This window comes from Charadrius vociferus, unplaced genomic scaffold (genome assembly GCF_000708025.1).
Source record: "Charadrius vociferus isolate BGI_N301 unplaced genomic scaffold, ASM70802v2 scaffold38, whole genome shotgun sequence".
Classification (NCBI taxonomy): Eukaryota; Metazoa; Chordata; class Aves; order Charadriiformes; family Charadriidae; genus Charadrius; species Charadrius vociferus.
Window position 1 is genome coordinate 4,976,099 of NW_009650176.1, and position 72,089 is coordinate 5,048,187.

The 72,089-nt window shown below is 42.4% G+C and overlaps 1 protein-coding gene across 1 annotated transcript; it reads right to left on the bottom strand.

The window, feature by feature from the left end:
• Window positions 1-12,675: 12,675 nt before the first annotated feature.
• On the bottom strand, window positions 12,676-27,237 carry GPR26 (G protein-coupled receptor 26). Its single transcript, XM_009892730.1, has 3 exons — window positions 26,570-27,237; window positions 20,515-20,628; window positions 12,676-12,907 (listed from the first exon to the last, which is right to left on the bottom strand). Exons 1-3 carry the CDS (start codon window positions 27,235-27,237, stop codon window positions 12,676-12,678), a joined length of 1,014 nt encoding a protein of 337 aa, XP_009891032.1.
• Between the last annotated feature and the right edge of the window lie 44,852 nt (window positions 27,238-72,089).

Here is a 72,089-nt window from a genome sequence, read left to right on the forward strand (position 1 = left end):
AGTCTAACCATCTACCCTACTCTACAAAGTTCTCCTCTACACCATATCCCCCAACACCACATCTAAACAAATTTTGAAAATGTGGGGTTTTGGTTTTAGTTGGGTTTGTTGGTTTTTTTTTCAATTTCTTAATGTCTTGAAGTCTTTTCAAAAATATCATGTGACACTGTTACTGTTGACTCATTAACAGCTTGGAAATAATTCAACTGAACTGTGCCAGCATCCCATCCATCTGCATGGAGAGTCTTATTGTGCAAGTGTTTGTCCACTTCAAAGAAAAAAGGGAGAAAAAGGCTGGGGAACTTTATGGGTTTTTTCTTTCTGAAAGTTTCCTTGATATTTTTAGTTTCTTGTAAATAGAGCTTTAACTCTTCAAATTCGCACTTATTGTAATGTTTCTTCCTCCAGCTGCACCTGAATAAAACAGATTAAGAGCTATACAGTTTGCATCAAGGTTTGCAGCAATAAGTTAGATATTATAGAGAGTAACCTAACTATAGGAATGGTAAAACTTTGAAATAATCTGGAGAGGCTAGAGGATTTGTGGAGCAAGCAACACTGGGAGTCCAAAAATAACAGGTGAGGCTATCATGTGCTGGAGCTGGATTAATTATAACTGATCCTACCTGGGGGCAGGGAGCCCCAGATGTCTGGTTCTCTATAATATTTTCTTTAATAATTATTTTATTATGCTCCAGTCCAAAGCATTGCAGCTGGAAGTGATTCTGTTATTGTCCACATGACAGATTAGCTGTGATTGTAAACTTGGTGTTTATGTTTTCTTGATTGCAAATAGGGAATTAGATAGTCAAACTTGTTCAGACTTGGGACTTTATTCCAAGGCCTTCTGAACTCAGTGGAAAGTCTCTGCAATATCCTGTCCATCAGGTCCCTTCAGGCTATGTCTTAAGAACTTTCTGCTATTATTTGCTGTAACATTTTATTTTAAATACTTCCTTACGGACGTATAAGAATTTTAGCTGTTTGGTATTAGTAATAGTTATAACAGAAGTTTTTAAAAAAAGTGTGCAGGGCTTGTATAGTAGGATTTTAGTGACTTCAGAGTGGTGGCTCAAGGACTTGGTGACATAGATGATAATGTGGAGGAACATCCCCTTAAAACAGAGGTGCTGAAAGAGAGCCTGACCTGGAGCCCAGATGTGTGTGAGCATCCCGAAGGCCGGGTCCTTGCTTGGGTGCTGCACCCTGCACAGACCGTGGGACACAGCGTGAGCGGCCCTGGGGTGAGTATGGGAACACTGAGAATGTCTGACAGCCCTAGAGGGAGAACGTGCAGGTTGACTCTCTGAAATGCAAGGCTTTAAGAATCGTTGGTCTAAAAGGTGATAACTAATCAGATGGGAGCGAGTTCAGATGTTATCACTTTGCTGGGTTGGCTGTTCACATTTATTTTTACGAGCACTATGAACTTGTATGGATTCCAGAGAAACCTGCTTTCAAATGAAACAATTTGGTTTTGACAGTTTGCCTGTGGGGAGTGGGGGGTTTACAATAGAAAGAAGTATGAAAGATAATAATACCCACATTTTCGGCTGGATCCTGCCCCCGTGGGTCTTTTCCTCAAACACTAGCAGAATGAGGGGTTTATCCCGAGATGTTAGTGAAATAGTGTGATGGTCAATTGGGACAAATGGTAAATTTAAGATTTTGGGAGTTAGGTTCAAGCATACAACTTCAGAAACAGAGTTAGACCAGAATAAATCAAGCCAACATTATTTCTTCCCATATGTCATGAAAGTCAAGATATTTAATACAAATCAACAGGAATTACTGCTCTGGAGAAAAGGTATATAATCATTTATTTTACGGTGTAAGAAGCTTACAGGACTAATGGAAGCAAAAGTGACATCACATATAGGCAAATATATGAAAATGCTATGTAGCTGCAGTTAGTAAAATGGGAATTAAATGTGATACTTGGACAGCTAAGGTGCAGTATTAATTTTTAAATCATTAAGTCAGAGGTAATGATGAAGCCATTAGGAAAGATGTCAGAACATCACTTTTTATCTTGGAAATAGATTCTCTAAAGTACTTTCAGGAAGTGCCAAAAAGAAAAAGAAATCTGAAAAGACATATTTGCAGTTTAAAGTGATAAAATTCCTTACCTAAACCTGAAGGCAAGTGGCATTAGCTATGTCCAACCCCAACTGGAAAGCTGAATTACTGAGACTGCTGAAACTTAGAAGGATATGCAGTGTTTCCTTCTGCTGAAGCCTCTGTGCATGTTCAAAATTACCATGAAAGTTAATTGACCCTAATGATCAAATATAATTATTTGATCTACGCATATTCAAATATGCATAGATTAAAGATTAATAAAGATTAAAGATTAACAAAGTAATTACCTGGAAAATGCTGTGCTGCAATGATCTGAATTTGTGGAGTTTATAAAAAAAAAAAACAAAAAACAAAAACCAACCCAACAACAAAAACAAACCCACAAAAAAACCCTCAACATCTTCCTTATTTCAGTGTCAAGGTGAGCTCACAGCGAGGAGCTCCAGTGCTGTACAGGTGGTAGCCAGAGTACAGGCAGGGCAGGAATGGCTGGAGCTGCTGCTTGCTCCTTTCTCTTGCTTAACTGGAAAAGCATCTCCTGAGCTATGTCTCCTTCCAAAAGCACTTTTCCTATGTTGAAGAGTAGTTGTTTGATCTTGTCTTCCTCTGGAATGCGTTTTCTTTCCGTGGACACAGCAGCACAAAGCACAAATCCAGGCTGGGCAGAGAATGGACTGAGAGCAGTCCTGAGGAGAAGGACTTGGGGGTGTTGGTTGATGAGAAACTCAACATGAGCCGGCAATGTGCGCTCACAGCCCAGAAAGCCAACTGCATCCCGGGCTGCATCCCCAGCAGCGTGGCCAGCAGGGCAAGGGGGGATTGTGCCCCTCTGCTGCGCTCTGAGGAGACCCCACCTGGAAGTACAGTGGGATAATCACTGCCCCAGTCCTGCTGGCCACACTATTCCTGATACAGGCCAGGATGCTCTTGGCCTTCTTGGCCACCTGGGCACATTGCTGGCTCGTATTCAGCCGGTTGTCGACCAACACCCCCAGGTCCTTTTCTGCCAGACAGCTTTCCAGCCGCTCTTCTATAAATAAGTAGTTCCATTGTTTGAGGTGTCTTGCCACACTGGATGCGTGTCCGCTGTGTTGCTGACATTACAGCTTGTTTCCTTCAAAAGTCTGGGTAGAAGTTGACATGAGGCTTCTAACTGGGTTCTAGCATGATGCTGGCAAAAGAAAAATGTTTTATAACCATGTGGATGGTGTGTCCTCTGAGATTACATTTCCTTGCATTTTCCAGGATAATTATTCTGTCTCTGCTAAATCTCCAGGCAAAACTTTCCAGAAATTAATATTCCTTTGCATCAGCCATTGTAATGTGAAAGGCAATATTTAGGTCCTTCCTAAGGGATGAAAAGAAGCAGCTGTAATAGAGACCAGAGCAAAATAAAACCTCCCACGGATTCAGAGATCCCAGAATCTCTCACATTGCGTTAGCAGGTTTCCTTTGAATGTTTGGTTGAGCTGGAGCTCAGGATGGATCCATGATGCTGGGAAATGTCCTCCCCCTGTGAGAGGATATTACTGTGGCATTGAGGGTTTGCAGGGCCAGCGTGTCTCCAGCTTCTTCTCCCAAAGACAACAGTGAAAACTTTGCATTTGGAGCCTCATTTGTGCATTGCCCTCAGTGTAAATTGAAAGTGGTTATGAGCTGAACATGAATACATGATTAACCTCAGCCAACCCAGCCAGCCTTTCCGAGAGCACGGTGGGAATTTGTAGAGACCATCTGTGTGTGTGTTTGGGAGGGGGGATGACAAGAAGGGAGGGCACGCACAGAGAAAGATGGAAACCAGAAACTTATTTGCTGAACTGTTTAAAATATAGAGGGGTGGAGGGGGAGTGGGAACCAAAGACATAGCACAAAGTAATCACGTTGGTTAAATCAGAAATTATTCGATGCCTGAAAACTTTGGGCTCTTCTGGGGTCTCTTCTGCTTTTTTACAGTGGAGATTTAACACCTGTAAGGGAAGCAAAAGAGCCCTTAAGAGGCCTAATCTGTGCACTGGAGAGGAATTCAATCTTCAACTCAAATCTCTGTCTAGAGATCGCAGGGAGAAGACTGGGGATATTATTGTTGATTTCAATGAGTGCTTACCCGCATCTGAGTATTGAAGTTACGTTGTTATTAAAGCGCAGTTAATGATTAAACCCTGTGAGTCAGCAGAAGCACACATTTGGGGACCAAGAGTTTGGACTTTACATAGACAATAAAAAACTTCTGCTCTGTGAGGACTGCCAGCTATTCCCTCTGCAGGGTATGCCTCCTGGGTGGTGTTCAGGATGAGTCTGAAACCTCCAGAGACCTTTCTGTGGCAGCTCCGGGTGGGCAAGGATGCTCAGGGAGCAGAAAGAGGGAGCCCCACACTCCCAGCTTCCCCTCAACCTTGGTTTTACACCAAATGTGAAACCTGCTCAAGATGTCAAGGAACAGCTAAATTTAAGTAGGACGGTGTGTATTAATACTAGACCTCTGTGTTAAGATGAGACATATGCATTACGTATTAAGGTGCTGCAATTATTTCACTTGTGTTGCTCATATTGCAGTGGAGTAATATTCTATTGCAGTTGATTTTGTAGGTGTTTTCCAAAAAATGAGCAGGACTGATCAGGCCATGTCATTGCAATGACATTACAGGCGTGACTTTTGCAACGAAGAAGTGAAACAGACTTTTTCAAATGTTAACTTTTATATGAAAAAATAGCTCACACCAAGTCATTTATCATAATCACATTTCATTAACAGTAAATTTAACAAAATCACAATATACATATATAGTATGTATTTATTTATATATGTCACTCTGTATTAACCATTACCTCTATGTAATAAAAATATATTACAACATTTGATATGTATTCACAAAGCACAAGCCATTGTAAACAAAATAGACAGCACAGGCCCCATTATTCAAAAATTTGAAGTCAGGATAAAAATTTGTTTTATTGTATTCCTTTAAACTGTAGGTACTCATATAGCAGAAATCTATTTATCTGCCTGTACATGAATGAATCTGCATCTCTGAAACGTCTTTTGGGAGACTATCGCAGTTGAGCTTACCTGGGACTCTAAAGTCTGTGTTAACCCATGGCACTCTTGAGCACGTCGTCATTACAAATTGGTCTGTGCATCTCTCTATCCATGCAATTTAGAAAGGGTTTATTTATATTGCCATTTTTTCCTAAATAAATAGCCCCTGCAGTTGCATCCCACTGTTATACAAAAAAAGTAAAATGCAATAAATTATAATGGTATATTTATAATGATATAATCAAAGCATGCCCTATCTACAGTAGCTATTATTTATGTTATTTCAGAACTATTTTTCTTCAGACTGGCTAGGTGCTTTTAGAAATAGGAAACCATCTGTTTTCATTATTTGCAAAACAAAACAAAACGGTTTAAATACACAGGGCAGACCTTTTATACCTCTCGTTATAAGAATGCTTCTTACTCATCCAAGTAACCCCACTGTCCTTACAGCAAGGATTTGTAAAACCAGCCCCTAACATTTTTTAAAGCAAATAATCATCTAATAGCTTAATCGAGGGGAACTTGTTTATATCTATCTGTATCTGGAAAGACTGGTAATACGTTACATTCCTGCAGGAATTCAGAAGGGAGTTATTAGTGCTTGCCAAATATATGGGATTTTTTTTTTTCCTAAAATGATCTTAAGAAAATAAAGACACTGTGAAAAAAATCTAAGGTTTAGAAAAATGTCCTGTGTAGAAATAAAGGTAAATCAAGGCACCTTTTAGTTATCTATTTCTATTTTCCAAGGCAATCTGTGATAATGATTTTTCAAACATCTTATCCGGGAAGCCCTATGGTTTCTGTTATAAAAAGACCCATTCTTTACCCTGGCTGATGAAGGTAGCTTTATTTTACTTGAGCGAGACTGGGGTGGATGGCGGAGCATGGAGAACTTGTCCCCAGCCTTGTCATGTGTTTGCTGTGTCACCCTGAGGGCACCGAGTATTTTGCTGACACTTTTTTCTCTGTAGCTCATTGATCACACTAGCAAAGCAGGAGGAGTAGAAATTACCTGTCTTTGCACAAACATGTGAATGGTGGTAATGTAGACCATTTTGATATGTAAGAGGGGGTTTTGTTGTTGTTTTGTTCCAGAACCCAAGCTGGCATAATATGACTAAAGAGGACTACCTGTGATGGTCAACAACAGGAAGGCTACAGCCAAATTTGCACCCAGGGCCACGTTGCGTTCCCACTAGTATCTCACCAGGATGAACTGGCATTTCATTCGAAAGCCCGGCTTTACTTTTCCCTTGGGAAATCGTGCTGGATCAAATCTCAGGAGGATGGAGGCTTTCGGTATTTTGCTCTTTGTATGATTTTTTACAAAGTTTTGCTTAAAGCTCTGATTGTATAACTACAGTCAATAGTAAACAGTTTTCCAGTATTCAGTAATAACTCCAAATGGAGGTCTTTTTCGTTATATATCTTTGTAGATTATTAATTAACCATGTGGACTCTTGCCTTTGGGTACATTGAAACTGTGTGCAATAGCATTTCTTCAACCAAAAAAATCATATTTTACTACACAATTACCGCACATGCATGCTGTCGTACACCTGATGCATTTGCCTCTCGATACACACATTTCTGAAGTGCACTTACAGTCTGTAGGGCTAACCGTCCTTCTTATAAATATAGACATCTATGATAAACTATAGCAACCTCTCTAGTTTGTTAGATCAGCATTATTTGCTTAAAAAACAACAATCCTAAATACATATTTACATGATATACACCAGGACTACAGGTAAGAAGCAGACATTTTACAAAGACTGCAGCAGCTCTTATCTCCGTGTAAACTTTTATACCTCCTGTACAGGGACAGCTGCCTTTTTTGAGCAGGATGGTTTTCGTAAAGAATCTTCACCCATCAAAGATTTTTGATATACTTACTGAATGCTGAAAGTGTAAAAAGCAAATTAAAAGAAAAAGGTTTAAGGCTAAAATGTTATTCTTCTCACTTATTCAGGCTTGGGTCACAAAGATATAATCCCTGATTCTGCAGACATAGAAACAAAAACATAAGCTTGACCCCAAGTATCCAGGGCTACCCGCTGAAGCAAACACATAGTGACCATAGTTCGGGATCTAACTCAGCTTTCTGTGCTGAATGTGATGTGCTGAAATATTTAGTGATTTCTGGGGTCAAATGACAATAAGCTGACACAGGTGTGAAGTCTCTGGCTTTGCTTTTAGGCGTCATTTAATCACAAGAACATTTAATGTGGGGAGAAGAGAGCTCTAACGGTAGCGAAAAGCAAGCAGTTTTCCAAAGGGTTGTTTCAAAGGTATTGACTGCACGTGTAAAAATGTACAGGACAAGATATTGAGAACCTTCTTCATTTAGGATTAAGACAAGTAAGGGAACTACTTCCCTACTACAAGTAAGGGAACCCTAGGCATGTAGGTCCAGAAAAAATATTACTTACTGCAAGCTACCTAAACCTCCCGGGCTTCAAGAACTAGACTGTCTCCTAAGGTAAGGCTCATCCAGGTGTAGGTGGTTCTGGTCATTCAAACAATGTGAGTAGTTTCCCTGTAGCCCATCTGAAAACCATTAGAGTCTTTCCAACCCAACAAGGATCCCTCCGTGGAGGCTGCGCTGCTCTCGTAGCCTCAGCCCCCTCTGGGGCAGCTCCTGGGCTTTGATAGAAATCTTACCTTTCTCTTTGGGGTAAGCAGATGTCTGAGAGACCTGGAGAGGTCTCAGTGTGGAAAGAGGTCACAAGGAAAAGCCCCATGCAGTCAGGGTAACACACATCATTGCAATGGCAGCAAAGGCAGTTTATAGTTCCCGGCCTTCCTGACTCTCAGCCTCCCATTCGCGTCCATTTCTGCCCCAGGTTTGTAATCTCTAAAGTCATTCTGATGTAGCTGGTCTTGAAGCCAAATCTAAGATTTCTTCCCAAAACAATTTTTTAAAAAGCATTCTTTCCAGGAAGATTGTATTGTTGACCTAAAGCAGAGCAAACAGATGCACGGGCGAAATCGAGACGGTAAACTATGGCAAGAGGCAGTGACGTGCCTCTGGGGGCTGGATGAGATGACCTCCAGAGGTCCCTTCCACCCTCAGCCGGTCTGTGATGCTGTCATACGCGTGGCTTCTGCTGCAGCAGTCGTCAGGCTTCACAAGGATTTGTCTGAAGCTTTCTTAATATCTAGCTTTGATTTTTTTCAGAAATAAGAGCTGTTATAAAAAGTCTGATTAAGGGCCACTTAAAACAGGTCGTTGGGGTCTTTTACTCAAAGAGTAAAAACAGGGATGGAAACTTATTTAGAGAAGAGACGTGTGATTGCCTAACATTGCAACGGGGCAGGTAGGCACATGAGGAACTCACTAAATCCTGCTTACATCTTTCTATTTGTAGATACCACGAAAACAGGACCCTGCACATTTATACAACAGATCTATAAAACCTGGACAGAGTTATCTCATGGGACCTGAACCTCAGGTGAAACAACCAACTATTATGTTGATTTATGTGAGGAGAGGACCTGGTACTTTTTATTTACTCAATAAACTCTTACCAGTCTCTCCCAGTTTTTGCTAAATACAATTCCTCAAACCTTCACATTCAAACTGGCTCAAAAACATAACATAAAACAGGATCCTAGTTCACAGTTAGGGCTCTGAGATTATCTAAAGAACTGTAAAATGAACAGAGGAAAAAGCTCCGAATCCACAAAATGACATAGTGGACTAAATTCTCTTAATCATCTGCCAGTGTTCTGCCTGCCAAAATTTACAAGATATGAAGAAAATGTTAATTGAACATGCGTGTGAGAAATAGATATTGCATATGGATCGCAGATACCAACAAACAGAAAACTGCATATTGCCTAAGCAGCTGCACAATTTTTGCACATGCAGTTCCATATTTTGGGCACACGTTGTAGCCATACTTTACAAACTTTTTCAAAAATATTTAAATAACAAATGGAAAATTGCCCCCCTGACGCACACACGCCCGTTTGTGTTAGACAAGAGAACAGTTCCGCTTCACGATCAGAGATAATAAAGTATTGTGCATCACGTTTACCATCATTATTCTAACTCACTCGAGTGAAAGTGTTGTATAGTACAGACAATACTCAGCAGACAAATAGCTACTCGTATCTACATTCATCACTTAGACATACATTTTAGAAAATTTTGCCAGTTGCCTATAAGAATTCAGCTGAATATCTAGCACTTAATGAGCCACAGTATCATATTTCTAATATCCTATGAAATGTCATCAGGAAATGTTAGGGTATTACTTTTATTTTGTATACTGAGTTGGTTTGTCAAGCACCAGCATTTACAACTCTCGCTTGCTTCAGATGGTAGAAATATGACAATGTGTCAGAGAGCTGATGTAAGTAAGGGGAAATTATATTTATTCTCTGTTATAAGATTAATTCTAGAAGAAAGGCACCATGAAGGAAAGACAAATTTTTAAACACATACAAGGGGAGAGATTTATTGCTCATGGTGACATATAAATCAACCAGTAACTGACTGTGATGCACAAGTATAATGAGACAAGTCCAACGCTGTATTCTTCTCCATCCTTTACTAGCCATCCTAAATGTACAATGGTGGGTTGTTTTTTCTGGGAAATTATCTTACTCTGCTTGAATAATTGATTTAAAATTTGAAATCCTTTTGGAGCTAGGTTTATCGACATACAAACCTCCCATTGACTTTGGCAGCAGCCCCACATGTAAGTTGATAACGGCTGTGGATTTTAATAATCACCCTGTTGTGATTTACTTAAGTAAAGGTGGTCTTAGTAAAACATATAACAATCTGATACAGAGCTTTTTATCTTTGTTAACTCACAAATAATAAATTTTCTGATATCCTGTATTATGATACAATCAAGTCATCAAAATTACTTGACTTTCTTAAGAAACAAGTATTGAATTGGGTTTTATCTCCAGCACCTGAGAAAATTATGTTAAGCCTAAGAAGTAAAATGATTAAGATGAGGTAGACTATTTGATGTGGCTAAGGGCTAATTTTGAACGCAGCGTGGTAAAAACTTGCTTGAACTGAGTGACTATATTTGTGTGTATATTTTACTCTAGTTATGTTACTGTTCCATAACCAAAATGAATGGTTCAGCTGACGATTTTTATTTACATGGGAGTTGGTGAACTTCATTACGTTAATTGTTCTGGTTATAAAGCAGGTGAGAATGTGAGTTTATAGATTAATGTGGCTCCTGGCAGCTGTAGTGCTATGCCAGAGCATGGGCTAAGGCAAGGCTCTCCACGCTGGCAGCTGAGGTGTTACCCCACGTATGGTGAGTTTGGGGTGAAGCCCCTCACTGAGTCACCTCGCTGGGCTTTGAGCCACTGCCCAGAAACTTCAGCAGCAGATGCTGTTTGCAAGGTATGAAGGAAATTGTATTTGCCGTAAATTCTGTCCTGTCAAAGACTGATACTCATGGCAGAGCTTGCAAAACTGCGCGTGCTAAAGTTTGCGAAATGACTGATACTGATCATTTCGCCTAAGTGGTAGGGAATATACTAATTTTGCTCGTTGACCTTTGCTGTCAGGGATGCTGCAGAGCTGTAGGCACCAAATGGTGCCCTTCGCTTGGCAGACGCAGGAGATGGTAACGAAAAAGTAATCCCCACATTTTTAGTACTTGGGGCCTTATTTTCTCACTATGGCGTTAACAGTCAGAATATGAGCAAGGATAGGTGGTAATACAGCTGGCTACATCAGCTGTTATTATGCATGAAGCCTAATGAACTAAGACTATTCAAAATCTGGGCATGTATTTGCCATTAAACATCCCAAGAGAAACTTTATACTTTATGGCCACTGGATAGAAGCTTTCCTCATCTACCCAGCAAAAATTAATTTAATTTCTGATGTTAACTTGCTGTTGCCTTATGGACTTTAAGTCACTCACTGGAGAATAATGTGCTCAGAATTAAGGTCAGAATTGGTAGTACTTCCTTTGCCAATCAAAGTATGAATGTGATGTATTTGAAATCAATAGTTTGAAAACAATTGTAAGGCTTTATGAGGATGACACCGTTTGTTAATGCAAGTTTGTTTAGAAATAAATTATTCCTAAAAATCATAACAACAGAAATGACAACTGATTAGTTATTGCTTTTGATATTCTACATCTTAATACATAAGAAAACACTTGAAAAACTCTGTCATTTCATACTCTTTTCACTGAAAATTACCAAGGAAAGTAATTCTTCACGAGTCACTGGAGGGTGGCTTCAGCATCGTGTGTCTACATGACCATTGTGAAGCTATCTACCAGATGCAGTTGTGCATACAATGAACTAAATATTTTTTACAAAAATTAAGATACTGTGACAGTGTCTGAGGAAATGTGGCATGTAGGATTGTCCTGGTTCTGAAAATTTGATTGGTATTTAGGCCTGCGTTAGCTGCAGGCTGAACTGAATGCATGGTAAATGTTAACAACTACTATGCAGAGCTACAATCTACTGCTATAAAGATCTATATTGAAACCTCCTGAGATTTGCATGTTTGGATGTGGATTTAGATTATTGGTTGTACTTTCACGGTGGAGCAGAGGTCTATTATCTTTTGCTCCACTTGCTTTGGAAATGGTGCTTTTAAACTCAGCTTTGGACTCATTTTTCCTTTAAATAATATATCTGCATGAAAAAAATATGATTAATAACATTTCAGAAAAGGATTAATTCTTTTTTTTTTCCTTTTTTTTTTTCTCTCCTTTGCCTTGGCACAGGGCCCAGTTCTGCAACTTTGGGCAGAATCCATGCCTTTATAGCTCAGGTATCCTGGAAGGTAAGCAGGAGGCATCCTGACCTTTCCATCCTGTCTATCATTTTTACTTTTCTGAAATTTAATGGAGAGAAAACTAATGGGATTCTGTGGAAGTTACTTAGAAAACTTAGAGAAAATCTGTCTGGATCCAGCCTGCAGTATACTTCAGAAGTGATATTTCTCTTCATTCACTTCTACGGGATTGTTCAAAAAATATGTGTCAGAAGAAGTTGAAAGCTATTTTGGGCACTGTATGAGTATCTAGGTAAGGATTTTTTTATTAAGCTTTTCCTATTAAGACTTTTTCTATACGGGACCTACTCAAGCAATTAGGTTGAGGTGGCAGCTCCATCAGAGGGAGCCTCACCTGCAGCCAGTGAAAAGTATTGCACAAATATCCCTGTGCAGCTCTTTAGAATAATCTTATAATGTCACCCACTTGCTCCCATTACTTTCATGTGTCCTTCCGCTGAGGACTAGCTTTTTACCCTATATGTATATGTGATTGCTGATGGAAATCAATGGGAGATTTGTATTTTTGAAGCCTGCAGGACCACATATCAATAGTATTCTTTTACTGGGAGGCAGGAGGTACAAAGCAGCCTGCCTCCCTTAGGTGGTACATGGGCTACTGGAGGGACATGGGCTGGGCTACAACCTGCCCGCGACTGCCTCCCAAAACCTTGACAGCTGAGGATAGCTACTAGGGATAGGCCAGTTACTTTTGCTTCCCATATATTTTTTTATGTGTCTTGTAGGTCCCATACCAGGCTCCTCATTCGTTCAGCTGCAATATATTCTGATTGTGCGATTCGCTCGTGAGGGCAGAGGAATTGATGGAGCTTCTTTTGAGGATCTTGTTTATGATGTCCTTCCATGTCTTCCTGTACTGATGCCGTAGCAAAGAATACACGAAAGGGTCTGAAACAACTTTGCTGTAAGCTAAGCACTTGGAAATTATTCCCCAGTGGGAATTGATGTGGACTACAGAGGACAATTCAACAAGTCTGTGGAAAGAAGAAGGTTGAGAGTGAATATTCATATTAAAACCACAGAGTAACAGCACAACTGTAAGCCAGTGACCCCCTCAAAACTCCAATTTATTCCCTGGCAATTGCAAGAAAACAAAAGAAAAGAAAACCATACTCATAAATGTGAATGTAGTGCTCCCCTTATACATTTCTAAGAATGCAAAAGTAAACTTGAGGTCTGTTTCCCAAGGATAGGACTACACAGATCCTATCAGAATGTCCCGACCTCCAAACTTCAAGGCATCCTTAACTCTGTACATTTACTGAAGCTGGAAGTGGACATTGGATGTTTTGTCTCAACAAATGTGGAAGAGTTTAGTGCAAAATGGAATAGCTCCAGCAGGATATGAGGCAGTCTTCAGAAGAGCCTATTTATTTGTTATTGGAATACACCTTTTGGAGATGAAAAACCGACTCCAAACCTCTAATGTAGACCTAAGTTTTGAACCCACCTGGCTTACTCAGGCCATCAAGATACTCAAAAGGGCATCCCCCTCTCTAGCCTTATTTTTTCTATCTAGTGAACGCCCTGTTTGGGATCCTAAATACTCTGAGGTAAGAAGGTCAACACTTCCCAGAAAGTTTACGGCTGATGAAATATATCATGCAGCATCTACTCATAAAATCATTTCCTATGTAACCTATCCTCAACCATGAAACTTCTAGTCTCTGTGCCAAAACTTGTCCATACAGACAATGTATGTTACTTTCTCTGATTGCGCTAGGGTTTTCAGTCCCAGTAAGATCTCTTGTTAGAAAGTAAAGTTTCTCATTTGATATTTCACTTCATTTTTTCTCTTCACTTAGTGCTTTTGTTGTGTCCATTTTTCTAGTAGTGTGTGTCATACGATCATGTTTCTGGCAGCTGAAGTTCATCACAGACTTAATATAACTCTAAAGAGGAAGGAAGTATAATCTTCCCAGGTATGTTACCTATTGACTTTCATACTTATTGTCACCATTGAATCCATCATGATGGTAAACTTAACCACAAGTATGATAAAAAATTATTTCTGCATAGCCTAATTTAATTTTCTAAGTATTGATGCAAAACCATACTTTGAGCACTAAAGCTTGAAATTGAGACACATTGTCATTGCTTGGTCCCATGGGACTCATAGTCCCCCACCATTAGCTACCTAAAAATCCAACATCTGGCCTGAACTCATGGTTCCAGGTTCCCTCTGGAGTATCTGAGAAAGCACCTCACTGGTGCTATCAGGCGTTCGTAGCCAGTCCAGCTCCTAGAGAGTTCGACAACTTTAGACAGTTTGTCTGGGTCATAGTAGAAGTACATAAAGAAGGAAAAATCATCACTGAGAGATGGTATAATATATCTTGACTTTAAAAACTGGCCAGTTTAAAGGCCAAACATATCCATTTGCAACAAATTTAGCAAGGCAAAACTTTTAACTTATATGGGGAGGGAAGAGTTTTATGTACTCCTCATACCTACACTAGCACAGATAGTTCACTTGTACTGAGATTTAGAGTATTTTTGACAGTGACATATTGATAACTCCATGAAGTTCTCTTTCCCGATGTCTTTGAGCAACACTGAAGGGCGGTTCTGTCCAATCTGTCTGTGCAGCTGTTGAGAAACTACTGATTTTTCTAGAGGAGGAACAGCTGTGTGTGCTGTGAGAGAGCCCCACAGTGCAATGGCAAGTATGATCTTTGCTGAAACTGTCTTCAGCAGCAGGTGCTCTTAAACCTGCCTGGAAAACACTTCAATTGCGAATGTTTCTTCAGACAAAGCACCATTTCCAAGGAGCATTCTGAAGCGTGGTTCCTGCAGCAGCAATGACAATAGCGTTGGTACTTCAAACTGTTTAGAGATGAGGATTTTTTTTCCTCAGTCATTTTATTCTCATTCTGTGAACTTTCTATACATTGTGGTGTTTAAAATAGCGCTGGCAGATGGCATGGTCCAGTCATTTGAGTACAAAAGTGGGACTGAGGAACCTTAATTTGCTACACCACTGACTACGAGCTTCTGTCTTCTCTGTTCTGGTTTGCCCAGACTGCAAACTCCATGGGAAAAGCTCTGTCTCTTCCTAGGTAAGAGTGTTGGCCTTAGCGGCACAGGTCTGCAGCCAGTGCTGGGGCTTTAGCCACTGTCACGATATTGGTAATTCCAATTCTGAGCATAGCTGTGTGTGCCTTGTGCTGGCAATTTGATCACTTTGTGTATCACTTCCATTGGAAGCGATGCACACCTTTACAATGATGCTTTTAGGGGATGCCAAAACGCTCTTTGGGCTCACAGATGTGTGAAACGTTTGATGTGACTGGGCTACGTTACATGAAAATACTTGGGAATTGCTCTTGTCCCTCCACTGGTGCCGCTTGGCTCAGCTGATCGCTGTAAGCAACTTTGAGATACCAAAGAACCGCCATCTGTCCCATTTCTCTCGCCTTTCATATCGACTAAACAAATGTTGTTCTTTCAGCGTCTTCTTGTAACTCCTGGTTGATATCTTCCTTACAAAGTAGGATCAAAACTCAGACATAATTATCATCTACTCAAGCTGCCGGGGGGTCTCATCTGGTGCAGTCTCTCTTGTTTAATAAAATGTAGCTTATGACACCCACGTTAATATGCTCTAAAATGAGAATTGACTATTTGGAAATTAATCATCTACTGAGTCATATTTACTTTGTAATCTACCGTGAGCCATCCTTATTGTTATTCTCCACTTCACGTATTTGATGGCTTCCTTGCATTTTGAATTTTGTCATGTTAAATCTCATCTGGTTGATTTACTTTTACTGAATGCTTTACAGATGTGAACTTGATTATGTTTAAGTCCAGCAGATGCCTTGAATCACCAAAATATAACAAATTTGTGTCCAAGTCTCTGTCAATCAGTTTTGCACAATGCTAACAATCTCCATTTAAAACGTATAAAATAGACACATCAGGGTTGCAAGCCTAGACTTGCTAATTTTACCTTCAATAACAGATCAGCTAAAACCCCTACACTTTTATCACCAGAACTTTAAATATTTTCTTTGATTATGTTCCTTAAGTGTCCTTGATATTTACACACTTTGCATTCTTGTGTATTATTCTTTTATAGTGAGTTATATTTGCAGATATCAAGCAGCAAACACGGAAATGCAGACAAACCCCAAGCTATGCAATTCCTTTTTGTGTACAAACAATTAAATGTCAGTCTTTCAAGGCATATCACATACTTTATTGCCTTTGAAAGAGGGTTTTTTTTCTCATTTATGAGGGAAATTATATGCATAGCTTCAATTTTCCTGAAACGTTTCAGCCAAAAAGAAGACATTTTCAGTGAAGGAGCATTAATATTTCAGTGCTACCTGTAAATTAAATTCTCAGCTACCTAATTCCCTGTCTTGCTTTCATAAGCCACTATTCTACTGTCTGGTCTTCAGCACCTTTTTATTTCAAAGTTATAAGCTGTTTTGCTGTGATACTTTGTTAATATTTTTAGAAATTTACAATTCTGTAGTGTGCCATGCCATGTGGCTGTCCAATTATTTTCTTTCACTTTCAGTAAACAGATGAGAATGCTGTGTTGAAGATTAAGACCTTGATCTCTTATGCAGATAACGCACACCGAAAACCCTTTATATACATGTACAGTTATTCACTACAGTAAAACATTTTACTGAACATGTGTGCAACCCGCCGGGAGGTTACTACAACGGCAATGTATCTGCTGTACATTGCTTAAATCTGAAAACAGCTGAGTTATGGAGAAAACTCTGAATAGACCAGAGCCTCAAGCAAGCTAAAATGTCTTCTTGTTCAGGAGGGAAACAGAGCTGGCACTGCACTTTGGAGTTGGTAGATGATGAAGTTCTCACAAGAAGAAATTCGGTCCTTTCCCAAGATTTTGGACCAGCTCTTCAAGCCTGCATTCCTAACATTTCTGTTTGTGTCTAACTGATTTATTTTTTTCCCTGCACAAGTCCCATAGCATCAGAATTATATCTTAGTTGGTTTTTTTGTGTTAATGATATGAATAAGCTGACCGTGAATTTTTATCTTGGTGTTGATTTTCCTTTATTTTCACCTTATTGCTCTGTAGGCTGAATCTTTTGTATTCTGTCTTGCCAGAGAAAAAGCCCTATTTTAATAATTGCTTCTCAACACCACAATGGCATCACAGTCATCATTGGCTGATTTCCCCTTAGCCAGTTTTGCCTCTGGAGTGGTGCATGTATTACAGCTGGCCAGCTTCTCTAAGGGAGCAGACTTTTGGACTCTCGTAGCTAATCTTGCGCATCTCTTGTAGGAAATCTTGCAAACCATTGCTTTTAGCCGTTTCTGTTCCCCAGAGCTGCAGAAACCACCTGTCAGCATAGAGATACAAGGACAGCAAGCAGCACTGTCCAGCTTCTACCGAAAGGTTTTTCTATGTAGGAGGACAATATCTCTACCTCACAACAGCTGAGGCTTTTGAGGAAGACTAGAAGGCCACTGTCTTCCAATATATCAACCTAAGATTGCATAGGAAAATCGTGCATTTGTACGCACAGGCAGGCAAAAACATAGCTTGCAGAGGAATTCTGAACTTTCTTGTCTACCCGAGAAGGATCTGCATGCAGAGGGCAGGGAACCAGTTTAAAAACACAGTTTGTTTACCCCTTGTCCCCCAGAGATGATACAAGAAAGTTTTAATCATCTTCTGCCTGTTCCACGATCCTCCTCTGTAACCTGAGGGCTTGGGGCTATGAACTTCTTTCTGGTATTACTTTAGGATTTTTAATTTAAGGCCAATTTCCTCACACATTGAGAGCACTTATTAACTTACATGAGCCAAGTTCTGCATTTCAGCGTGAAATGCCTGGAGTTGGAAATGAATATTAGAAATTGGTATGACTTATTTTATTAGGAAAAAGCTCCTGGGAGAAAATAGGTTTTGAACAGTGTTATTTAATTGCTTAATGATAAATATAGCAAAAGAAGAGGTGTGTACTAATAGAATTTTTACAAACCAAGAAAGAAGCTATGCCTAGAAATATATAATGTGAGGTATTACATCTGTCATACTGGTACACTGGAAACTGAATCAAGAAGAATCAGATTCTGCTGATATATTACTTAAGGTCAGCCACTGAACTAATTAGAAAGGTGTTTTCTTGATAGAAGAGGTGCCTAATCTGATTTTTACCTTAATATAATCTAAAAAACTCTGGCTTGCCCAGGAAAGAGTTTATCTGGCTGGGATTATAAGCACAACTCTTTCACTGGTTCATGCAATTGCTAGAGACGCTTATTTGGTTTTGGTGCAGAAGCAGAAAGATGTTGTTATAGTAAAACCTTGTGTTTTGCTGGTTTCAGGCCTCAATTCATGAAGTACTTAAAAGCATGTTTAATTTAAACCTATTGCTGATTAGAGCTGGCTGTCCAAATGAGAGGCTGAGCAGCACGCTTCATTGGCTGTCTTCTGCTCGCTGCCTTGAACCGTGATTGATTGCCTCTATCTTGTGAACGCAAAGCACAGGACATAGTCCAGATAATAATAATTGCTTACATAATTAAGCTCAAAAGTGTCCTAATCCCCTTGACTTCAACAACCTGAGTCATACATGGGAGGCACAGGGAAGCACAGCAATGCACGTCCTTGTGTACCCCTCCGAGCGGCGCTGTGTCCAGTGAGGTCCCTCAAGTAGCTAAAGAGGGAGTTCCCTGTCGTCTGTTGTGCAGCTATCCCCCGAGACATGTCACAATTGAAAATGCCAGGAAAGTGATAGCCTTTATCCCACCAGGCACCCCTGACCGGTGCACAACCCTTCATGCAGACAGGACCCTGGTGAGGCACTGGCCCAGTTTGCCCAGAGAAGTTGTTGAGGCCCCATCCCTGGAGATGTTCAAGGCCAGGCTGGACGTGGCCTTGGGCAACCTGGTCTAGAGGGAGGTGTCCCTGCCTGTGGCAGGGGGGTTGAAACTCGATGATCTTCAAGGTCCCTTCCAACCTAAACCATTCTATGATTCTATGACCCTACATCTTGACTCTTCTTGTAGTCACTCTCTGTGGTGAAGCTGTTGGTCCTCAGCAGACGGAAGACTCAGGGGAACATTTGAGTGATCCTTGTGTGGACTAAAGTGAGGAGGCTTGGGATCTTTCTAACCCCTCTTCTGTATCTTAAGGTTACTGGGACACAAATTAGGATGCCACAGAGTTAAGAGGAGGTGGGGAGGTGGTGCCTGAATGCTAGGCTGAGCTGTCTATGGAGGAACACAGAAATACTTCTGCCAGTCCCGGTTAGAGCACTTGGCATCTCTCAGGATGGAGCCGCAAGCTATTCTGTGATTGCGGCAATTTTCATTGAGTTCAGAGACCCAACATAAAATGAAAATTAACCATTTGCAGTAAGTCAAATACTTTAATATTTTATAGCCTGAGAACTAAGGCTAAATGTCCATAATTATAAACCCTTTCATACCCTTTCAGACTGTGTGGCATGGAGTGTCTTCTTGCAGCTACTAAGTGAAAGTGAAGGTAAATCTAGTGACGCTGTTACAAATGTATTTGCAACATTGTTACAAATAAACAGCATAAATCAATTGGCTGTTATTATCATGAACATAAAATCAATGTGACATGCGGGTTTCCATTTTTACCAAGAGACTACAAGACCTTCTTGGAAATTGCTTGGTTAGAAATAGAAATCCAGGATATTATACTGAATTGGAGAAACTTGGGGTTGGCTACTTGCCTACTTATATTGAGTCTTAATTCAGCTTTTTCGATTATTTTTTTATGATGGATCTGAGTTTGACTGAGGTCAGCCCTAATAATTTCTATTTGATAGTACTGGAATAGGAGATATACTTTAAAAATATTTTTTTTCCATTCTCTGTTCTACACAGCAGCATTTCAGTTTTTCCAGAGTCTTTTAATAAGGAATGCAAGTTGTAAATTTCCTTCAACGATGAGATAACACTTTTCTGGATATACTCACTTTCTAGTACTTTATGTTTTATAGGAGTAATTTTGTGTTTCCCACAGGAGCTATTTCCAAAGATAAGCTGGTAGACAGACAGACATCTGACCATAAATCACTGGAATTTTTTTTAGCTATGAGCCAGAACAGCTTTCAAATTTGATGTTTATGACTAATAAACTCTACTCAGTCAGACAAAACTCTCTTTAAGTCTGTGGACCATTTTCTCACCTCAGTGGGATCTTGTTGACCAGATTTTTACAGTCTGACCTATTCAGCCAAGTGTCTTGCCCAACACATCACCCCCTGAACCGGGGAGGCAATCTGAGGAGTAGGTGACTACTTGACCCGAAAAAATTCTGCAAAATCTTGTGGACTGACTTCCTAAATCCCTCTCATGCCACCAACGCATCGACTGGGCTGACTGAGCAGAGTCTGGCCCACAGGCGGCACCAGGGTTGTATCAGGTAAGTGCTGTCACATTTTCCACAGCTTTGTTAGCTCGGAAGATGCAATATCTCTGTCATAGGAGTGGAAACAGTGCACGAAATTTTCACAGGAGACTTGAATCATTTTCTGGTTCAGCATGCCCTACTTCTCCGAGTTACGAGTACATCTCAGTAGTCTTTTCCAGTATGTAGGATCGCACTTACCTTGTAATTACATAAGGTGCAAAACAAAGTATAAAAGTGCCAATAAAGGTACTTATTTTCTTTGTTGCTCGCTGCCTCCGTCTCTTTTGTTCTTCTAGACAACGCTCTCTTACGCTGTGTGACATTCAACACAAACAAGAACATGAATCATAATATCAGGTAGCAGATTTTAATGGCTTTACTTATGGAGTGATGAAAATCGATCGTTCCCTTAAATGCTGTATTCACATAAGCCAATAGCAGGGGCATTGCATTTGTATGGGACAATACCAAGTATTAATGCATTGTATGATCATCTCACCCTCCAAAAACAATTACTGAGAAACACACGTTTATATATTTATATACACACACTCCCCATTATATCTACTTATATATAGTCAAATTGGTGGAATTCAACCTTGAGTTCAGTTGCAGCTCCTTTTTGAATTACTGTAAGCTATATTTGCAGGCCAGAGTTTGCCTTGTGATATTCAGAGATTTGGAAAATATGCAGAGTGGGGTAGGCAGCATGGTAATTCCCTAGAAAAAGCAATATTTAACACCACTAGCTTAGATAGGAGAACCTTCCCAGGAATAAAACACAATAAAATCATATTGGGGGGAAAAAAATGCTCTGAATATTCATTCCAACGTTGAAGCAACCACTGCATCCCATAGATGTGAACTGTGTGGCCATAAATCTTTGGGCAGCCTGTGCAGCTCTGTACGGCCGCCGTGACAAATGCTCTGCAAAGCCGGGAACTGCATAACAAACCCACAGCGCTGTGATGTTCTGCATCCTCACCTCAAACCAGCCTTGTTCCCAACTAAACAGAAGCATATTAATCACACTCTGTTTTTTTTTCCTACCTGTGGCATTTTAGGACAAGAGCTTCTCCTTTGAGTTTCCTGATGGTTGTCTCGCCAGGCCACCAGAGAGTTGTTAAGACCCTTGGTGTTCCAGCAAGGTGATGGGAGCACGGGGCTGAGACCATGCTGCCACTGCAGGAAGTCCCCTTTGAAATCAGCACATTATCTTGTCAAAAGAGTGATAATATGAGAAACCATACTCCTTCTCCGAGGAGACCTTATTCAGCCTTTTAGTACTTAAAGGGGGCCTGTAAGAAAGATGGGGACAAACTTTTGAGCAGGGCCTGTTGCAATAGGACAGGGGGGAATGGCTTTAATCTGAAAGAAGGTAGATTCAGACTAGATATAAGGAAGAAATTTTTTACGCTGAGGGTGGTGAAACCCTGGCCCAGGTTGCCCAGAGAGGTGGCAGATGCCCCATCCCTGGAAACATTCAAGGTCAGGTTGGACGGGGCTCTGAGCAACCTGGTCTAGTTGAAGATGTCCCTGCTCATGGCAGGGGGGTTGGCCTAGACGGACTTTAAAGGTCCCTTCCAACCCAGACTATTCTACAATCCTGTGATTCTCTACTTGTTTGTGTAAGTCCTGCACTGGTTGAGCATTTTGAGGGAACTGGATGAGTTACTGTCTTCTGCAGGCAGGCAGGTTGGATGGGCAGCACTTGTTGTAGCTCCCAGAAGACCATGGCCATCTCTGCCCGAACTAGTCCCTTTGGGAAAGAGCAAAACCAAAGCCAGACTGCAGTCCTGCAAACCCTCTCTACGCACATAGCAGCACTGCTCCGTGTTGATTCATTGCACAAGTCGTGGTAAAGCAATCACTTGTCTCAGGCAAACCAAATGGTCTGGCCCATGTGCTGCATTTTGTAACTGCTTGGCATTGGTCTCTCTGTTTTTACAGTAAATTTGTAATTGATGACTCACTGTCAGGTTCCACGTTCACATATGTTAATAGCTGTGAGGTTTGTGGCTATACCCTTACGTTGTTTGCTGTAACTGCAAATGTTTGATCATCATCTAAACACGTGCTATCTGAGGATACATTGAGGATCTCAGCGCACTTCAGTGATCTCTGTGGCAGTGAGTTTTTATGTTACCTTTTCATTGTGTTAACGAAAGCCTCTTTCCTTTGATCTGTTTTTGATATGGTCTTACACTGCCAGCCCCCAGAGCGGGTACCATGATGGGAAAACGAACAACATACTAGAGGAAAAGGTTCTTCTGCTTGAAATAACAAATCATCTCTCTCTTAAATAATATGCCTAAGTAGAATGAAAACACATTTAAATGTGTTACATGTTCTGTGTCTGAGTTATTTGCAGCGAGAAATGACAGCTGAGAAGGAAAAAAAAAAACTCCACCTTTTCAAGGGAACCTATATGCTTTCAGTTCCCCAAGAGCTGGAGAACTTGGAATATTTTTAGGTGCAGACAGATCAGCTTAGAGGTTCAACTGCTTTGCTTAAGACCTGTGTTATTAAATTTATTTATCCCAGGCACACAGCAATGTAAGAAAAGAAATCTCCAAAGTAGGTTCAATTAGGGTGTTGTTAGGGTGTAGTGTGTGGTGTATTTTTTGTCCCTAACACTTTCCCCAACTATATCTTTTCCCTATTGGCACGTACAGGGCTGTCTTTGACTCTCAGAACTCACACATGACTTGGAAAGCCCAGATAGACTTCACCAATTTCTTTTTTACAGCCTTTCCCGATGTAGCTAATAAATACCACTTCACAGAGGAAGGTATTTTATCTCATTCTTCGTATAGACAATGTACACAGATGGGTATTTTGCTTCTGCACACACTTTCATGCATTAAGATAAGAACATATATGCAAGTTCCAGCAGTGACACTAGTAATAGAACTGGATTATTGACTAAGCTTTCATTTAAAGATTTTAATATCCTGGAAAATCTGAGACATATCCCTTTGAAGGTTTGGTATTTTAAACAAAGTTCATGAGATACTGGACCTTAAGATCTGTAAAGCTGGATACACCAAAAAGATAGTCTAGATAATCTGGGTGAAGAAACACATGGGTTAAGCACTAAAGTGAAGTCTTGCCCTCTCACAATACACCACACAATACCTAAGATACCTTGGTCTTAAGAACAAAGTCAAGAAAAAGCAGTATCCAGTAAAAATGCCTAAGCTAACTTGAAAGGACATGTGCCTCAAACATTCACACGATTTTGTGTGGTATTTAGAGGTTTCCTTTGTACTCATCTTGAATGATCTTCAGAAGATCACTCGTGTCTTCCCAAGTCACAGGTAATAAAGCCATCTGTCACAATGCCTGTCACCAGACCCCCTTGCGGTGGATTCTGAGTCATAGGAGGCAGAAAATTGTCTCTACACATTTCTCAGTGTTGAAACTAGACCGTGAGAACAGCCAGAAAAGTCAGGGTAGTCTAAGGTGGGATTACAAACTTGGTTCTCTCATGTGCCTTCTCCCAGCATCCATGTCTATCCTGTTAGGTACTGTAGTAAACACTGAAATTGCCTGCATATATACCACTTATATAATTCAGATGAAGCCTTTGTTACGTCAGAGCTTTATGAATGTCACTGACTGCTCCAGGAGACCTGCAGCCTTTGTGTAGCTCTCACAGGAGGTCTGACCCTTCCAGCGGCGGTAGCTGTCACTGGTTAAGGCAGCACCACCATAGGTGAAATCAGCCACCATATCTGTAGTCTAGAAAAGAAGTTAAAACTCTCCTTTCTTAGAGAGAGGCATTAGAATAACCTGATGCAAGAGAGAAATAATGGTTAGTAATACAGGTTGCTCACAGCAAAGTGCCTATACAACTCTGTCTCCTCTGAAGAAAGGAGGTTCGTTCCCACAGCTCCACTGAATCCACCCCTCCTTGAGATGATTACAAAATGAAAGAACACCCTCAAATTAACCTAGAGCAGAAAAAATGCAGAGGAGGAGAAATACCGTTGGGATTTTTGCCCTTTTTCTAAGCTTTGCTGTGCAGTCCAGGCATACTTTGAGCATTAAGCATCACAATTGCTATTTCAAATAGCCCCAGCAGGTCTGTGGCACTGCCCTGGGAGTAACCACCTCATCTCACGCTGCGTGCAGGAGCTAAAGACCAGTCGAGGCACAGTTTAGCAACCAGACAGCACGTAGGGCAGAAGGGTGGGTTTTTTCCTCTATGTGACTTGGTGGATAAGGGAAGATTTATACATGTGTTTCTCAAGAACAGCAACAGGACTTGCCCGCAGTTCTGCTCTGCATTCTTGGTCAAAAGACAGATCAAACAGCTTAAGTGGAGAATTTTGAGCAAACGTTTCTGTTCCTCTAATAGTGTGCTGTCCTGCCCTGATCCTGTCAGACTTATTTGCCTTAGGCTTAGGAATCCCCAAAATATGACCTTTTTTTGAGGACAGCCACATGTGCTTTCAGTCCCGCGGCTCTGCTCCTGGCTGGCTCCAAACGGAGCGAGCTGGTGTTCACCTCCAGCTTGCAGAGCAAAGGACAGCGAGGGGAAGGGGGGGGGGTCAGGTGGGATGTCTGGCGTGGGACTGCCCACTTCAACTGCTCTCGGCTTTCCTCTCTCCCAGGCAGACTTCTCCCCCCTGTATCAGACACCTCCCTGCTCTGCCAGAGTTTTTCTGAAAGATGTTTGCCTTCCCTTCAGTCTCTGACAGAGACGTTCTGAACCTCGAGGACCAGCCTCCGACTGCCTCCCAAGCCGCGCACACGTCCTTCACAGCCGCCCTGTCGCCCTACCCAGCCAAACCATTTTCTCCTTTTTTTTTTCCAGGCAAATACATCAGATTCTTCCTTTTCCAACCCCCTGCTCCAGCCACACTAAACCCTAAGCCAAACTAGTTCCTCGGAGCAAACCGGGCTGATTTCTTTCTCCACACTGTGACCAGTGCCTCTCTTCTCCCCTTTCCAGAGCTCGCTCGTTGACTCTGCCACCCCGTCCCAGTCATAGCTGGGTCTCAGCCCCATTCGCCCTGGTTTGCCAGACCCTCTCAGCCCTCGGCCAGGACATGCTGATCCACCAGCCACCCTGCCCCGCTCTGCGCAGCTTCACTCTGCCGTGTCCGGCTGCTCCCTTCTCACCAGCTCTGTCCCACATCCTTCCAGCCATGCCTCTCTTGGTCCTCTCCGCTTCCTCCTCTCTGCTTCTCGTGGGCAGAGCCACCACATACTCACAGCACACACTGAATTCCTCCTCCCCCAGGCACCGGGCACCCTCCCCAGCTCCTCACCAGCATCACTGCCCGTCCAGCGCTGCCCTTGGGCTTCCATCCAGCAAGGCTTTCTCTCCTTCAGCTTTACCTTTCTGCTCCCCTTACCGACCCAGGGAAAACTCTCTCTCCCACCCTCCCTCCTCCAGCCAAATCTGCATCCCTTCCAGATCCAGACATAGCCTATTCAGACAAGATTTATAGTTCGTGCATAATCCCTGACATGACTCTTTTGCACAGCATCCCAGCACGCCTTCATGCCCGGTTGGTGCTTGCCTTTAAGTCCATTATCCTCCCAGTCCCCAGAGACTTTTCTTCTCTTGTGTCTAGGCACAAGGGGCTTGCTTAAAGACTCTCATTTGAAATGAACTTCCTACATCCTTTGCTTGTCATACTAACATTGCTACTGAACTCTCTCGCGCTTAGATTTAAGTATAGGCATTCAAGCGTATGCATTTCGCAGATGTTATTCCCTTTCAATTCTGCCTTCAGGAAAGATAAAGTTACAGAGAGCACAGCCATAGGGAAACCGCTGGGCGAAGGAGCTTCTCTTCTGGACGCCGAGGGAAGGGACATGTGCAGCCTCAGCCTGCTCCCTCTCAGGCATCCGGACACGTTTTGGGCTGGCAGTGCCAAGAAATGCAAATCTATCAGCTGCTAAATCCACCTTCTGAGACAAAGGGCAGTGATCTGATCACTGTCTCAAAGGGAAGTGCATGCTCAGCCAAAACTGTCGGTTTCTTTGCTCTCCCTCCCAAAACAAGCCCTTAAGCATAACAAAAACAAAGAGTTGCTGCTACAACTGGAAAAAAATAAACAGAAGTAAAAAGAAACATGCAGAATAGAAACTGGCAAGAAGGATGCTTGTTTTCTCCCCCTCCCCATCCCCATCCCCTGCTGTGATACAGAACAGCCCGTGTTTAACATAACACTGAACCCCTCCTGCTTTCCTCTGCGGTGAATAGTCTCCCTCCCTGAACACACAGGCACCTTACCTGGGATGGATGTCCACAAGCAGCACTAGGGTCTGCATAGTGATCACGTCAATCCGCTTACAGTGAAACCGTGCCACCTTCAGCACTTTTAGATATGTGAAACACAGGACTATAAGGGAGAGGAGGAAGCTGAGGGTGTGAAAGACCCCAGTGAAAATCACAAACTGTGTCCTATCCTCTGGTCTCTTGTTGTACAGGGTGCAGGAGGCATAGAGGTGATGGAAACCCACCCAGGAGAGAGAAGCTGCCACTATCGGGAACGACACCGAGTGTAACCACGTGTAGCTCAGTATGAGCGCAGCATCTCTGTACCTCATTTTGGAGTGATAACTTAGAGGGAAGACCACAGCAATCCACCTGTCAATGCTCAAAGCTGCCATGCTCAACATGGAGTTCGTGGTGAGAAAAGTCTCCAGGAAGCCCACAATGTGGCAGATCTCATCTCCTCCTGGTTGACTCTTGTAAATGATCCCAGCCAAGGTCAGGGGCATGTTCGAAACAGTCATCAACAGGTTGCAGAAGGTGAGGTTGAGGATGAACAATCCCGGGACCTGCTTGCGGATGTCGGCGCTGTACAGGAAGCACATCAGCACCAGCACGTTGGCCAGCAGGGCCACGAGCATCAGCACCACCACCACGAAAGCCAGGATCACCTCCCAGATGTTCATGGTGCGTCCAGTCACAGGAGGGACATCTCCGAAACTGCGCCGTGCCAGCACCCGGGGAACATGGTGCGAGGCGCGCTCACCTCGCCCTCCTCCCCAGCCTGCTCGCACTCTTGCATGCCCTCTGTATTTTTAGAAGAGCTGCGGGTTTTTTTTTCTCCAACCTCCCCCTCCTCGCTGCTCCTTTCCACGTCAACGCTTTCCGAGACGTGCACAAAAGCACTGGGAATGCCCATCAAACTGCGAGGAGGGCTTAAAAAATATCAGCAGGACTGAACCACTGTCTCCATTCGGTCCATTCGAAGGAGAGCAGGTTATTCTGAGAAACTGCTCTTCTGAGATCCCTAATTATCAGCCCCAAGCTCGCAAGCAATTCACCGAGTGAATTGTGCTCTCTTTCCCTCTTGCTTTCTGTCTCTCTCTCTCTCTCTCTCTCGCTCGCTCTTTCTCTCCCCTCCCCTCTCCTCCAACCCTCACTCTCTTCCAGCCTGCATGTAACCTGCTTTTTATGATCACAGATAAAAACCCCATTAATGGATTAAAGCATGCACACCTCTTTCTCCCGCTTTCTGTCTCTCTCTCTCTCTCTCTCTCGCTCGCTCTTTCTCTCCCCTCCCCTCTCCTCCAACCCTCACTCTCTTCCAGCCTGCATGTAACCTGCTTTTTATGATCACAGATAAAAACCCCATTAATGGATTAAAGCATGCACACACTGCTGGTGATTCGCAAGCGTGATTATGTCATCCCTGCTCCACAACCCCTCCCCTTCTCCTTGCGATTGTGACTAGACTTTCCTCAAGAGAAATCCCGTGCTTTCATTTAATTGATTTAGGCATTAATTTGCAAACAGCCGTGTCACCGAATTCCTGCACTCCAGTGTGTTTTCTACATCGCGGTGCGTCGCCCTCACAGTTGTTGCTTGCTGTCAGCCAGGGCAGGGACTCCCTTTTCTCTTCGTTAGCTGTGCTCAAAAAGATGGGGGGAAATGGATGTATTCTGCTACTTCTGTGGAGCTGTCATCAGGCTACTGGAATCATTTTACTGCTCTAGTTTAGCACTTTGCAGTCCCGTGTCTCCAAGCACGACGCATAGGAGGAAAAGGATTGCCTTCCCCTTCTCCTTTCAAAGCAGGGAAACCAAAGCCCCAAATGCTGCTGCAACATGCCCAAGGTCATAGAGCAGGTGAGCGGCAGAGACGGCAACGTGCTGCCCATCTCGCTGTTCAGCCGGGCTTTGTCCCCTTCTTCATTCAAAGCCTCCCTCCCAGCGAGGGCGAGCGCCCTGCGAGATCAAACTCAAGAAGCAGCTGAGCAGAGGAAACAGGAATGAGTCTATATTGCCCATAATTAGGTGTTAAAATTAAGTTTGTTTTAAAGGACGGAGTGGGAATGGTTTTCCGATTGCCTTTCCTGTCTCTTTAAAACATTTTCAGCTGGGGATGCTGAGAGGTTGTGAGCCATTGGGACAGCTTTCTCATCAAGACAGCCGAGCCTTAATCCCCGCACAATAAGAAGGCAAAAGATACCCTGCAGCACAGTTATTGTGGCGGCTCAGTAAGTGCCTCTGCACGTGTGTGAGGACGAGATGCTGAGGCGGATTTTTCCCATGCTCGCAGCCCTTGCCAGAGCCGTGCACGCTCGGTTTACAGCAGCTCTCCGCTGCAGACACTCGGGCTCATCCGCTCAGTAGCGGAGCCGTCACCCTGCGCGGTGTCAGAGCTTTGCGTCTCATAGGAAGGCCCCTTCTCTTCCACTCTTGCTTTCTTAAACCAGGCTTTAAAGGGCTAATAGCAAAGGGGATTCGCGTTGCAAGTCAGACGACTGTCATCAAAGGCAGCTGGGGCTCTCCGGGACAGTTTAGCCGCACACATAGGTCCTCCACACACACACTCAGCAGAGGAGGAGCAGCTCAGGTCTATCCATGAGCTCTGTCAGCTCCCTGTCTCCAGAACACGGGTACGTATCCTTGTGCCGGGTGGATGAGTAGCAGGACTCCAGTGTCTGGTCTTTTCCTGAGGTAGGAACCCAAAGCCACATGAGAAAAGCCTATAGGTGACCCCTTCTCTAAATGAGAGGACCTTTTACCCTCTTGGGAGAGGTAGGCTAAAGAGATGGGAGAGAAGATGCACATCTTGCTGTCTGGCACCAGAACCTCAACAAGTTTCCTTCTTGGGTAGGAAGAAACAGCCCTGGCTGAGAAAGGTGTCCCAGCATCAGCAGCCTGAGCAGGGTGTCCATGTTACAGTACTTATCATGACACCAGCTTAAAGCTCAGCAAGCAAAGACAGCTGCAGACCCCCAGGAAGAAGCCATGTGAGTTGGGAGACAGAAGAAAAAATGGGGAAGTTTCAAAAGATATGGCAAGACTAGCTGGGAGACTAGGAAGGAGAGGGGAAAAAAGGAAAGGAAAACCTGGTGACGTATGGGAGGCAGGTACCCTGTGACAGTGGTGGAGAAGAATCTCATACTCACTTGGTGTCAAGGTGATACCTGACTCCTCCTTCCCATGCTCAGCCTCCTCCTTGGCTCAAATCAATCCTGCAAGGCCCCCAGCTGCACAAATCATTCCGAGCCCAGCAGCACAGGCACTGGGTAATTTAGCCATTTATCTCGCCTTGCAACACAGGAGGCCATGGGATTATCAGCGTGGTTTCCTGAAGCAGTGTGCTGTTTTCCCTTTAGTGAGCTGTGGTGCCTCCTGGATTCAAGAGCTCTGCTTGTGAGTAATTCCCTGGTGTGACATGGGTCTGGCATCACTGTCACACCCAGGTGGACAGGGAGGGAGGAAATTTGCATCTGGAGATAAAGGATTAGGGGTGACAGTCAGGAAAGGAGGATTCTCCCAAAGGGATGGATAAATGGGAAATAAAGGAGAGAGAGTTCAGTGAAGCAGTGATGGAATATGAATTGTCAGATTTGGGGGTGGCATAGGATAGACGCTGCAGTGGACCTCTTTTAAGGGGGCCAACATGGAGCTGATGTGAAGGAAACAGTGGACAAAGGGTAATGGTGGATGTATCTTGAAGGGCAGGAGAGGCTGGCAAGACTACGGACTGGCTCTGCTGGATCTCTTCACTGGGGAGTGGAGAAGCATACAGGAGTGGATGGCTGCAGGACTGCCAAGAGTAGACCCACTGTCTCCTCCTCGTGGTGTCTGAGCTCCTTCTTTCAAGGCCTGAAATCTTCCCTCCCTCCATCTAGCCCTTTTTCCCCCCAGAGTTTGGTAAGGTGGTGCAACTGCTTCTACCAGTATGGGAAAGCCAAATTAAAGCCCTAAATCTGGCAGGTACTTCAGTAATTGTTGGCCTAAATGAATGAAGCATTCCTAGTCCTATGCTTCGCAGTTTACTGATTGCTTTGCCTTTTCCTAGCAAGATATTCTGTTTTGTACGAACTTCTTGGGTGAAGAAAATATTGTCATCAGTAAAGCTAAACTCCCAGTGTTTACAGAAAAAATGTAGCAGTGAAAAAAGGCTTGAGTCTAAAATCAAATGGAAAAGCTTTCTAGATTTCAGGAGAAAGCTGAAGTTTTCTCTTGACCAATTTGGGTCTCAGTATGTATGTTTAACTCTAAATCACAGAATTTCCAGAGTTGGAAGGGACCTCTAGAGATCATCTAGTCCAACTCCCCTGCTAAAGCAGGATTGCCCAGAGCACATTACTCAGGACTACATCCAGGTGGGTTTTGAAAACCTCCAGAGAAGGGGACTCCACCCCCTCCCTGGGCAGCCTGTGCCACTGCTCTGTCACCCCAACTGTAAAGAAGTTTTTCCGTGTGTTGGCACGGAACTTCCTGTGTTCCAACTTGTGCCCATTGCCCCTCGTCCTGTCACTGGGAACCACCGAGAAGAGTCTGGCTCCATCCTCCTTCAACCCACCCTTTAGATATTTCTAAGCAATAACAAGGTCTTTCCCCCCCGCCTTCTCTTCTCCAGGCTAAAGAGTCCCAGCTCTCTCAGTCTTTCAAGTAATGCCCAAGTAATTTACATAATTGATTCCCCTGTTGGTAATCCCTGCAGCTGCAGGTACTTATTGCATGCTTTGGGATTTATTTATCATACATACCTAAGATATCATGATGGATCCATCAAATAGCTTCATTTTACACAAATCAGGAGGCAAGAATATGCCGTGCATATGTTATCACGGCAGAGGAAATGAAGGTGTTGCCTGTGAGCTCTTAACGGCAGGGACTGCAAGTTTGGTGTGCAGTATTTCAAGGACAGACAACATTATGAATTAGCAATAAGCACTACTAATAAATATCAATTATCCCCAGTGAGCTGTGACAGTACTGGGTCTGGGTTTTGAAGATCTGTCCTCCTTTGGTGTTTGCTCCATTATCGAGCACACAAAACCGCAGAACGTCTATTGTACTTTATACATATTTAATGTGGAGGGGACTATGTGAAGAAGCGTGGCCCAGCAGACAGAGGAACAGGCTGCCAACCAAGAGACCTGGGTCCTATGTGACCATGGGGACGTCAGTTCACCAAACCTCTCCCACCTTTGCTTTGTCCCATAACCTCATGGGGACAAAGACAAGATGTTTGCCCACAACGAGGCCCTGATCCTGAGCTTAAAGGCCTTATCTTAATCAAATGATGAGTTTTATCCACAAATGACTTGTTCTAGAAGGATTACACAAATCTCCTGCCATTCCTTCACAACGGCCTATAGCTAATGGATTTGTGGCCTACATACCACATGCATACCGGTTTATCCTGATGGAGATGTGATTTGTACTAGCATTGTACCAAACAGGGGGCACATTGCAACAGTATGAAACTCCTCTAGATAAGAGGTTAATGTATTATTCTCCATGTAGTAATTTTTATTACATTTTTGTCTGTATTTGGCAATGACAAATGCACGAAGTTGATTAAATCTTCAGTATTTTGGGTTGACCTTTCAATTTCAAAAATTCTACGACATGTGGATGGAAGATTTGTCTTTGCTGGGGTTTTCATGAAGGGAAAAACCTTCCTCTGCATGTTGTCCCACTGAGACTATGAAAAAGCTACTTGGGATAAATAAAATTTTCAAAGTTATGTCCAATATATCCTATATAGGAGGCTATTTTGATGACCTAGTTAAAACATCTAAGGCTTTAATTTCATAGGAAATTAGTGTTTAAGTCTTTACACCACTGAGAAAACTACTTGAAAATCTAACCTGAAAATGCATTTGTGCTCTGATGCATTTCTTTTGTGCTTGAAGTTGTAGCTCTCCCATTTTTCTCTGTCAAATTCTGGGATCTCAGATTCATGCTTTCACTGCACTTTTCCTTCTTCTCTTGTCGCACCTTCCTCCATTGATCGGCAGTGTACAAACTTTACAGGACTTTAATAGTGGGAGTATTGACACATGGAAGAGATTGTTTCTCCTTTATCTGTGTCTTAGCCAGTTCAAAGACAATGAATTCCCCCTGGGAAGCCAGTATGTCTGCAGACAGCTCGTGGGTATTTCCTCTTGCCTCCGTCAGCCTTTACTTTTTGCTTCACGGCTCTTTGGAGAGTTTGCAATACATTCATGAACTGTAGAATCGGGTTGTTTCACTTTATTGTCAATTAAACTAGACTTTAGTAACAGCCGTATCTTTCATCTGATTATTCTAAGGTCAAGTGTCACACTGGAAAAAACAAAGTGTTATCCTCTTTTATGTGTGTAAGATAATGGCTCATGAAATCATCGTTCTGCTGTATCAACGGCAAAGTCTCACTGACTTCAGCCGTCAGAATTTCACCATATATGTATAGTATGGATAATGTGAGTAATGACTTGTGTAATGTCTACGCACCTTGTCAGGATGGCAGACAGACTTAACAGGGCAGCTGGCACTGGTACTTCATTGCTCCATTAACAACGTCAGAAGCAGTGGAGAACACTTTTTCCTCTGCATCTGCAAAATCATAACTTTTGAGTCACTGTGTGGAAAGTCATCCAAGCCTTTGGTCGCAATGCCAGGACAGAATATCAAGAAGAGGAGGCAAAAGGAAGCTCTTTAAGCACTCATGTGTGTTGACTTTGGTCTGTCTTCAGCCCAGTACCATGCAAAACCTTGGCAAGTTGGCTTGGTGGAGAGAGGAGCTGCAGCCCTGTCCCTCTCGGGCCCTGGCTGGCAGGGTGTCACGGTGCAGAGGTAGCTGCTACACCTTCTCTGTCACCTTCACTGACCAAAATTTCTTTTACTTCAGCCCCCACTCTTCCCAGCCCCAAAAAACTAGTATCATGCAGGGGTTTCTTGCCCATTTCCTTGCTCTCTGGTAGGTGCCATGCGTTGCACGCAGTGAATACTGCACAGTATGCTGCAATTAACTGGGGGTTACTGGGCAGCCAGATGATTTCACAGAATCACAGAATGGTTAGGGTTGGAAGGGACCTCTGGAGATCATCTAGTCCAACCCCCCCGCCAGAGCAGGGTCACCTACAGCAGGTTGCACAGGACAGTGTCCAGGCGGGGTTTGAATGTCTCCAGAGTGGGAGACTCCCCCACCTCTCTGGGCAGCCTGTGCCAGTGCTCCACTACCCTCAAAGTAAAGAAGTTCTTTCTCATGTTAAGATGGAACTTCCTATGTTCAAGTTTATGCCCATTACCCCTCGTCCTATCACTGGGCACCACTGAAAAAAGTTTCTCATGAGCCACCGCTTGGGGAACGGGGGAGAAAAATCCTCCTCTGCCTGGCTGTGCCACGACTGCTACAGCAGCGCTGCCCACCAGGTGAATTATCCATGCTCAGGTTGTCACTGTTAGTTTGCTTCACGGAATTAAAGAAACATCAGGTCTTGAGGCACACGGCTGACGCTTCTGGCACTTCTGCCTGCCGGATGGATTTTTAAAGGCTCTTAGGGCAGCGAAGGAAATCAAATCAAGCCAGCAGCAGCAAGCTGTGCAAACCTTGAGTCAGGGGCTTTCGTGGGTGGATGTACCTGTAGGTGGAAGGCACAGCTCTCCATTTCCCTGGGCTGCTTTTGAACCAGGTGAGAGCTTTCTTCCTGGGGACCAATTAGTGGATGAGCAAGCTCAGTCACTTGGTGCGAGTAGGAGAGTAAACTTGGTCTCTCTGTGTTATTCCTGCAAATGCAAGGTGTTAAGTGACATATTCCAGCATGGGGTTTGCATCACAATTTATATTTTGGAATCGCTCCATATCAGTATCACCAATGATGCAGATATTGAGTCATACTTCACCTTCATATTGAGCTGTATTAGAATAATATTCATTTAAAGGAGAGAGTGCCTGTATGTACCTGCTTTATTAGGTTTACCTATAAAGACAACAAGAAGGGCTCAAGAAAAAGTTTGGTCAATAGGTTTTAAGTGCACTTCCCATTTCTCACAAAATTAAATATTTATTACCAAAGAATTGCTAGTTCTATTTTATTTTTTTAAAGATGTAAGAGACTTTTAGTTTTGTTTTCTGGTTTTATTTTTTTTTTTATTCTCAACCTGTTTTTTTTTTCCTCGCCTCTTTCTTACAGGCAAATGAAATAAAAGAATAACTAACTTGAAAATTAACATAGTTTTCTTTGAGAGAAGTTGAAAAACTATAATCAAACAAACAAACAAAAACCCCATTTAAAATAGAATTAAATTAGTATATCCATAATACTGCAGGTTTTAGCATAGTATCAACACTTTCAGGGAGGGGAAATGAATTTTTCCATCAGCTCTTTGACCATTCATCTTCTTGTGTACACGTCTGCAGAGGTTAGAATTAATCAGCACACCCCAACACCGTTTCTGACCCAAACCCTGGAAGGTATTTCTAGGAAGGCTGATTTCCAGCCTCCAGGAACTGTTGAAACATTGTCTAGTATTCTACTCGCACCAGCTGAATGATAATTGCTGTTGGAAAATTGGGATAAAAGAATTCATGCATTTGAAAGTCTACTTAGATGATGCCATCATTATTTGCAAGCTGCATAGCTATTCTGATGTTATTAACAAGAAACATGTCAATCAAATACCACCTGAATTTAAAAAACTGTTATTATTGCTCTGAGTTACTCTTATGTTTTCCTGTCAATGTTGTCATAAGGATGAGAGCAAACTGATGCGCGTGTAAAAGGGGCTTCGGGAGAACCCATGAGAGCTTCTCCCATCCGGAGAAGTAACGAGGACTCTATCAAATATTGAGACTGTCTTGACAAGAGCTTAGATGTTACAACTGATGGTGATGTCCTTTCCTTTTCCGGGCTTGCCATGAGGATGTGGCGCGGTCCCTCAGGAAAGTGGAGCTGCCTTGTGAGTTGGCGTAGTGACCTGAGCTCAGGTAGGTCTGCGTTTCAGACTCATTGCTGGCAGAGGTCCAGCATGGGTTTTCAGCTAACGGGGACGGCTTTGTCTTCATGACTACTTAAGGCAGAAGCTGTGCCTTCCTTCGTCTTTGCTCGTTAACTTCAGAGACTCATGATCATCTTGGTTAATTTGCAGTAGGCGTGCTAGAGGTCACCAACAGATCCAAAGGGACTTTGTCTTAGCTACAGCCACGTCTATGCTGGAGGAGAGCTTTGCCCTGAGAAGTTTGTGCTTGTGCAGGTGACTTCAAAAGTGCCTGACAAGATTTGGAGACCCATGTCCAAATGAGAAGGCAACGCAACTGGAAAGGCGCTCGCTCATTCAGGGAAAGTAATCAAGCTTAGGAGTGGCCTCCAGCGCACTGCTCATAAGGCCACCTAAGATGTGACACTCACTCTGGGATTTAAACTGTCATGGGAAAAGCTTTGGCTATTTGAAAAGCAGGGAATATATTTTAGAGGAAAAAGAAAGACATTCCCTAATTAAAAGACCCAAAATATTCTTGGCTGTCTGAAGACAGGTGAAACAAATCCATTCCTGATGTTTGTGGAGGAAAGGCAGGACTGAATTTGCCAGATACTACATTTTATATTGATCCCGTGTTCTGATAACCAAGTGATATCTGTCACATCTACACTCTTCTAGGCAGAATTTGTTCTCTTTATCCTGCAGTTCTTCAAAATGTCAGAGCAGAAATCACTTTTGTCACATTCGCTCTTTTTAGACATGCAGTATTTCAATTTCCTCTTGTTTTAAGCTGGGCTGGCTCCTTCTCACTCAGCAAGGACGAAAATAGAGGCTTGCAACAGAAGGCTTTTAAAATGATACGTAGATGGCAGTGCCTGTTTCTATATAAAAATTCATACATGAGCACACACTCTCATAAACTACCATTTAGCACTTAGCTAGGTATTTTATTTTTTATAACTGCTTCTAGTACAGCAATTTCGTGTGGATATTCATATCTATTCACTTCTTTGCATGAAACGTCCATTATTGAAAGTGTTATCTTGTGATTGAAATAAATGATTTTTGCATCTTGTTTTTCTGTTGAGCAGGGTACCTTTTCTGCTCTTTCTAACAAGTTCTGCAGGAGAGGAGGTTATTATACATATGGGGATGATCTAACCAAATACGTCTGCTTTATTAATGAGGATATTTGGATCTTTGCCTCAGGCTGGGCAGAAGACTTTGGGTTCAAAAATATTTTTAATTTACATGATCATATGTATTTTTTACACAGCTTGCTTTGGTCCCTTTACTGTGCTGGAATTGTGGACTTCAGAGCTCAGCTCATTGTGTATCCCCTGCAAATTCTCCACCTAAATTGCTTAACTATTCTAAATATACTGGAAAACTTATTAATGTCATTCCAGCTCAGGGAAAGTAACGTTCAATTCATGGATCTTTGAGAGATTCAAAGACTCATTGCACAACAGTCTATTAAAGGTTTAAGTTATTTCCTTGTAACAACTCTTCTGGGTTTGTGATTCCTTTGGATTTGTTATATATTGATAAGGCTTTTATAAGGGTTCTTTTCACTGGAAGGTTTTCTACAGGTCCATTAACTTTAAGGACTTTGAAATTCTAATTTTAATTATTGCTTTAACTGAGTTACCGCGGTAATGAAGGAATTACGCAATCTCTTCGATAAGCCCAGGCAGCCTTTTTAAAATAGATATGTTATTTCCAGCCCCGTAGTTTGGGAAGCACAGTTAATGAAGTACGGCGTGCCCTTGCTTTCAGTTCAGCCTTTTCCTCTTCAAATGTTATTAGCTTAAAAGTTTTCAAGTAGAACCTGTGAATCTAAGTCAACATTTGAAAATCAAAATAGAGGGCAAAAAGGAGGTGATTACTAACCATACTTGGTTTCTGTGTTAATTCAAAGCAATTGTTTGACCATCCACCACAACCAGCAGGCTCTTAGACAGACTGTGTCGTATGAAACCACCACAAATGTAGCTGTACTGGCATTTACTTTGTAATCAAGAGAGATGGAGCATCAGCCCCTGTTCCTGCTTGTATCAAATTTTTCAGACCACCATAAACTGGAAGAGCTGCTTCTATGATCCTTTATTGACACTGAACCGGACCTTATCTCTGAGATACCCCATGTGTTGGTTCCCTGGTTGCTTTCTACAGCTGGGAGCAAACACAACATTCATTTTATTGCAAATCATGTGCGGTGGCTCTCCTCAGGCCCAGAGCAGAGCATGTTCCAGGAAAAACACAAATGCAAAACTAATTGGTGTGTGAACAAGCTCCTGTAGCTGATATCTGTAGGTGCTGCAGCCTGCCTGGGGCAGCAGGAGATGTCTCTGACCCACAAGAGCTCACAGAGGTACTGGAGTCAAGAAGTCAGAACGCTCGGCAGGACCATAAACGAATTGAAGCAAAGTGAAAATGCAAGGCAATAAACGTGCTACTAGCGTACCAAGCTGGACAGGAATATTGCTGAAGAATTAGGCAAGATCTTTCTGCATTTCTGTCGGGGCAATGCATACTGCAGTGTGTGTGGGTGCATGGATCGGAAAGCTATGGACCAAGCATTAGTTTAACTTGCCTGGAGATTAGTGTCTGCTAAGAAATAGGGTAACTGTATCACAGAAATTTCTTTAATTTCATCTTGCTTAATTTCATTTAGCTTATAAGATATCATTTATGTGCATAGGCAATAAAAGATACTGCTATTGGTTGATTAATAATATCTCAGACTCTTCAAAACTGCATAATGAGGAAGGAAGTTTTTAATGTATTAGCGCTTTTTGGAAGGACTACTCTGTTCCTCAGGAAATAATGAATTGTTTCATGAAGGGCTTTAAACCTTTTTTTTCTTTTTTTTTTTTTATTTCCTCCTGTTTTCATCATGACCCAAGATCGAGGATGGCTGAGCCATCCATACTGCCTTTGTAGGTTAGGTTTCAGCCATGAAAATGAAGCATGATCTGAGTCACCTCTTGGTGACATCAGTGGCAAAGCATTCATATATGTAATAAGATCTTGTTTTCCTCCTAGTCTTGAAGTGCAGTAGGCTTACAGAGGGGATGAATGAGAGCAAGGCAATAAGACAAATACAAAAACTGGTTAACGTTTCTTTAGGTTAATGTTACCAGACGAGAAGAAACAGGAGTTAAATTTCCAAGAGAGAGGTCAATAAGTGACTAATTTCAAAACAATAACCATTTTGGAAACTCCAACCAAAACACAGGGCATCATATCCATGTACCTTTTTTGAGTGTAAGTCTTGCATTAAAAAAGAACCAGTTAACAGAATATGCACAGCCAAAACAACATATTGTCACTCTCCTCCTACAAACATGGGAAAAATCCACCAGAATTTGTCTTCCTTTCATTAAGAAGCTTAACCAGAAGAGCATCAAGTTCTGGTTTTGATACAGAGTTTAATATTTTTCCAAGATAGGCAGCTGCCACTGCAGCCCATGTTCAATAGGTTGACAGCATCCCTCATGTCTCCACTAGTGTAGAGCACGCGGATAAAACTCCTCTAAAAAAAGTCATAATGTTTCAATCAACTATAACTCTGCCTTGTCATCTCCTTTAATTTTTTTTTAATGCAGTAAATGTTTAAAATAAACCCAAACAGTGAAATAGAAAGCATTGGCTGCTTTCTCCTGTGTTCTTATCGGTCAGCATACTCCATGTGGGTTACTGATAATGAAAGAAAACTTATGTAAAACTCATGCTGAGAGACAGAGCCAAACTGGTGTCCAAGATCAGCAAGCCACTGATGGAACAATTTGGAAAACTACTCAGTTCACAGTCGTACTGTGCGATTATTAGCTGCAAACAAACGGGGACAGCTTCTGTTTATTTTTACCAAGGACTTCTCATGACCAGTCTCAAGTTCCTTCCTACAATGGAAAAAACCAACTTTAATCCACATTCATATAGATTATTTCCACGTCTAGTAGCCAATCCATTTGCCTTTTTAAAACACTCTTGTGATCAAGGTTCAGAGCAGCCATGAGAAAAGAAAAAAAGCAACCACACAAGAAGATTTAAGATTTGTGGAGGGAGCAAGTGAGGACAGAGACCCTGAAGTGATCTGTTATATGCTTTATATCATAATATTCTAGAACATCTTTGACTTTTCTTATATTAAATTTCACCTGGTAGTTGAGAGTCTAGCTGCAAAAATCTAATTATAAGGCAGAAAAGAAGAAAGTGATGAAGTTTTGCCTATGTCCTTAATCACTATTTGATTTTTATCAACCCTAGGCATAATAAACATCACCTGCAATTATCTCCTACGCAGAAAGATTACTTCCTTTTGTCAGGAATACCTGTCATCCAGACCCAGGAGCCCTGGGTTGTTATTACTCGGGGCTCGAGGAACACCTGCGTTTTCTTGGCAAGCTCTGGAAATGGTAATTCTTTAGCAGTATTCATGTAAGAATTTCCTCTGCATTCATGAGTATCTCATTGATCTGGTAGCTATAAAAGAAGAAAAATTAAAGGAGTTGCTGACTGATTTCTTTTCACAGTGCTGAGGTTCTTCCACTCTTCTTCGCAAGTTTTAGATGGATTACATTGTCACAGAAAGTCCCCGCTTTCGTTATTTGTGAGTAAGCTGAACCCCTCAAGGATTTGGACAGAAAGCTCAAAATGTGTTTTCACTCTCCTGACAATGATGTTTTGTCTTAAGTAACAGAAAAAAAATCTAATTATTGCTAAAAAAAAAAAAAAAAGATTTATTCTCTTGTTGTTTTAAGATGATATAATTCAATTAGCTTCAAGGAGTTGTTCATCCTCTACCTCCGGACCCCGGGAGGTGAGGAAGCACTGCAGCCAGGGGTATCTCCACGTCTGGAAACACAGGCAGTGTCCCTGCAGCCCTGCAGCTAGACGATGCTGAAGCTTTTTTTCTCTTCTAAGTACATTTTCTTTAAACTGAAACAATATCTTCAAAAATGGCTCTAAATGCAGAGAAATTGAGGTTGTCTTAATACATATCGTCTGCAATATTTCCTCGTTTGCAAGCAGTGTTGCTGGTTTGGGTTTCATAATTTCTCCCCTCTGTACATGGGCTTCTCCTGCTCTTTGACACCATCTATGAAGGTCACAGTGGATTTTAAACCTATTTTCTTCCAAGCTTTCTTGCAATTAGTGGACGGAAACAACCAAAACTTGAAACTCTGATACTTTCCTTATTTTTTTCTCAGTAGACCTTTTTACCATCTGACAGTCCATCTTTTCTTCGGTGTTATCTTAAGGGAAGGAAAGAACATTACAATGAGTTACACTGGAGAGCATGCGCAGAGAATGAAAAATTCAATCCAATTAGTATAAACTGCATGCCTGCTCCTCAGGAAAACCTCTAACATACATTGGCAGAGCAGAGATTCAAGTGTCACTGACCCCTTTCAGATAAAAAACCTTTTGAAACAGCATTTCAGATCTAGCTACCAAATTGCATGTTAAGTCTCTTAGACAAGAGGATGTCTGCACTGATTCTTGTCTGCACGCTGTCAGCAAGGTATTTTTTAAGAGCCACCTTGCTGGCCATGCTTGTGGTCTGGAGGAACTTGGCAGTGGTGATCAGTACACGGTGATGTTTGGAAACATCTTGGAAGGAGTCAGACAAGAGAGCTCAAGTGCTCCATAAAGTGTCACGTGTGGACACATGCTGTCTGGATTTTGAGGCAGCTTTGGCCAGAAGTGGTTCTGATGCTGAACGTTTGAGGTGAAAGAGGAATATGTGCTTTAGGATGTATGAGTAAGCCTGTGCTCTGGCTCCTGGCACCAAAGGACTCACTCTCAAGACCAGGTAAAGGCCTCAATTATGGTTTCAAGGAGACCATGTTAACACTCAAAATCCCTCAAGTATTATTGTTCCAGATGTGGCCTCTTCTTCTGGTCATGATCCTAACATGTCCTCCTTGCTTGGTGGAGGTCAACAGCTGCCTGCTAAAGCAGATTTTTGGGCTGCCAAAGGAGAAAGGGACCCACCCTGGGAGCAGGATATGGCGTGCACTGCGGGAAGGCCTGTTTCATATATACAAAGTGCATTGTAGTCCTCTTAATCCACTTGTCAGGCCAGAAGATCCTGTTTAGTAATATCTGTCTGCTTAGCAGATAGGGAATTTAGCTACTGGTTTAAATTCTGCTTAATAATTTAAGAACTATGAGAGGAAAAGTGAGTGTATTTGTGTGCATGTCATATATGCAAATCACAGAATCACAGAATTTTCAGAGTTGGAAAGGACCTCTAGAGATCATCTAGTCCAACTCCCCTGCTAAAGCAGGATTGCCCAGAGCACATTATTCAGGACTACATCCAGGTGAGTTTTGAAAATCTCCAGAGAAGGGGACTCTCCCACCTCCCCGGGCAACCTGTGCCAGTGCTCGGTCACCCGAACTGTAAAGAAGTTTTTTCATGTGTTGGAATAGAACTTCCTATGCTCCAACTCGTGCCCATTGCCCCTCGTCCTGTCACTGGGAACCACCGAGAAGAGTGTGGCTCCATCCTCCTTCAACCCACCCTTTAGATATTTATAAGCAATAATGAGGTCTCCCCTCAGCCTTCTCTTCTCCAGGCTAAAGAGTCCCAGCGCTCTCAGCCTTTCCTCATAAGGGAGATGCTCCAATCCCTCAATCATCTTGGTTGCCCTAATGTATGCCTGTATTGGAGTACGTACAATGGCTGTACAGTTGTCTTTGGCCTGGGGAGGTTGTGTCATGGCTGAGGGCACCATGGCAATGCTCTGGGTTCAACTCCCATGCCCGCACAGTCACAGTGGGGCAGTCCAAGAGCAAAGAGCCTGCCTGAAGCCATCCTAGATGTCACAGCTTGCAGTCTGCTGCCACGTTACAGGCACTCAGCCTGTCTTCTTCATTGCATCTAACATAAATCATTTGGAGAGTATGGTACCAACCTCTATTCACACCAACCTCTGTTCACATCTGTGTGAATTATTTCCCTATATATTACTCGAAGATGGCAAGGTGATTGAAAGGGTGGAAAAATCTGAATCTTTGATTCCAAAAGGCTGGAAAATTTCTGCTCATGAATTCCATGTGGTTCCTGGCATGACTTCCAGAAGGAAATCTCATAAGATTTTGCCCCTCTAAGGGGCAAGAAAAAACAGCTTTAAAAAAGCCTTGATGGGCTATTGCAACTGGCAGAAATGAAAAAGCAATGCTGAAGCAAACTCAGGTGGATTATCAACAAGCTGCATGCTTGGTCTAACAAATTGAAAGTGTAATCCTAGAGCACCCCGCTTCCCTTAGGACCAGGGACATCCAAGCCATGTATTCCTAGGGTTCCCAAAACAGGATAAAAGCTCATATTTGTCCACAGAGTCACGAATCAGCTAAAATCAATATTTTTACTTTGAAGTGTGATTTGGGATTTTTTTTTTCTTTATAAGCCTCACAGGATGTGGACTGCAATGCTAAATCTCATCTTTAAAATAATTTTTTCTGACAAGACATGCATCACTGAAAAGATGGGTCTATAACGAAAGTGATGGCACAAGTTTATAGCACTGCAAACACAAACATGCAATGACAGTGGATTACAATGGATTTGTGATCTTGTTCGCTCTTCTTATACTTCTCTCTTTCCTAATAGAACTATAGCTATTTCTTTCCTGAGCATGATAATAACCCTTGCTTCTGTAATCTTTCTCGGCAAATTACTTTAGATAGATAGACAGACAGATATACAGATGGAGATACAGATAATATCCATGAATATTCCAGGATATTACCTTTATCCACCAATGGATAAAATTACTTGCTGTGCAACTTTATTAAGCACTACATCAGATGACTTTCACCATACAAAGCTGCATTATAATGTGGGTGAAAAAAGCACAGGACCTGCAATAAAAATTCTAAGAGATGATACATTATCCAGAATGAGATTTAACTCTTCTAAGAGATTCTGGTAGCGAAGTGCTATGTCTCATTTCCTCAATTTTTTATTGCCCCATTGCAAGATGCTATACTTTGCATGTAGAAATCAGAGGAGGCATTTTCTGATAATCTGGTTTTCAGAATAACATCGAATATATCATTTCAGTAGCTCCTGGATCAGATGTATCATATTAGCTCCAAGAGACATTAAGAGAGGGATTTTACCTCTATGTGTATTAAAGGAGCATGAATTCTAAGAAGGAATGGGTTTATGTGAGCTCCTGTAGATATAGGTGGGTATGGGCTTTGAAAAGCAGGAATTGGGAATTGTGACATACTTTACAAAAACAATGATCTGCTCAGACTTGCAACCACGCTAGAAAAATACGTGGTAGCTACATACCTGGATCACTTGGGATCTCTCCTGACTGCAACCAGGCACTGCAGCTGCAGAAATCGTCCTATTTATCTGCTGCTGTCTCTACCAGAGGAAACCCTCATTATTAAGTTCTATTTCAGTGATTTACTGAACATATGGTGAAAGAGTTTGGTTGTTTTTTTTTTTTTAACAAGAGCAGCATCCTTGTTCTCTTCTGTCTAACGCTCTGCCTTCCAAGTTTGCTGTGTCTGTTAGCCCTGAGCATTTAGTTCCAAAAGAGTGTGGCAGCATTACATCTTTCTTCAATATAGAAGGATAAAAGGGACAAGCAGAATCTGGTGTTTTCTCATAGGGTCTGAAAAACTATAGTTTCTAGGTTAAGGTTGTTTTTTTTCCAAAGAAAAATCTCATAGGTGAGAAAGACATGACAAGAAAAAAAGCTTTCTCAGCTAATACACTGAAGAAACTATTCAGGAACAGCTAATCCCCCAAAAAGATATTTCTTGAGAAATTCTGGCAAGATTAGATAGAAAAGACTATTACTTATGTGTCTTGTTGTTATTTGCAGCGTGGGTAGGAAGTGTCAAAACACAAGTCTACTGGGGTTTCGATATTTTAGGTCATTCTTTCTTCTGCAATCAGCATTGTTTCTCGTTCATGTCACTTCTATCCTCTGTTCATGACTCACTTTAGACCTCCATCTCTATGGCATACGTTATTTAAGGCCCGATGCTAAGTTTGCTGAAGTTAGTAGAAAGACTTATGGAAAGACTTGTGGAAAGACTCTGAGGGCCTTTAATTAACCCTTGTTAAGCTTTTCAACAAACAGGGAAAAATGACTGTGTTTGGTTGCCTTCCCGTATTACCTGGGAAAAGCTACTTGTGAGTACTTCCCAAACTGGGAGACGATGCATCAAGTCATGAAACTATAAGCATGGACATTAGGTATATTTATACCAAACAGAATGAAAAAGTGAACCCAACAGTTAGTTCGTAACCAGTCAATCATTCGTGAAAAAAAGGCTGGAAAGCTATGACTGATGCTAACCACAAGAGAGATGTTTGCGTTTCAGATTTATGTAGTTGTGTGATGCTGTCTTTTATACACTGACAGTGTACAGTATATGATCTCTCTGATCAGCACAATCACTGTGTTTATGCTTCTTGTTAAAGACAAGGTATAGCAGGTCTGGATAGAGCTGAGACCCCAACAGAGTATCGATGATCTCAAGGATGAGCATCCTGTGACCTTTACTGGTATAAGGTATCACAGGGCACCAAGGTACATATGACCCCAGCCATCCTAAAGTAGATAAACCAGCACATGGAGTAATCAATTCTCCATGGAACTGTAAAAATGTTTTGTTACTGGGTAGTTTATGACGTGATTGACCAGAAAATAACTGAACAGCAGACAAAACTAATTTGCTGTAAAGGGAAATAAGGTAGAAGCCACACAAAATATCTGCTTATGGGGGTAAGGGTGGCTCTTCACTGAGGTGCAAAAGCCCGAAATATTAACAGGTCATCACACTTTCCAGAGCCGTACAGAAGTTTCTCTGCAGTGGACTCCTGCACCACTATTGTCTCTTGACGGGATTGAAAGGAAAGATGAGCGACAACTAGTCCCTCTAAGCACCTGATTTAAAGTTTTCACCAACTTCCAACACGTCTTTCTCAGAAAAGTGTCTGCCAGCCTGAAGGGTTTTCTTCAATCAATTTTTACGTTACTTGTTGATAATTGAAAATCTTCAACATGTGTCTGCGCAGATCCCTCAATCTTTTCATTTTCCAGGGGAAAATTATGAGTGCGTGTCTCAGCTCACATCTCCTGGGTCCTTGCAATCCACAGTGTATGTTGTGCAAGCTCAAAATAGAATCATAGAGTCATAGAATCATAGAATGGTTTAGGTTGGAAAGGACCTTGAAGATCATCGAGTTCCAACCCCCCTGCCCTGGACAGCGACACCTCCCACTAGAATAAGATGATAAGAAATAAGATGTGTCCCATTATTATGCTCTACCCTGTACAAAGTGTAATTATAGCACTTGGGCCAGCGGATCATCACAACCCTCTGAGATTAATCTTAATCCTTCCTGCCTATTTTAAATCACGTTAGGCCACAATAAGCCAAGGCTATCCTGATTGCAGGAGTCCCAGTGAGCTCACATAGTAGGACATGATGGTTTCTTTCTGGTATACCTTTGCTACCCAAGTAACCAATCATCACTATGTGGTTGTTTATCTTTGTTTTGAGTCTGGAATAGGAGAGAAATTTGTGCCTCTGGAGCTGGGGCAACCAACGGTCATCAACCATGTCCCTCAAAAAGAGAGCAAAAATGGAATTTGAGATGGTCTACGTCTTAGCTGAGTAAATGCATTCAGGGATATGAAAGTAAAGACCAACTCGAATTTGAAGGCTAGGCTGAGACCCCTTGAGGGTTTGATCTTATTCCTAAGAAATGTCCAAAGGAAAGAACATTGTTCCTATGTTCTGTGAAATATGGCTTACCGCATTTCAGAAAGGAAGCAGTTGTGTTCTCTTGCTTCTAGTTTATTTGTTGCCCCAACAGCTTGAATTTATGTATAGAGTCATGGATTTCTGTAGTACTCTAATTCTTAAAAAATTGGTTTCTCTTCATAAACATGAACAAGCTTCCTAAACAGCAAGTATTTCATTAAGAGTTTTACATTTGTGTGATCCCTGTTGTTCTAGTCATGATTTTAAGAGCAATAAGATGACTGTACTAGATAAGATATGTTACAAGCATTAGAGCTAATTTAGTTAGATTAATTATAAACACGTATTTTATTCAGCTTCTTATCTGAAATTTATCAGCCTCAAGATACTCTGTAACTGAGGTAATCATTCAATATTTAATAAACTGTGTAGGCATAGACTGCCATTAGAATTCAATACGAGTGGTATTTCAAAGAGCATTTTGGATAAGGGTTGATACACACCCAAGTGGTTTGTGCAATACAGACATGCAAGGGAAGTTTTCCAGTTCCAGAGAATAAAAAAGGCTCAGGAAGGCACAGCAAATGGTTCCAAATGGTGTAGGAGTCCTCAATATCATCTCCAGCGTAATATGAGCTTAGCGAACAGACTGATTTAAAAACCACTGGTTCTTCTCTTATCAACAGCGCAAAGCAACTCGCCTCCTTCCTGTGACTCTGCCCTTTCCCTGTGGCTGCCATAACTTGCTAGGGAGAGTAACATCACAAAACTGAGTTTTAATATGGTTTATTTCCTGGACCTGAAGAGGAGTAACCACAGTGAAGTCAGCTCGGTGTCTATGAACCACCATGAGTCCGCGCGAACAACATTCAGATGTTGTGGACCTCTTGGGTCAAACCAGACCGCAGCACAGAGTTTTGATTTAGCTCAAAGAATCCAAATTAAACACTTCGACTCGGGCACACGCAAATCTTTAACTTCCATTTAAAAAGTTAAAACCAAATGTTGTGCCATATCCGTGCTTTTTTCCAACTTTCCGTTCTGCAAATCACTCGGCTCGCTGACTTTTCAGCTGGACTTAGGAAGAAAAACATCAGGCTTTTCCACAGGGTGGAAAGGAGCTGGGGAAAAATGCTTATGCTAAACCTAATTGACAGTAGGGAATAATATCAGATTTCTGAAAAAATGTTTATGTATGGCAACCCTCGCTGCTTAACTGGCAGGCAGGCTGAAAAATGCGGCTGGATTAACCGTGTCCCAAACTCCTGGCTTTCCTGAGGAAAGTGGCACTGGCTGACACAGATGCCGGAGCAGCAGTGGGCAGGTGACCGTGGAGCCTCGAGAAGGAGCAGGGCATCCAGATCGTTCCCATTTTTGCGACGTTTTTGCTGAACAACCAGAGCAAGAAGCTTTCAGTGCCCCCCCGCTGCAGCCTCCCCCCGGCAGGGGAGGAGCAGGCGTGCCCCTTGCGTAAAGGATTCTGCTATTTAAAGTGTTCAAACGCACAGAGACGAATCCCTCCGTGTGAGCAACGCACCCTCGCATTTTCCTACCGCATCAGCTAATAAGAGGATTTCTAACGGTGGCATCTCTGTGGTCTGTCAAACCCCTCTGTGGTCCTATTCCATACAGAAAAAGCAGTTAAATGTATTGAATCCAATTAAGTTCGCTTTTAAAATTAGAATGAGAAATAATTGACAGTGAAAGTCAGGGAATTTTTTTCACACAGAAAAGAAGTGGTGAGTTTTGCTTCTCTATAAACTCGCTAAAAGCTTAAATATCACTCTGCTTTAGGAGAGTTTGGGTAACTTTAGGAGAGTTTGAGTAAAACGTTGTGTTTGATTCTCAAAAACCAACATGAAAATGGCATTTGGAAATGGAAATGTTTTTGTTTTCACAAGGAAACCCTCAGCAAACATTATCCTCTCTCCCCCTCAGATCTGTGTGACAAGTTTCACTGGCTCCAATAAAATGTATTTATTTCCAGAGAATCCTTTCAAGAAAATTCTTTTGAAATGAGCTGACTGTGGTTGTTATCCTACACTTTTTCACATTTTATTAACTTGACTCTTAACAGATGGTGTTTAATGAATAATTGCGCAGTAATGAAAAAAATATTTTGCATTTAAAGAAAGCTTTATGCAGATTTACTAATCAGTTTAGACACTGTATCTCATTTGTTTATAGTACATCTCCCAATTGGAGTGTAATTATCTAACTTTGTACCTATATTTAACTGTGGAAATTGAAGGAAATAAAAGAGTCGAAGTAACTAATTGTCAGCGTTACCCACCAATTTGTACTGAAGGATTAATCAGTACGGAAGAGTATGTGAGCTTAAAATATTCTAGGCTTTTATAGTACTGAAGAATAACATTTGTGAGTGCTTCCCGCTTCTGTGGATACTCCATTACATAGTACTATCATCTACACGATCCACTAAATACCTGTTGAAATGTGCGATTTTATCTGAAGTATCACAGCCATTTTTCATGGCAATAAAATAATAGATGGAAGGAAAAAGAGACTGTAAGGCACGATGCACCTTACTGTTCTGCACTGTGAACTTATTAAGCTGACAAGCGTGGTCCAGCTGCCCCTCGAGCCCACAGAAAACATCCCACGGACTGCTTTAAGCCCTTCATCTGTACCCTGATGGGCATTGGTTTAAACTTCATCCTCACTATTCAGATTTTCCCAAATTCGGGAATAATGTGAGTATCTTTGCACCCACACAAACACCATCTCCCCAGTTTCCCCATCCCTCGAGAGCCTCTCAGTCTTTTCAAAGTTCTTCCTCCCATTCCCTTGTTCCGGTCTCCCTTAAGGCTTTTGCACATTCCTCGTCCCCATACACATTTTTATTCCCGTTTGAGCATTCAACTTGTAAAACAGAACTAGCAAATCCTGGCAATGTTCTATTTGTCACAGAGCTCACCGCTGAGCAGAGTCACAAATTAGGTGTCCTTGCTCCACCGTTACGTGCTGCAAAAGCCACCGCGGGAACCAGCGGCGGCGTGAGTCGCTGCAAGCGGAGCTGATTTTGTGGGGCTGTGAGGCACGATCGGATTTCACAGTCCTTGCGAGGTTTTGTCTCGCTCAACTGCTGTCACTGAAGATTTTCCATTCTTCTCGGCTTTTTCCTTTTCCTTGAAATGAGGTCCTCTAAAGAATACTGTCCTGTTTGGATTCAGGAGAAAAAAAAAAAATGAAAAAAAAAAATATAAATAAAGCCTTTTACTTAAAAAGGAAAAAAATTCAAAAGGAATGCAAAAACACTCAACCAGCACCCCGGGACACCGCCTGGTGTAATTTATTTTTTTTCTTTATTTTGCCTACGTATCTCCTCTCTGCTATGTCTATCTTGGCTTCCATATCCTGAGAGATAATTATGTTAAAGCTTTTACATCCAGTGTAACTCATCTTAAACATCCATAGGGTTCGGTGTTCTCTGTATACTCTCCAGGTATTTTTCAGCTCTAGAAGCAAGTTGTAGAAGAATTTAGGACTAATATCTAGGTCACTTCAGCTAAGTACATGTAAATTTTAGGCAAATAAGTGAAATTGCAGATCAATTCTCAGCTAGCCCCTTTTTCCTTCTAACCCTTGAGATGGGTTAGAAGGACTGAAGGTTGCTATCTCTTCTGGTTTTTTGAAACAACTGTTGTAGCTGATCTGTTAGAATAAATATTTCAACCATGTTTGATTTTTTGATTTATTGCAAAAATAACAAAGAAGAAGAACTTGCATTGTTGCTGTTCTAAAATGTGTTGCCGATATTCTACACGACATCAAAGAGCACTTTTAAAAGGTTGTTTGGCACATTAAATTAATTTAACTGCATGAATGTCTATTACCAAGAAATCTGGATAAGCCCAACCCCATGTTCTAAACAGCAGTAACCTCTCACTCCCTGGTTATGAAATGAATCCAAATAAAAATCAGGGAAAGACTGAATTTGCTTCCTGTGGTTTGATGTACTTGATAACTGCCTTGTCATCTTGTCATCCTTCTTTTTTTTCTTTTTTTTCTTTTTTTTTTTTTTTTTTACAGTCCCCTAAAATGTGCTAAGGAATAAATACAAACCTTAAAGATAAGGAGGGTAAAGATCCTGGTGTAACATCAGATGTCAGGTAGCAGCTGGGTACATGTATGAAAATACAGTGTATATCCGGAATGACAATAACAGTGGACCTAATATATTACTACAAATACAAATATGCAGATTAAATGAGCCACAAATGTGGTAAATCTCAAAGGCGGCAGGAATGCAATAGTATCCAGTAAACCCAGAATGGTCTCAGAATATGAGTTCAGCAGAATTTAAAAACTGTTCTCCCTGGAAAAGATCAGGTGATGTGCCCAGGCGGTGCACCAGCCACCAGGTTGGACTTCACCGACTGACCGCAGACCTAGACAGGTATCGCTGAGGCGAGCAAAGTAGAGCCAAAGCTACGTGATGCCCAGGCAGGAGCACCCCTGAAGGTAAGCATCACACTGCCCAAACTGCAGAAATTGGTGCTGCTAGGCTCTTCTTCAGTCTCCTGGAGATGGGCAGGGATTTTCTTGTGCAGCAAACGTTGTAAAGACATCGGTTTGCTCAACCTGCTGCTCTGTGGAGGCACTGGGCTTGCTGCTCATGGCAGAGGAATGCTGCTGCATGTCAACTCCTCCTCATACTCTTTTTTCCTATGTGGAGGATGCTTTTGCATCCTTCCATCCTCAGAAGAGCAAAAGCCTCTTTGTGGTCTCCGTTACTGCAGTGTAAAACACAAAAAACACTGCTGAAGGCACTTTATGCGCATGAAACAGACTGTAGGTCAGCATCTTTGTAACTGCTTGCAGGTTATTTCCAAGGAGTGGGAAAGCGTTAGGAAAACACTGCGCTGCACTCAGCGTTTCAACCTCTCCTGTAATACAGTACATGAGAGCAACAGTTTATCACAGCGAAGAACAGGTATTATATGCCATCAAATAAGATCACTCGATACAAGCAAAATATGTCCTGTGTATGTTGTATAAATATATGTTGTACTGGGTAGAAATACCTTTTTAGTTATTAGCTGCTACCCGTGGCTGAAAACATTCGCGATGCAATAGGGATGGCTATCAGGGGAAACCTTGGGAGGGAGCAAGTCAGAGAGATCTAGATTGAAGCAGACGGATTTAGATGTAGAAATTGGAGGGAAGATGTGGTAATTGTAAGTGGTAAGTCTCTTGACTGCCTGTTGCCCTTGTTGCTCTTTCAGTGACAAGTCACTTTAGGGAGGAAATCTAACTCTTCCTGGCATTCTGCCTACAGGGAGCAACTTATGAAGATTGGAAAATGTCAACCCGTACGAAGGAATTCTTAACCCTGCGCCAGGAGGGAGGAGTGTTAATGGAGAGCAGGGCAAGAATAACTGTGAGAAAACCTCTCAGCTAACAGCCCATTTTGCTGTCACCAACTTTTGAAGATTTGCTAAAGGCTCTTCTGCCAGTGAGGCAAACTGGGAGTCTTTTCTGGTGGTGCATGGGAAGTGATGCTGGATGCGACCCTGTCTGGCGCTGGGCAAGGGCAAGCCTCGTCCCCAGCACCCTCCCCAGGGCAAACCCAGCCTCCAGTCCTGCCGCCCAGATGCCAGCTCTGCATTTCGGAGGGGAGACAGAGGGGGGACACATGTCAGTACAGTGAGATACCACCAGCTGAAGCAAGATGCCTACAGAGATTTTGGGTGGGTGCTGTTGGCTTTAGCCAAGCGCAGACAGTTGACCCCTTCCAAACTCATCCCACTTGGTGTTTATTAGCTCCGCATTCTTGTGCGACAGACTTGGTTATGGAGAGAGAGCACAAAACTGGAGGAAACTCTTCTGCCAGGCTGGTCTAACTCACAGCAGGGATGGAAAAGTCCTTTTTGGCCTCAGACCACAGCGGTGGCTTGCAAACCCCTCTCTTCTTGTCCTCAGTCCTTCAAGACTACATACAGAAACAATGGAGAAAGAGGCCGTGATCTGCTGTTCATATTTGTGGTGAGCCACAGACTTCAGTGAGCAAGATCAACTATGTCAGGATTGTTTGATTATGAAATCCAGATAATACCCCAGTGAAAGCCATGAAAACCACTCTCGCCACGTAATTTCAGCGGGTAATTCTCTCCTACGATGACTACTTGAGAATAGTTGTTTTTCACTCAATGCATCAGGTGGGTTCATGGCCTGAGTTCAGTGCTTTACTGATAACAAAACCCTGACCAGGGCTTAGCTCCGTTCACACTATCCTTTCCCCTCTCACTGTGCACCGTCCCTGTAACACCAACACCCCGAGGTGACCTGGCAGAGCCAGTGTAGGCAATGAAGGCAAGCATGTTGCCCAGCTCCGGCCAAGAGAGGTGATCATCCTCTAAAACCTTGGGACAGGTGATGGTCGATAAAGAAAAGTACATAAACGATGAGGTCTGGATACTGGAAGGGAGAAGAAAGTTTCCCCACACACACACATAAAAATTGGTCCCAGCTGATGAGGAGCCTGGGGGCAAAGACCCAACACGTTGATTGTAGAAGTAAATTGGGAGAGCAGAACATTAGCCAGTGGGCTTTCACTGCTGACCCCTCTCAGCAAGCCCTGACATTCCTTTTGTTTTCTGTGTTGAAAAGACCCACAGGTGATACTAAAGCAATGCTCATCAGGGCAAAAACAGCCCATATGCACAGGTGATGAAACAGCAGGGAGAGGATCTCGTTTTCAAACCCAAGCCTAGCTACTGCCCAATTGACGTCTCACATGAAGTGCAGTAGCAGTAAATATGCCTGGTGCCAAGGGAAGGGTATAGTGAAGCGTGAGAGAGGATGGCTTTGTTTCTCCCTACCTGGATTTCTTCTCTTTGGCAGCACTCTGCAGAAACCCTCAGGGCTGCACACCAGCAAGCGGGTCTGGCGGTAGGAGCGGGCAGCAGATCAGTTCGTTAACAGCGTGTTTCATGGCTGTTTCTTCTCACTGGATTTTCAGCTCTGCCTCCTACACCCCCAGCAAGGCACCCAAAATGTGGTCATCGCCTGCGGGAGAGCTTTGGCAAAGTCAACCTGCAGCCAGGCAGCTGCGACCATGTGGGAGGTATTTTGGAGAGGTATATTAGAAGGACAAGTGTGGCCAGCAGGGTGAGGGAGGGGATTCTGCCCCTCTACTCTGCTCTGCTGAGACCCCACCTGGAGTTATGCGTCCAGCTCTGGAGCCCCAAAGACATGGACCTGTTGGGGTGGGTCCAGACGAGGGCCACGAAGATGATCAGAGGGCTGGAGCCCCTCTGTTGTGAGGACAGGCTGAGAGAGTTGTGGTTGGTCAGCCTGGAAAAGAGAAGGTTCTGGGGAGACCTTAGAGCCCCTTCCAGTATCTGAAGGGGGCCTACAAGAAGGCTGGAGAGGGACTTTTTACAAGGTCATGTAGTGATCAGATGAGGGGTAATGGCTTCAAACTGCAAGGAGATAAATTTAGATTAGATATTAGGAAGAAATTCTTTACTGTGAGGATGGTGAGCCCCTGGCGCAGGTTGCCCAGAGAAGCTGGAGGTGTTCAAGGCCAGGCTGGATGGGGCTTTGAGCAACCTGGTTTGGTGGGATGTGTCCCTACCCATGGCAAGGGGGTTGGAATTAGAAGATCTTCAAGGTCCCTTCCAACGTAAACAATTGTGTGATTCTCTGATTCTCTGATTATCAAACTCTAAGCAGTGCTTTAAATCTGCCAGGCTAGAGATTGCTGCACAAGGCTTATTTTGTTCACAAGGTCTGCTTATTTGCAACCATATTTTGAACAGACATGCTCCTATTTTAAAGACTTCCATAACTTTATTATATGTGCTACAGAAGGGTGAGATAGTCCAAAGATGTTGTGAATCATTTTATCTTGGCAGCAAGTGTTATAAAGCACATACAAAGTTATAAAGTATTATAATACTGCTTTCCATCAGGAGCTTGATGCAGGATGAAATCTTATGGGAAATCGTGCTAATAGAGAGTTAATTGCTGAGTTAGATGAAAGGCTTACAGCTGCTGAGAGCTGGCTGCCGTAGGAACAGAGGAGAGGACTGTCAGAGGAGCTGAAGGGAAGCAGACACAAAAATCCCACTGAAACGTAACAAATCGGGGGTGCACTAATCTCCAGTAAAAACCCCGACTTAACCAAAGGGAGCAATGATAGATTTTTTCACCCGTGAAAGGTGGCGGCTGTTTGAGGTTGGTCCCATTGCAGATGCAGTGAGAAACGCCGGAGCGGTGCGCTGGGCAGGGGCTGCTCCCGGAGCTCCCCGCTGCTGATGGAGAAGCGGGTGCTGCCACATGGATAATGGCACAGGCAACAGCTTCATTTCATGTAGAGAGCCCACTTCGGGACAGACAGGTAGGACATGTTATGTGAGCACAGGTATGCTAAGCCAGCCCCTGAAAGGGGCAGCAAATGCTGCTGGGTTTAGAGAAAGCTGAGTGGGAAAGCGAAGAGCTTTAACGTTGAAGACAGCATCTTCTTGCCTTGATTTTCCCAGCCCCTTGCTTCTCTTTAAGTTGGGGAAATTAATATCACTGAGATTATCAAGGAAAAGTGCTCAGAGTGCTGAGCTGTCATACAAAGTCAGTGCGGGGAAAAAAGCCAGAAGCATCAGGAAATCACTCCGACCGGAGGAGCTCTCATGTCAGCCGCCTGCCTGCCAGAGCTTGAGCAAGCAGGAAAGCCTGCTAATTGCAGGGGACATCTCAGTAAACGGGCTTTTACGCCAGAGTGCTGAAAGGTTTTGACTTTCATGCCTATCCTAAGAAAGGCTCAGTGGTGCTTATCTTGTTTTTCTCTCTTACTTATACTTTTACGTAATTCCCGTTTTTCTTGTGTACAAACAAGGTTGCCAGAGCATATTTAATGACCTCAGACACAGGTATCTAGTGCTATTCGTAGACCTCAGGGTGTCTGAGACCTCCTTTGGGACTGGTGGTGGTGGTGTGGGGCAGCTCAGGGGCCAACAGAGACAGCCTAGAAGGTCTGAAATAGCACAAGCACTTGGTTTGGGTGCCCAAATTGCTCGCGTAGTTTGAAATTGTAACAGCAAAAAAAAGATAAACGTGGTAATTTTTGCAAGGAGGAGCGTCTTGCTGGGTTACCGAGGCGATGCCAGCCCCCCTGGAAATGGTTGCAGCGCCCAGCAGCAGTGAACCGCTGCAGGGTGAAGCTGCATGAGTCCCTTAGGGACAGATCTCCATGGTCTTGAACACTTCTTGTATCGCAGATGACTTGGCTTCCCCCCACACACCGTCGGTTGAAGCCCCTTGCACCTTCCCCAGATGTGGCCCTGGGGTGCCCACCACCAGGCACGGGGTTTGCAGAGCTTCTCTCTTGTGGATGTACACTGCCATGTGCTCATCTGCCAATGCACAGGGAAGAAAACAGCTCGGAAAACCCTTCCCCAGCCCTGGCATACCCTTGCCCTGCCTTGCCTTCCTCCCACGCTCCCTGGCTGTTTAGGGACGCCACAGAACTCCATCTTATTTTAATTTCTTTAAGCAGCTATCAAACGAGTCAGGTCTACCGTGCTGAGCAAGACCCTAAGAAAAATTATGAAGAAGAAACTGAAACCCACCAAACTGGGAATGCAACCCATATAAAAGCACACATGTTTTTTTTTTTAATTCCATTGCAATGCTGAAATTGAATTCATGGCAGCATGGCGATGCTGTCAGATTTTCAAGAATACGCTATGCCAGCCCTTTCAGGATTGCATCCCAGCATTATTAATTAATAAGTTCCTTCAGCCAGAGTGTTCGCAAATAAATAAACCAATAGGTTAAGTGCAAAAACAATTCCACTAAGAGGATGTGCTCTATTTGCTCTGCTCAGGTATTGCTAATAATAGAGGTATCGTAAAATGACTGAAACTGTACCAGAAAGGTTAAATGCTTGAGTGCACACTGCGGAGGAATACCCAGCCATCTAGACACTGAAATCACGTCCTTTCAAATTAGTGTGGGGAAGTAAGCAAATGCCACATAGCCCTGGTACACCCTGTCCAAGCAGCAGGGGTTTAACGGTATTTCTGTTCCTGTTTGCCGGGCTGTGTTTGGGGAAAAGAGCATTCCCTTGGAAAAATAACCTCTTCAAATGACAAGCACAATATTTATTCATCAGCAAATGTGCATTTAACAAGCTCAGCTGGCTGCCCTCTGCTCTGGCAGTTTGAGGAAAACCTTTCTTGCAATGCACTGCTCTCTGCTTTCCTAGCGGGCTGGGGATGCCATCCGCCCTTTCGCCTCTGCTGGCTGTTTTCCACTTATTTGCTTACTCTTTTCCATCCCAGTTAGCGCTGCGTAGCCTGGAGGGAGTGAACTAGATTCTCTTTCTGGGGCATCATCAAAAGAAAATGTTTACCGAATTGCAGACAATCACATCTGTGTGAATCTGGTGGCAGCACATGTGCACTGCAGTGGCCTGCAGAGATTTTATTTTTCCTGATAGCATGGGAAAAAAAGCACCCAGTCTCCCCCAGCCCAAGCCCAGGTTCAGTACATAAGGCCAGTCATTCGACAACACTTTCCATCTGCTTGGAAACAAAAACTGAGACCGTTTGGGGATTATAAATCCCAGGTTACCTTTTAAATCATGTTTTGAAACAGTCTTCCTCTGAAATAAGCTTCTTCAGTCTTCCTCCATCGGCTGCAAATTACCAACAGTCAGGTTATCAACTACCATATTAAAGAGAAGTTTGTAGTTATTTGGATCAAATGTGCCAGCTAGAATATTAAAATATTCAAAATAATATACAGTTATGCGTAGTTCTTGAGGCAGAAATTATTTTTCCTGTTTCATAAGGCATGAAATTCACTCTCAGCAAACAACCTGCACCGATAGAACCAAGGCTTCCTTTTGCACCAAACTCCGTGATTTCCAAATACAGTTTTCTAAACAAACTCTCCTTTTGTACAGATATTGTGTCTAACAACAACTCAGTCAAATGCCAGCCTGGGTGATGCCAGGCTGAGTTGGTACCACAGCACCTGCATGGAATCAACTCCTCTTTTCTGGAATTCCCACCTGAATTGGCCAAAGAAATAGGCATATGCAAAAGTAGAACTCACATTTATAGGTTTGAATCACATCAAAGCCATTTTTTTGCATATACACCCACTGGGTTTAATCAGAATTTTAATGAATTTGTCTTTCAAGATATTTGTCTTTTTTTCAAGTATTAAATAATGCCTATTTTATAACCATATTCCTGGTTCAAGGCCTATTCCTAGATCAACCCTTCCACTCGATCCACAAATGAAATCTCAAATATAACCTAAAATATCCTCAAACAATTAATCATCATACAACATAAAGTTATAGCTCTAGAAAGGATCTCAGGGGACTATGCAGCTGATCTCCCTGCCCTGCAGCACCAGTAGCCTTTCCGACAGACATTTGTCCACAGGTCCCTGACCAGGGGGATCCCACACTGGCGCTGCTGAATCTGCCCCCGTGCATCATCAGTCTTCCCCTTAGCAATATTTGGTTTATTCTTTAAGTAGGGTCTCCAACACATAAATCACCAAGACCTGATGATTGGAAAACAGTTTATCCAAACTTCCTCTACCCTTTTTTTTCCTGTTCACTGACTTCTTGCTCTTTTGTTACTGGAATTATTTGTGTTAGCCACCTGATTACAGTTCACCTTACTTACAACGATTAATGCAGGAAGGGACTAAATCTTGTTTTCATAGCATCATTTATTACCTGCAGCAAAGACTCTGACTGGGGTTGGGGGACACGCTCAGCTTCCAGACGGTGCCAGCAAACAGCTTTCTCCTGGGGGGTAAAGGAAATATTCACACACACACATCCCAGGGAAGTTAGAGATAGTTATGCATTGGGAGATCACATTTAGAAAGCTAATTGCTAATTAATAACAAAAGCAATAAGTTTATGACCTCAGGAGAGATCTGCTGGTGAGGCAGACACATGGTACGGGGCACACCACCAGCACAGCCTTTCCACGTGGGACCTGTCTGAGATACCTGGGAACTGAGCAGTCAAATCATCTCATGTGGGAATAGGCGAGAAGAAATATGGAGGTGAATCTGGCAGAAAAGGAGGCAGGTAAACATGTCATATTATGCCTGGAAGTAAAATTATTAGGTGGGGGAATGTAACTTTAGCAGACACACTTTAGGCTTTGCTCGGATTTATGGTTCCACAGCGTTCCCACCTCTCCCCTTTCTACTAGTAAAACTCAACCAGCTGCCTTTCTTCCCACCAAGAAATCCATTGGTCCTTGACTATGCATGAAGATTTATTTTGCCTCCCACTCAGCTGGGGAGTAGGCATTCAAAAAAGGGTTTCTTTCCATGCGCTCAGCTTTAGAATACAATTCCTCTCACCCATATTCTTACAACCATCTTTTCTTTGTGTTTTATTTATTGAAATTATGTGGGTTTTATTTCACATATGCTTTATTGGAAGAGCAGCACTGCTAACTGAAAGGCTGTTTTCACTTTTACTGGAAAGGCTTTTCTGAATATTAGCTTTGGATTGGCAAATTTTCAGTAATTTGTACTCTCAGCAACACATTGGTATGAAAATTGGATTTGGGCAATGGGCGCTCCCTGAGCTACTTTACTTTCAGTGTAATGACTTTAGCTAGAAGTTGAGCATACATCATGCTTCCATCCATTGCTTTCCTGCTCAGGATCAGCTGCACATTTGGGGTCTCAATCTTTTAACCCTTATTCACACTGAGTAGCACCTGATAATAGGAAAATACCATTGCTTTGGTTGACTTGTAGAACTTGACAGCTTAAGACTCTGTTAACAAAGTCCTGTAAAAATTAGGGCATAATTTAATTGTGCTTATATCACAAGATGACCTCAACTTCTTTTTAAAGCACCCCAATTTCAGTGGCATGCTTTGATTCCTAGACTGGTATTTTAATCATCTTTACATTTACATAGCTCTTGTTAAGACCTGAAGTAAAACTTGGGAAGAAGGAGGAGGGAGGACTGCAGTCCATGCATCAGCGCTGGCTCATGGATGGCATTGTGGACAGTGGACATCAGGGTCAGAGGAGATCGCTATATTCCCTTGTATCAAGAAAGCTGCTCCCTGAGGATTAAAGATTAGATGATAGCTAAATGTCTCTGAGAGTTTAAATGAGAGGCCATTCATTTAAGAAATAAACAGACTTTAAAAAAGGCATTAAAATATCCAAACAGGATTAAAAAAGGATATTCTTCTTTTTCATCAAGTCTTGCAGTTTTGCTTGTGAAATCTGGTTTTGTTGCAAATTAAGAAGTTCCTCCAAATGGTGGATATTCTCTTCTGCCTGGGGCCATTCTCTCTCCAATGTAAACATCAAGCAAACTGAGCTACAAACTATGGCTCCCAAGTTCCCACTTTCATCCGTTTCCTCTTCTCTGGACCTGGTCTGTCACTGGCAATCACACTCCCTTGCTGCCTGCTTTTGTAGCCCTGCAGGGGAAATCACATAATTCAGGTAGTCACAAATCTAATCAGGTGCCAACTGTGTTCACCTGCTACATGGTAGAGGCAACACACTTATTAGCTTCACTGATTTGCCTAATGACCCTGAGCAGCAAGTTCTTCCTCCTTTTACAACTTGCAGGCCACGTTGGGATGCCTGGTCAGACCAAATGACTTTACATCAGCTCCATGGTATAAACCATGCGATGTTTTTTGGTTTTTCTTTCTGTCTTTGAGCCCCAGACACGTGTCTCTTTAAATGATCAGGATATACGTGCGGGATGGTTTGGGATCAAAATTGAAAAAGGTAGAGAAGCAATGGAGGATGTTGATTTCAGACCCTAAAAGAGGGATAAATGTAAAATTGTTTCTCCATTCCCGTATCACCAAAGACCTAGAAATAAAACTCATCACAGATCCCGTGTTGTAACTAAAGGAAAGATGATCAGACAGACATGCGTCTGTCCTACCTGCTGTCATTTAAAGGTGGAATTCACCTCCACAGCTGGTTGAAGGAAGGAAATCATTGTAGATGACTTTTTTCAACTGCCCCCTGCCTTTGGATGCTGCTTGTCTCACCATTGATGCTGAGGTCATAAAGGCTGAGGACCCACCGCAGTGAGTTCAGATTTTCAGGTCGCTTACAGTAGGGAGGCGGTTTCTTCCACAGGGTTAATTGGAGTGCTTTTCTGCTCTTCCCTTCAGGAAATATTTATCAAAGAAAAACAAACAAAGAAAACCATGTCCACTTCTGTGGGGAAGTTCTTCCTGTAAATGAATACGCTTGCAAGTAATAGAACCTAATTACTTCTTCCAAACCCTCTGAAATCCTTACTTTATCCTTCCACATAAAAATTGGCTGCTTACAATATTTCTCAAGCGCTCTGAAGACCTAATTTTACATACTCCAATTAATAACATTCTAGAGAGACTGAAGATATAAACAGTCTTCCTAAATTAATACTCATAATTCTGAGCAAGCTTTTAATCAAAGAAGACAGCATGACACCTCCAGAGGCGCGTATGCCATTGTGTTGCCAATAACGTTATATTGTTCTATTCAAAATACATTTTATTCCCCTGTTCTCATGATGTTTTCACTTCCTTATAAATCGCTTCTAGTTATTAGTTTTGACTGCGGTTGGTCTTCAGTTTGGGAGATTGATTTGGATTTGGAATGGGTTTTTATCATATATATATATAAATTTTCAGTGCTGCTGTAAATTATTTTTACCAAGTATCTTTATCTCATGTGCATTTCTGGGATAAAATGTGCTCCTTATTTAATCCCTGTGAAGTCCTAAATACCCACTGGGGTCCCAGGAAGCTGGAGGCCCTCCAGGCCATCGCATGTGGCTTTTGACATGTCTCTGAGTCCAGGAGACACCCGCTACCAGTGGTGTTGGTGGGGTGTTTCAGAGGGGGCTCCCACAGGCTCTGCCAGGAGATGGTACTAACACTTTCCCAGACGGCTCCCCCAGATTTTCTCTATCTCAGCTCAGACACCCCTGGGGTGCATGTGCGGGTAGACATGAGAGCTGCAATCAAGTCATTTCATTTCTCATTAGAACAAAACTTTGTCATCAACATACCTGTGAAAACAGAAGCAATACGGCTGGATATACCATTCCTTACAGCTTCGGTCCAACAGCCTTTCCAAAGGAAGAAATATCTCCCCAGTTATCTTGCATTCCCAGAAGTCTGAGGAATATAGGACAGTATCTCAGAAGGTACTGACTTTAGCAGAGGAATGGCTGAAATCAAATCCTCATCATAGTATGTGCTGCCAATTTTGAGACATTCCTGGCTCAGAAGAGTTTTCAGTCTATTTAAGGGCATAGACATAGATTTTTGAGGAAACCCTGGCGGAAAAGAAAAAGAAAAAGAAAAAGAAAAAGAAAAAGAAAAAGAAAAAGAAAAAGAAAAAGAAAAAGAAAAAGAAAAAGAAAAAGAAAAAGAAAAAGAAAAAGAAAAAGAAAAAGAAAAAGAAAAAGAAAAAGAAAAAGAAAAAGAAAAAGAAAAAGAAAAAGAAAAAGAAAAAGAAAAAGAAAAAGAAAAAGAAAAAGAAAAAGAAAAAGAAAAAGAAAAAGAAAAAGAAAAAGAAAAAAAAAGAAAAAAGTGCTTTGCCATAGCAGTGATCAGAAATAGGAACCAAGGAACCAAAACCTTCATTCTGTATTCAGGAACTTCACCAGGAGCTATTGCTGTTGCTTCTCGCCAGCCTTGCTTTCTATTTCATGAGGACATTTTTGACACAGTAGTCCTCGGTGTGCTCGAGGGTTGGCATTGGCATATTTTATTTTATTTCTCTATATGTATACATAAGCATGTGTATATATATGTATATATAAACACAATGCCAGCTGTGTGCAGTTTGTAAAAATACCTGTACCTGTTTACCTGAATAAAAATAGCATTTTCCTCCAGGCTACCTTTGTAATTCCTCCTATGCAGTCTTTCTTAAGATCTGTGCAAGTGACCTTTTTTATTTATGCGAATGTTTTCACAAAAAAAAAAAATAAACCCTCATAAACTCTTGTATCACTACGTATTTTCACAGTTATTTCCCCAGAAAGTGTTTCTGAGGGCTCATTGGGAGCAAAGGTGGGAGGGAAGAGAAAATGATGTGTACAATTGGGCTTTGCAGTAAGGAATTATTATCAGTAGTCCCAAGAAGACACTCAAGTTTTAGACACCGGCCCCTTTGTCCCGCTCGTTTGCTGGGGATTCTGCCATGTGTTCCCAAGCTCCCAACTGGGCCAGTGCAGCTTAGCGGGAAAGAAGAGGCGATAACTGCCCTGACTGTGGTCCAGGGACACACCGGGGAGCCCAGCAGTGTGGGGTCTTGGGTACTCACGTCCCCACAGCAGCAGCGAGGGGTCTGTGGGATGATTCACATCACCTAACGTGGTCTAAGTCATGCAGCGTCTTTAATTCAGAGGAGCTGCTGCCCTCCAGTTCTCTTTTGGCTGGAGACTCCCATTTTGGTCTCTCTGGATGAGAGCCCAGCTCTTCCAGACGGCACGCAGACTTCTGGGGAACAAGTGATATTCTCACCGTCTTCCTTGTTCAAGCCTGGAAGAGTAGCAAGCTGTGATTTGCACAACTCACTGCAGCTCTGGTCCTTTTCGTTGGGCTCCAGGGGAGTTGTGGTGCGTACAGATCAACAGTCCATTAATCTGTTATAGTCTGGAGAGCAGACTTTAACACACGAACCCCTCTGGTCCCACGTAGATGCTGCACAAAATTACTCCTCTGGTTTCCCCTTCCGTGGACCCACCATGGTCTCACTCCAAGAATAAGGACTCTCCAAGAATGGTACAGTCTGCAGACTTGTTGGAAACCAACAGGTAGATCCAGGCTGCAAATAAGTCTAGTACTCAATGTTTTTGGTTTATCTGTACAACACAAACTGGACATCTGATTCCGGTAAGTTTGTAGCCAGCCAAAAAATGCCCAAGATAAAAAAGAGGATTGTGTACTTTTTTTTTTTTTAACCCTTTCTTCCTTGCTCACACCACTGAGTTCTGCTATGCAAGTAAATGGATTTCTCATATCTCTTGAATCACCAGTGCAAAGCAACAAAAATCTCTTGACTGTACGTGCAGAGGAATTTTTAGACTTGAAAGCTGACAAACCATTGCTCTTGAAAAAAAATTACCAAGGATACATAAAGGATGGGCCAAAAAGACTGTCCTGGTTCTGCTTCATCTCACAGAGTGAAATACACAATGAGTCTATCACAGAAATATGTAGATCCTGCAGTCTTGATATTTGTGCTGTGAAGCTTAAATATCTTTCTTTCTCACCCAAGAAAAATGTCAAAGGCACGTAGAAAGAAATTCTTTTCTTTATGTTTTAGGCAGCTGCATCTGCAGCTATGGGTTGCTCTTCTGGATTTTTTCCTCTTACAAAATAATAAAAGCTTTGAACAAAAATTAGTAAGCTGGTGACTTGTATTTTTCGGAGGTAGATTAATTAATTCTGTCTAATGGAGTTAAAATTAGCCTGAGCTGTTTGTAATTGCTTGGTTATTCTTTTCTCCTGAATACATAATATACAATTTATTTTGACAAGTACCAGTGGGCGATGCACAAGAAGACTGCTTCTGTTTGGGACGGGGAGGGAGGAGCTACTTTTTTGGCCTAAGCTGAAGAATATTTGGCTCAGAGGGCTGGAAACCTTCTGCCAGCCCCACCTCTTCTTTTCCCCCTGAATGAATGGGTTTATTTTCATCCCTGTTTATGCAGCAGAGTGTATAGCAACTGCTCCTTGTATGTTGGAAATATTATGGTTTGCCATTGACAAAATAGCGATGTAAATTAACGAAGGTATCCAAACTGTCCTTAGGCAAGGGAATAAATATTTTCCAGTAGAACTGCATCAGTTGTTCCAAAAAAGAAAGAAACTGAATGAATTTGAATGTATATAATTATTCTAAAGAAACTGAAAATGGAGTGATTCAAAAGATTGTTGTGATTTTAAGAATGTGTCCTGGTTTTATTCCTGTTTTTAAGAAGACAGATGATAAGCAAGATTAGCTCAGCTTAGAAAAACAGATGGCTGCTGGTTTAGGAAAGGTAACTGGAAATGTATGTTTTCAAATAGTTAATGAAACATTAAAAATGGGTAATAACATTTTACTCCTTCCAAGTATTACCTCTTGAGTGACACTCATTGTACTCCTACCCAACTTGTTTTCCACTCACTCTCTGCATCGTTGCCTATATTTTTAAGACTACTGTCCTTGTGTATTTGCAAGTCTTGAAAAACCCCCGCAGGCTAAAATGCTTTGTCTCTGTGAGGTAAAACTGCTTTTTTCATCAACAAACAGGAAACTCATCCTCATTAAGTTATTCATTTACATCAGGTAAATTGAAAGCTATTTTGTCATCCAAATGGGCTTTTTGAGGTTTTGAAAACTTTTCTCTTAGGAGCAATTAAAAATGTAAAAAACCCTGTGACGCTCCCCAACAAAACTCAGATCAAAAGCTGCAGTGGAAATAAGAATTAAGTGTTCTTCACTGGGCTTTGTACCCTTCCAGGTTTCTCTGTAAGAAACACAGGCAGAAATGTTATGCTTCGATGGCTGAAATTAATTTTCTCCCAATTTTATAATCACCACAGCTTTCCCTAACATTGATGACACAAGAAACGTGTCATCTCACGTTGGTGAAGAGCACAGAGGTCTATAAGAAAACACCCGGTGCCACAAGCTGTGCGACTCTTGCCATCACTCTCTAGGAAGGATCTTCTCTCTCCAGCACAAGGGGAAATGAAAGAACATAAAACCTTTGCCTTCCAACCTAAAGTTTTCTGCTCTCTCTCTTAACAGTGTCTGTAGCAATAGAAGGTTGGAGTCTTGCTGAGGTATTTGAAGTGTAAGATGAGTTGAAATGCTCAGAGAAACATTTTTTATTTCATCAGAGCTCAGCCTTGCTGCCGTCTTTCCCAAGAGCAAGATAAAAATCAAAAGGGGACATAGATGAAAAGGTTAAAAAGGAAAGGGAAACAGAAACCACCAAGCAAATTGAAGTTTTATTTTAAGAAAACTCAAGTTTCTCTCTGAAAGGTAGTAATTTCCTTGTAAAAGTGACTTCTGCCATGGAAATTATAAATCCAAATACTTAACATATGGCAAAGCTGTAAGTATTTGCGAATAGGCAGCAGTGAGCAGACTCATTAATAACAAAAACCTAAATACGACAACAAAAAGAACACCGTTGAATCTATTCTGAAAATATATGCAATGCAAATTTACATTAAGAGCCACAGAACAATTTATCTGTGGTCTGTGATCCTGTAATACCTTGCTCGTACCTGCAGGACTTTCCTATACCCAAGAGATGAAGGTTTCTCTGCTCTCCCTCTGAGCTTCTTCCTCCTCTTGTATTTTGCTTGAATGAGGCGAAAGGCTGCAACAATTATCCTCTAAAACATGTGAGGAGAATTTGGAGGGGGGGGAGTAATTTGTCTTTTCTGTATGATAATGATGAATAAATGTCTTCACTGCAGAAGAGTTAATTCTTTATAGAGACAGTATGTAGAAGCTAATAGAGTACCTGAATGCAGTATGATGGAGAGGCAACCAGTGTTAAGAGAGTATGTAACTTTTGCACAACTATGAAATTGTCATAAGGACTATACCATCGAGCACACGGATGAGTAAGCAACACCAAAATGTCTGGAAGGATCAGCATCTTTAAGGATGCTGGTGCTGTCCCTTCCCGGCTGGTCCCATCAGCCGCAGGTTTCCATACACAAGGAAATCATTCCATGGGCAGAGTTGCCTGAGTCATGATTATGGCTATTGGGGTACCTTTGAAGAAAACACAAAGTTACTACATATTTATCATTTTTCCTTTATTTTGAATTTCTGGAAAATTTTAGACTATACCCATTCAAGGGAAGAAAAAGATTTTTAGAAACAAAAAACATTGTAACTGGTAGTGGTGAAACTGATTTTTTTTTGTTTAATGAAGAATATAAAAAATGACACAAAAAACATGGGTTTCCTTCAGAAAATGTGGGGTTGCCCCCCCCACACACAAAAAAAAAAAAAAGAAAATCAAAGATATAAAAAAGAAAGTTATTAACTGAAGAGAAACATGGCAAAATAAAGAAGGGTATGGAAACTTTCCACTCCGAAAGTGAAAGATGAGTGTGGTAATGCTGTTGGGCCCTCACGGGAAGCACAGCTCTCCTGCGAGGGGCGGTTTTCCCCCGGGGATGGCAGGAGCTGCAGAGCAGCCGACGCGGGGACTATCACAGCCTCTCTGGGGCTTGAGCAGCAAGGCACACCACGGCACATCACAGCAAATATTTCCAGCCGAGAAACCCAGCACAGCAAAGAGTAAACCGAGATACCTGAAATGTCATGTACTGGGGCTAATTATTTTATTTCAGTTTTACAACACAAAGGTATCTCTGCAAGCCATAGATACAGATGTGTTAAGCCAACTAACACCTCTGCTGGAGCTTAACTGATTAATTCTGGCTAATTACCCAGCTGATGGGATCAACTGGTCAATGGAACGGAGATATCATGATCCAATCTAATTATTTTGATTGTAACATTCTAATTCAATTGCTTTTTCAAGTCGTATGTCAGAAAGTCTACATAGAGAAGTTTACAATGAAGCAGCTATTATTCTCTATTGTTTAATAATTGCCGTATCTTTCTAAGTGAGGTTTCTCTTTCTAACTATTGTAAATCTGGCTATGTTGGATTTTTTCATAGACCTTAAAGTCCCCTGTGGTTAGCCCACTTCTCTCCACGGCTATTGTTTAAGCCGCTGACACACTCCAAGTGCCTGAGGGATCCGGCTATCTTCCGTAAGGTTTAATTTTATTTAATTTCATATTTAAAGCTTCTGTGACCTTTTTCAACATACAGATGATAAAAATACTTTCGCACATGGCTATATCAAATGACATGTCCACCTAGGCTTGCTAATAAAACTGCATTGCTCTGTTACTGCTGGCCCCTGGCTATATCAGCTGTCTGCTCGCCTTATTTGTGAGTTATAAATAGCCAAAGACTGCATACTCACTGTCTGGTTGCATTGAACAAACTGTGATTTTAATTCTCTCAAACAAGCCTGTCTCCTGACGCAGGTCTGTCTTGAATACTTGGTCTTACCTGTTTTCCTTTTTTTTGTGTGTGTATGTGTGTGTGTTTCTTACATGGCTGGGAGATTCTTAAGCAAAATTCCCTGACTCTGAAATATTCTAACAATTAGGAGAGCCACTGAAGGGCATTTCCACCCTGTTAGCAAGCCGCTCGTTGAAAAGTAATCCTCCACACTGTTGTGTTCTGATTTGATAACATTTTATACTCCCATTGCACAAATGAAAGGCATCAGTGTTTCTGACCCGGTGTTTCTGGCGCAGCTTGTACCAAGAAGTCGTGCAATCATCTCAAGGCCCCGCTGTACTAATTGATCTGCAAACAGAAGGCAACAGGCGCTCGCTTCCAAAAGGCTTCCAGCCTCAGGACAAAAATGCTTCACAGGTGAACTAAGACAGAGACAGGCTGAGGACTACATTCAATACAGGATTAGATTACCTAAAGAAGGATTTAGGTGGAATTTGGCACTTAAGTCTACAACCGCAAGCTGAAAACCCTCGGCTTTCGGAGCTCATACCGTATCTGGGCATCTCCCTGTGTGACTGGGAAGGTCTCTGGGGTGGCACTAGGATGCAGAGAGCCGCATCTGCCCCTGGCTTCTCAGCATCTATTTTTCTGCTACAGCTCCGTCAGTGCTCATGTGCTGTAAGGCATGCCCGGAGCACACAGGACACACCACCGTATTGTTGGGTCACACTGCATTGTGAGTTTGAGGAAAAGATCACTCTACCATTTTAAATGCAATGAAGTCCAGGGAGCCCACTGATTGTCGAAGCACCGTGCAGCAAAGCACAGAAAGTTGCCTATTCTGTACCCTCGTTTCAGGAAATTATGTTGAAATGACCCAGTGTTGGCCTCTTCTCAAAAAAAGAGAATGGGTTCCCCAAAATCTCTGTGCTACTGAAATGGTTCCCTGGTGAGTCATCTGGTCTGCACTGGCTTCCTGAAAAATATGTAAGAGGTACTCGAGTATTCATCTTGGAAAGACTTGCTAGGGATAACTGATCCTTTGGTGCTAAATCCAAAATCCAGACTCTAGTGCCTCTTATCCATGAGAGGATTGCCCTCTTAAACACAGAGAAGTTGATATCCCCAAGCACAGTCCTACAAAGCCCTGAGCTGCTCATGATCAGCAGGACCTGGGCAGGCTCAGGGGTCCGCAAGGGGGACACTCGGTGAGCCATGCCACCCCAGAGGACAATTAGTCAGGACCAAAAGCAAACCACAGAAGTGCAGATATCTGCAGAATAAATTATAGGAGTGATTAGTGTGTGAAATGAGTTAGAATGAGCAAGTTCCTCAAAGAAATTACAGCCTCTGGGGAAATCATTTACAACGGCCACGATGAGTAATATCTCACTGCATGACTCCGTTGACTTCCATCTTCCCCTTCCCCTACAGTTACAGTAAGCGTGAGAAAGATCAGCCTAAAATTGTCGTGTGTTTATACTGGCAGAAGCCAGTGCTAGTTTTATCATTTTTATTAAGACTTGTGTGGCATTTGTATTTTGTTCAGCCACACTACCACAAGCTCACTCAAAGGATCTTACCGGCTCCATGAAAGCTTTTCCATGTATTTGTGCGCTTGGCTGGAATCATAACTCATGCTTATTTCCAAGAGAGGACATATGCTGTGCACAAGAGAGATGTTGGACTCCACAATTGCTTCATACCTGGACTTCAGTAAAAAATGTTAGCGAATATTTGAGATTTATAGCTGTGTAAAGAAACTGTATGCTGATCTGTTGCTGTGCAAATCTACAGGAATGGTGCCACCTGCAAAATTGTTTTCGCATCCTCATGTACTGCAACATATAGCCCATCCAACGACACAGCAAATTACCGTGCTCCGTTTCAAGCATTATGCCATTACGGCATATATTAACATGAAAATAGGTATGTATTTTCTCAGTGGCATTAATGGGAAAGTTAAGTTCACTACTTCTTCCCCTTTCCTTGTTATATGTTATTTGCTATTTTCTGATCTGTGTTTGTCAGCCTGTAATTTGATACATTTCTTAGAAATAATTGGTGTCAGATGTCATTTCTAGTGGCCAGTTTCTTTGGCCTTCTCTGATGCAAATTGTTTTATACAATTTGCATTTATGAAGCAGTTTGATGCAGCAATTTCCATTTTCACCCTCATTCACTTTCTTAATTTGTTAAGCAGCGCTTGTCTTCATCTCTAAAAAAAATTAAGAATGTCCATTAAATTTGGGCCTTATGTATTATCTCCAATCTCTGTACAATAATCTATCTTCTTTCCTGTCGATAGTTACCTGCCTAAACAAGCTTTTGCTGTTTGTATTAAAATCCTTCCCAAAAATTTGACTTTTGTCACTTCTCGTGTTATTCCTTTACTTAATGAGGTCTAGCACACGGAACTTTTTCGTATTATGCTTTTGTTTTTCCATTCCTCATAAACAATGTTTTTCCCAGTATGGCTTTCTAACACGATTATTCCTCTGGTTAAGCCCGGCGCCTCATCCAGCACGTTCTGCGACTGGTTTTGAATATTCATTCAGCTGTGGGTAGCTTGTGCACCTTTGATTTAAAGATTCATTACAGTCACCAGGTTACTGTGTTTGTTTTCAGCAAGTTGCTCACTATAGCCTACCCTTCAGAAAATAGAAATGTTCAGACTCTCAACTCAACTTTTTGACCTCTGCTTAGAGGTAGTTTCGACCAAAACAAATTATGCTTTGCACATGCGTCTTTATTTTTTACTGTCCATCCCAGGTGTGTCAAAGGAGTTCTGAGCCTTGTGCACCTCAGCACAGATGAACAAGACGCCTATAGCACAAAAATTTCCCCTCACTACGGTGCTGAAGTGTTGGTCTGGATTTCCTCAGGCTTTGAGTCACACACAGAAGAACCTCCTTGCCTTTAATCTCCCAAGTCATCTTTTTTATTATTATTATTATTTTTATTATTTTTCCCCCTTCATTTTAGCCCTTTCAGTTTGTTGATTAATGCCCAAAACGGCAGCCGTGCTGCTTCTGGAAATGCAGTTTGTCATCTCTGTCAGCACTCAGCTCCATATGTCTCCACTTCATAAGCGACATACCAGGATTCCAGGCAATATAAATGAGCCAGGCTGCATCGGACTGCATACAGTTTATATTTCATCTTTTATAATCAAAGGCGTGATTTCTCACCCACATTTTTCACGGGACGCATAATCACTGTGTGATTTCTGTTTTACATGATTTACAGTGCGCTCTAAATTTAGGTAACTTAATGGGCTTCAAGAGAAGCACAGCTTATATGGCCAACCTGATCAGACTAAACGGTTGTGTACACTTTATAACACCTTTCATCTAAACAGTACAAATAATACACCTATTAGCCTACCCAGAACCATTTGAAATTCGTAAGAACAACTAGGAGGAAAAGTAGGGACACCTTGTTTAATGGGCCTTCACAAAGGACTCATGCAGAAATCTCCTCTGGAGGCTATCAGACACAAATATTTAATTTTATATTTATTGTCTGGCTCAGGTCTTCACTGGCGTGAGGTTCCTCACCCACAGATGTTCACAGAAGCAGGTTTTCTTCTGCGAGAGTCGATTCCAGCTGTTCTTCTGTGGTCACCTAGCCACGTTTTCTTTTTGTTTTCCACTGTTTGTTGGTACAGTTTTGCAAATGAAGCTGGGACAGTCTCTTCACCTGGACCACCTGGACCTGGAGGTGCTGCTGAAATCCTATCTTGAAGCCAGTGTGTGTCAACCTGGGTCCTGAGGTAGGGACTTCCACAGCTTCATGCCCATCGCTTAGAGCACACTTCAGGGAGAACAGAGCCAGGGACCCCTTTATCAGCCCAGCATAAGATTACTCCTGGGCTGAGAGTCAGAGCCTCAGGTCCCTCTGTCCCCACCGCAGAACATTGGACTGAAGGTAGAGGAAGGTATCTATATTCAGCTAAAGGCTGACACATCTTCAACCAGTGGCACTGCACTTCCACCGTTTGGTGTCACACAGGGGTGGCTGAGCTCTGATAATGCATCAACTCTGCCTTTGCAGAGCTGTAGATGTCACCAGTTCAAGTACTGCCTTTGCGGCCTCCTAGAGACTACTGTCAAGAGTAGTCTGGCCCACCACCTTGGGTACCACAAGCACTTAAGGCCATGTCTACACCACAGTGTCATGTGGTGTGTCATGTGGAGATTATAGAATCACAGAATCCAGGTTGGATGGGACCTCAAAAGATCATCTGGTCCAATATTGCATGGGAAAGGGAACCTAGATGACATTATCTAGCCCCCTGTTTAAACGCACCCTCCAGTGATGAGGATTCTACCACATCCCTGGGAAAAACGCCCGAGGCAGCTCCAGCTCAAGCTCGTAAGTCCATCGACAGAAGGGCTCTGCTCTGGAAGTGGTGCCAGATCTCAGAGTGCATTCGTCTTCTGGAGACTGAAAAGGTGCTCAAAAGCAGAAAGGTGAAGACACTGATGCTCCTCAGTGCAGAGACAAGGCTGGCCTGTGATATAGTCCCTGCCACAGCGCCAGAGCCCGTGCTGCAGGTGAAGGCAAACCCCCTCTGCTCCGATCTGATAAAAACTGCCTCACGGATTCTGTCATTTTATCATCATATTCTCATCTGATCAGTGGATAGGGTAATCCGTGATGGTGAACTGCTGTTGCTGGTGACCTCTGTACCGGCACAGCTGGATTCCAAGAAGCTCCTGGTCTGAGGGTGCCCTCACATGTTGGGTGCTGCTTGGTACCTG

Bases quoted from the DNA above. Each gene is read 5' to 3' on its own strand.
- GPR26 (XM_009892730.1), bottom strand. From the start codon at position 27,237: ATGAACATCTGGGAGGTGATCCTGGCTTTCGTGGTGGTGGTGCTGATG. The intron at 20,629-26,569 runs GTAAGGTGCCTG...AATGTCACACAG, and splicing joins CTTGTGGACATCCATCCCAG to CGTAAGAGAGCGTTGTCTAG. The intron at 12,908-20,514 runs GTAAGTGCGATC...TTCTTTCCACAG, and splicing joins GCACCTTATGTAATTACAAG to ACTTGTTGAATTGTCCTCTG.